Here is a 72,089-nt window from a genome sequence, read left to right on the forward strand (position 1 = left end):
CATCATCTGTAATTTATCACATATCTGGTGGGCATCACCTTGAGCGCAAATTTACTGAAGGGAAAGCAAAACAGAAATGGGATTTAAAAATTTGACATAGAAGTAGCCTTGGAAGTATATACTGCCATGATGTGAAAAATAATGCCATGATGGGAAAAATAATGTTGGGTAGTACTGCCAATTACAATTTCTGCAGCAGGACATACTCTGTACTATGCCTTTGATACAATTGGGCCAACACTGGATCCCTCTGTTCTGTAGCAGATCCATGATAAAGTCTCAGATTATGCCAGACACACCACTATAATTTACACAAATGGAAGAAATGTGTGGGTTCACAGCAATTCAGAAACTCAGGTGGATGCCAAAGATTCATAAGCTGGCACTTAAGGATTTAGCTCTGGAGGCTCATTTGCTTTGTTATCACAGCACTGACAATTTCTTCTGTGTTTCTTGACCATTCATGTGAAGCTCTGACTCTGCTATCATAATCTAGACCTTAAGAAAAGTGATTTTTTTCTCCAGTGTAAAATTTTCTTTGGATCATTTCTGACTGTACTTAGCTACCATTGTCAACCTAATGACTAACACACAGCATAATTTATTTCTCTTTCTGAATGTCATTCAGGTACCTTTTGCACTCCTGTAGCTATAGTGAACAGAGCAACCTTACCTCAATGTCAGCATACTTAGTAGGAAAAAATCTACTTGCTTCAAATGTAACTGTGATATCTGTATTAAAATTACACTGAACTGTAACAAAGACATGAACTGTTTACAGAAAAAAAGAAAAAAAAGGGCTACTGAACATATTTCTGTTAACATCAGCAACAGTTTGATTTCAGAATTAGAAAGGGAAAGGTGAAGGAATCTCAAGAAACCATCCACTTCACAAATTTTAATTAATATGCAATAGGTACTTTAAAACACTTCATATATATATATAAACCAAAAAGCTAACTAGCTTTCTTTATTATAGCAGAAAGAAAAAAAAAACTTTCAGCTTTATTCTTTAATAATCTAACTAATTGCTGTCATTGATCTGTAAAGTAAAAACCTGCTGAAGAACTAAATACTACACATTTGAATCAGAGGAGGCTCTAGGGAGAATCAATGTTGTCTTAACATGGATCCTATGTGTTTTACTGATTATATTGTCTATCATTGTCTATCTAAATTATTACTTACATGTACATTTCAAATAATGTTGTATTTGTATATTATTATAGAAACATAAATTTAAACTTTATATCAAATATTTTAAGTTTCATTTTCCACAAGGCTATAAGCTTTGCTACATTTAAACTTTCCTGATAATTGATCAGGAAATGAAAGGGATCACCCTGAAAATGAGTCATTTTATTACCACATATTATACCTTCCTTCAGCAGAGTATCAGCTGGACTTTGTATGACATGAACAACTATCATGCTCGTAATAGTTCTTTGGTTTCTTTACCCCCATACTTTCTTAGTATTAACTACACAGAGTGTCTAGATAGCTAATATCCACTCTGCTAAACGAGACTAGTATAAATGAATATTTCTCTTTTTTGCATGGTAGCATCCAGGGACAGCGTATTAGTGCTAAGAATTTGTCACTAGAATGGAGAGATGGTTTTAGTGAAACACAAGAAATAAGAACTTGGCAAAGTTTATAATAGTGCATCTGAAATATCTTTCAGTAATCTTTCTGTTTTTTAAGTTCTTACAAGTTTATAGTTGAAGATGTCTTCATTTGATTAACCTTTTTTTGTACAAGACTTTATGCCTTTTCACAGAATCACAGAATCACAGAATTGTAGGGGTTGGAAGGGACCTCAAGAGATCATCAGGTACAACCCCCCTGCCAAAGCAGGTTCCCTAGAGCACATTGCCCAGGTAGGCATCCAGATAGGCCTTGAATATCTCCAGAGAAGGAGACTCAGACTAAGATGTTACTATATTTATTCATGTTGTTTCTACTTCAAGATTAAACAAGTCTAGTGCACCTGTATGGACCTGAACCACTTAAAGGATTCGTATTAAAATAGCATCTCAGTATGTCTTTTTCTGTATTCAGAAAGCAACCAACCAAAATGATGAAAGCTAGGAAACTGTCTGAAATCCAGCTTATCCAGGGCAATTCACAAGTGTCTTTTAAACCCTAGTGTAACAAATAAATAAATAAATAAATAGGTAAATCTGCAGTATTGGCTAAAAATGGCATTTATTCATAAAAAATACAACATTGCAACCTCACAAAACTGCAAATATGACAAAATGCTAAAAGGATGACTTTAATTTTCAGATAGAATCCCATACTCTGAGTCTCAGAAATACTCCTCTGCTTGAGACTATGTAAAATATGGTATAACTTTCAGGAGAGAGAGAAGGTATTTCCTTAATATCTTAAAAGAAGCATTATATCAACCATTTTGACTTGACAATAAAATCCTAACCTGTGATGATCAAAATGTCTGCTGAATTCAGATAAGAAAATTTATTGCTTTTTCTAAGAAGCTAGAACAGCAACAGGTTACTGGCACTGTCAGAATTACTAACAACAATGGGAACATGCTTTATTGAGCAGATAGCAGCCACTCCCTCTTCTGGAAGAAAGGTACTGCTAATCAGTGTAGTTGTCTGTCCAGAAACACATACTAGTGATCCCAAACACTAACCAATTTCCGTTGTACATCATCTTCAGGTTATTCTTGGCACTGGGTTTCCTCTATCAATGATCATATCCCACTCAGACCAAAACTGCAGAACTACCTTAGTTTTTCTGCTCTTAAAACTCTTTTGGTCTTCCAGCATACAAACCTTTTATTTATTTAAAAAAAAAATCTATATATATATACATATATATATATATTATCATTATCATTATTATTTTTTTTTAATTCTGAGTACAATATTTGGATAATAAAGGGAAAGATCTTCATAAACACTAGCATTATCAGTTCAGCTATGGGGAAGACATTTATTGTGCATAGCCTCCCCCACCCAAAAAAAAAAAAAAAAGCATATTATCATCCAACTTTTCCAGCTATTCCTACTGTTCACATCACCAGAGTACCAGTGTTTCTCAGCATCCTTAAAATTACTCACAGCATTTCAGCACATTAAGGAATTTCAGGGTGTGTAAAGAGCGAGCCAGTTTGACCTATCTTTTGCATGCTGCCTGCCTTATGTGGGGCTTTTGCACCTTTCAGGCACAATGAAGCATATTTCCACTGTCTTAGGGTTTATTTTCCCACAGTGATTAATGTGAAAATTAGGTATCAGACCTAACAATCTGGAAGAGATCAGTCCTACAAACAATGGGCAGTTCTGGATAGAACAGCACAAGAAGTTCCTCAAAGACAGTGCAGACTATAATTGTACCATATGGACATTGCAGGCCTTCCTGATTTTTTAGGCCTTCTCAATTTTCCCCTTATTTACATTTTTCTCTTGAAATGTTAATATCTCCAAGATGGAACAGCACAGTATCAGGAGATACTGTTGTAAAGGACATGATTACAAAGTGCAGAGTGAAAAGGACAAAACAAATGTGAAAGTGCAATGTTCAAACCAGCAAAAAATGCTTATATAGCATATGATTTGGGGAAAAAAATAAATAAAGGGATATTTTAGAGAAAAAGAATTCTGTTTATTATAGACACTTGTTTTAAAGAATAGGAAACTGATTTTACAGAGATGCTTATAGAAACACTTCCATAACACAGGCAGTTTTAGAGTTTTATACCTAATAGAAGCTAAATTTTTAATCTTAATCACACAGATTCAGTGAAAATAGATACTATACTAATGAACATTTCCTCCCAAACAAGCTTTTCTCAGTTTATTTTAAGTGCCATGTCAAAACGACCTAAAGAAAATCTGTATCACCGCCTCTATGCTGCTAAACGCTAAAGAGAAGATTGCATTTCACAGAACTGTCAGTCTATCTGCACTTACATTAAAGAAATAAAGATTAGTATTTCTAGTTGTCTGAGAACTCAAGTTTTGACATGTATTTTAGATTTCAGACTTTTTTGCTTGTTCTTTATGTATATGGTCATCATGCTTCTTCATGAGCCAGATGGGCAGACAATAGTGAACTGCTAGCTGAAATCTGAGAGCTTGGAACAGCATGTTAACAGAGCCCTCAGCTCTGGCTGCTGTTTTTTCTTTTTTTTTTTTTATTAAATGGAATCTTTTTCTTAACTTTACGATAGTAAAGACAGGCTATATTGATTTAGAGACTTTAAATTCTGCTAGCTGAATATTTTATGGGCTAGCAGGAGCTGCACATATTTATTTATACTGATGGACATTTGCCAAGAGGCAACACACAGCAAGTGGTGTAATTCTTGTCATTTTCTGGTGTGTTACCTCCTTCCTTTCATGGTCCATTACTCCCCTCAGTTCCACAATACCAGTAGCAAGGGAAGTATAAAACCAGTCAAATGTCTGCACTGATCTCTCTTGCATTAGGAGGAAACTATAAACACTCTTGGTGTCATTTACTAATTACACTGAAAATGAAACTAGCTCTTTGTATTAGATAATTGCAGGTCCACTAGTCCTAGGTTTAGCCTCACAGAATTACAAGAATTCTTTTAGAAACTTATGGGGAAAAAATAGTAAAAGGAGAAACAGATTCTTTCTCTGGATGGAAAATACTTTTATAAAGGTAAAATATTCATTTATTCATTTGGGGGACTTATTCCCCTCTCTCCCATCTTCCCACTCCCCCCCTCCCCCCCTCCCCCCCCCAAAAAAAAAAACACAAAAGAAAACCAAAAAAAAAAAACAGTTATCACTGTTGGCATTCATGCTTGAACATGTAAAATCTGAAATTACTGCTTTACTCAAAACATTGAGTTGATGTTCCTAATCACTAAAGAGTTGTTAGTGCATTCAGTTACCCAACTTGAGGTAGTTTCACAATCAATCTGTGTGAAGAAGAAGAAGAAAGAAGAAGAAGAAGAAAGAAGAAGAAGAAGAAGAAGAAGAAGAAGAAGAAGAAGAAGAAGAAGGAAGAAGAAGAAGAAGAAGAAGAAGAAGAAGAAGAAGAAGAAGAAGAAGAAGAAGAAGAAGAAGAAGAAGAAGAAGAAGGAAGAAGAAGGAAGAAAAAAATAAAACCCTGTCACTTTTCCATCCAGACATAAGGCTGTCAATGCCAGACGGAAAATGGATGTCTTTAACATCTGCAACAGAACAGAAGACCTCACTTTTGCCACGTAATTTTGAATTTGGCCAGGTCACCTGGCAAAACATTTTTACAACAGAAAATATTCTAGCTAGAGTTTTATAGACACAAACTGATGGTATCTGTCATACTTCTTAATAACAGAGGAGGCTGACAGAGTAATAATGGGTAAAAAGCTACTTCCTATACTGCTATATCAAAGAACATTTTCAAAAACATTGTTATATAGTTGTAACATGAACAAAATCCAGGAAATCTGAGCCTTACTTCTCCAAAGCTATTCTAAACATTTGCATCAGACATAAGGACACAGTTATGTAAACTCCCCCATTACTTTTTTTCTTAACCTGAAAAACTGGACAGCTTGTTTAGTGAAAAAAAAAAAAAGTAGAATCGCATGACAGAAATAGAATCGTTAAAGTGTTTCTAAAAAGTAGTTAGCATTGTCAGATTCAAGTGCATAGAAATTTGAATCAAGTGCCCCCAGTATCATAAATTTGGATTAAGTTTATTGGTATGTCAAAAATCTTTGTTGCTTTATCTGTCTCTCAGAATCACTTACAACTGGAACACCCCAGTTAATTCTTTTCAAAATTTTCTTTATTTTTGGCTAGGTTCACGTTTGGACTTGATAATCTTAGTGGTCTTTTCCAACCTAAATGATTCTATGATTCCATTCTTCAAAATATATACCCCTAAATAACTTCCTTTTGGCTTTCTGAAGAAAATGAGAAATGAGACATAAAGTACTGATCACAATAACAGAAATGCATTTATGGATTGATATTTTAAATAAAAGCATCTCTGAGTGTCTCAACTTTTTCTACATAATATGTGTGAGAACACTCTCATGTGCTATATGTAATTTAATTTTAGAGCCAACAAGCTCTAAAAGAGTTTAAGCTGAACACTATGTTCTTCTCAGCTGGCAAGGTCATATTGCTTTGTTCAGAAAGATGTGCTTCAGCAGGAGAAAATGAATATGGGCAAATCAGTCTTAATCTAGTAAATACTTCAGAGAAAATTCTACACCTAAATTTAAAAATACAAAAACTTGTCCACCCTTGATACAATAGCCTGAATAACACCCCAATGGGAAATTCTTTTATTTTATTCTTGCAAAATAAGTAAATAATGCTAAACACCACGAAATGTACGGTAATGACGGGAATTTGCATTTCTGTCCAAATACATTAATGCGTTTCCCCAAGACAGACAAGGGACCTAAGTTGTATTGGGTTTTCGTGGTAGCAGAGAGGCTGCAAGGGTGGCCTCTGTGAGAAAAATCCAACAGCTGCTCCACGTCAGATAAGGCCCAGTTTCAGCTGGCTCCAAAGGGACCCACCACTGCCCAGAGCTGAGCTAATAAGCGATGTTGTTTGTGCCTCTGTGAGAGCAGATTTAAGAAAGGGGGAAAGAAAAACTGCTGCAGAAAAGCAGCTGGGGGAGAGGGGTGAGAGCCAGCCCTGCAGCCCCCAAGGGCAGTGCAGCAGGAGGGCAGGAGGTGCTCCAGGCAGGCAGCACAAGTTCCCCTGCGGCCTGTGGAGAGGCCCCTGGTGGAGCAGGCTGTCCCCCTGCAGCCCATGGGTCCCACACGGAGCAGATCTCCACGCTGCAGCCCGTGGAGGAGCCCCCGGTGGAGCAGGTGGATGTGGCCTGGAGGAGGCTGCGGCCCATGGAGAGCCCCCGCAGGAGCAGGCCCCGGGCCGGAGCTGCAGCCCGTGGAGAGGAGCCCACGCAGGAGCAGGGGGTCTGGGGGGAGCTGCCGCCCGTGGGGGACCCGTGCTGGAGCAGTTTGCTCCTGGGGGATGGATGGACCCCGTGATACGGAGCCATGTGGGAGCAGTTCTTAGAGAGCTGCTGCCTGTGGGCAGCCCCCGCAGGCTCAGTTCGGGAGGGACAACATTCCGTGGGAGGGACCTCACGTGGAGCAGGGGCTGAGAGGGACCGGGAAGGAGCGGCTGCGGAGACAAAGCGTCAGGGACTGATCACAGTCCCCCTTCCCCATTTTCCTGTGCCACTTGGGGTGAGGAGGGAGAAGAGGGTGCATTGGGGGGAGGTGTTTTAGTTTACTGTTAGTTTCTCACTGTTCTATTCTGCTAGTGATAGACAATAAATTTTATTATTCTCCCCTACGCTGAGTCTGTCTTTCCCATGACAATAATTGTTGAGTAATCTCCCTGTCCTTATCTTAACCCTTGAAGCCTTTACATCATATTTTCTCCCCCTTTCCCTTTGAGGAAGGGGAAGTGAGAGAGCGGTTGTGGTGGAGCTCAGCTGCCCAGCTGGCTAAAACCACCACATAAGTACACTAGACAATGTAGTCCATGTTAAATTTTGTACTGAACTTCCACAAGGTACTAGTAAATGTAAAGCACATGCTTAAAGCTCTGCTGTTAGTAATTTTAAGAGTTAATCATGTATGTTAATGTAATGCAACATTCACTTGATGTCTGTTAGTTGCACTAGTTAAACATCATACCTTTTGAAAAACAGACAGACGTTAAGGGTCGGACACTTCACTTTAAAAATAGTTTATTATATTGAACAGTTCTAGCTAAGAACTAGGAATCCTTTACATATTCCATGTGTATTAATAGCTGTATCAGTTTCTGAGCTCTTGATAAAATAGATTTCAGTAAGAAAAAAAATCTTAAATATGGCCCACTAATGCAAAAATCTGTACTTGGTGTTCCTCTTTTCTTTAGATTGGTTACCAGTTAATGAAGGAGGGGATAGATAAGTGGACACTGAAGTATATTGGAAACTGACTGAACTGTCATGCTCAAAGGCTTGTGATCAGAAGCACAAAGACCAACTGGAGGCAAGTCCTATGTAGTGTGCCCCAAAAGTGGATAGTGGGGTCAATACTACCTAACCTTGTCATTAATGATGTGGAAGATGGGGCAGAGTGTATCCTCTGCAAGTTCACAGATGATACAAAACTGGGTGCATTGGTTGAGGTCAGAAGGGGGTGCTATCATTGAGAGGGAACAGTGCAGGCTCAAGAATTGGGGTGACAGAAACCTCTTAAAGTTCAGCAAAAGGAAGTGCTAAGTCCTGCACCTGGGGAGGAGCAACCCAAACCTCAGGCCTTGGGCCCCAGATCAGGCTGCGGCCAACCAACTGGAAAGCAGCTTTGCAGAGAAGGACCTGGGAGTCCTGGTGGACAAGTGAGCATGAGCCAGTAACTTTCCCTTGCAGCAAAGAAGGGCAGCATCCTACTGAACTGCATTAGGAGGGGTGTTGCTTGCAGGTCAGTGGAGGTTATCCTTGCCCTCCACTCAGCACTGATAAGGCCACATCTGGAGCACTGGCTCCAGTTCTGGGCTCCCCAATACAGAAGAGACATGGACATACTGCAGAGAGTCCAGTGAAGGGCCATGAAAATGATGAAGCAATGGGACTATTTCTCTTATGAGGAAAGGCATGACAACCTAGAGAAGAAAAGGAATAAAGAAGACTCTTACCAGTGATGTCCAGTGACAGAACAGGTTGCAATAGGCACAAGATCAATACAAGAAATTCCACTTAAACATGAAAAGAAACTTCCATACTGTGAGGTTGGCCGAACACAAGAATTTGTTGGCCAGAGAGTCTGTGGAATCTCCATCCTTGGAGATCTTCAAAATCTAACTGGACACAATACTGGATGACCTGCTTATCGTGACCCTATTTAAGCATAAGGTCAGACTTCATGATGTGCAGAGGTCCCTTCTAACCTCAGGCACTCTGTGACTATGCGATTCGGTTTTAATGCTCTAAGCACTCACAGGGAGAATTTGGGTTTCAGGCTTGACATATATGGTGAAGGCCAAACAGAGTATTATCATCTAGACATGTTTGTATTAATTGGAATCTATGATCACTAAAAAATTTATGAATTATGATGTTTTTTAGCCTTCCTATGCTTGTTCTATGCTGTAAATGCACCCCTAAAATTTGATGCTACAAATGTTTGCTTAAGAAAACATACTTTTCAACAAAAGCAGCTCTACAGATGAGCTGAACTCACACAGGGGCTCCTGACTAGGGCTTGAGTCGGGGGACCACCCTCATTCAGCAACTATCTTGAAACAGGAAAGGTTTTCTGAAGCAGGTAGAATTCAGTGTCACATTTCTGCTTTTCTTGTTCTTCTGATAGAAGTTGTCTATATGAATAGAAGTAGCACTCTGTTTGACTCTGACTTTATGAGTCAAGCTAGTATATTCTGTAGAAAGGAAAAGTGGACAACAGTGTACTGAAGTTCTACCTGAAACATATTAAGGCCCTGACTGCTTAAGAAATCATGATGGGATAACTGGTACTAACAATATATTTGCAGTTCAAGGAAAAAAACAAACAAACAAACAAAAAACACATTAATGCAGATGTTGTATATTAAGTATTAATTTGGTATAAAAAGGAACAGTTCCAATTCTCCTTTGGAGTTAATCTGTTTATGTCAAACTAGGATTTGACTTTGCCTGAATTTTTCATTATCTGCAGATGTTTTATTTTCATTTCATTGTTAGCAGCATCATTTTTTAAGAAACATAGAGCAAAAATAATTTAGAAACTCAGCAAGAGTTAAATAGGTATTTGGTCTTGGGTCTTATGAAAGGATATCTAGCTTTCACTAGCAGAATCAGTTCTCCAAGACAGATCTGCAAGTAAAATAAACCTTCAATTTCTGTAATTCCTGATGGTGAGTAGAACAATATTTTATGCTAAGTGCTATTCTTACCTCTATTCATGAGTTTGACAGCTTTGCTAATATTTCTATTTTGACATCTGGCATTTTTATATATTGCTTTAGAACCTAATTAGTGCTGCTATAATAAAAACTTGTACAGGATTCCATTATGTGGTAAAACAGAACATGAAGAAACTTTTGATGGTAAAGATATTGTCCATTTTTCAAATATACATTTGTTTCTTGAAGTTTGAAAACATCCATCTGCCTTCCCAAACACCAACAAAACTACTCAGCGGAGTGGCTAATCTGTTGTTCTTTGTAATGGTACAGAATGGTGAGCATTTGACTGTCCCAGCTTTTATTTGTATTGGGTGAGCTTTAGAGCTTTGTAAGGCAGATCTGTGCAAACAGTTTCAAAGATTTCTTTGGCAGTGAGCAAGTAAAAGAGGTAGAATACATTGAGTTGGGATCTCATATCTCCAGGAACAAGAAGAAAGCCAAAAGATGTGTTGATAAAGTTTCTACTGTGCCTTAACCCTAGGAATCACGTATATATGGGAAGGAAAGTGAGTTCCAGTCTGCTAAAAAAGGAATTTTTCAACTATATAAAAGCTTGTGTAGACAATAGCAAAGCAGATGTAAATAAATGTGCCCCATGCACTACACTAGACTAATTCATTCTGCATATGCAGGATGTAAAGTTTTGAAAGTGAGAAAAACAAGTAGGAGAGAAAGAGTTACTATTCCGAAGATTTCTAGAAGTGAAAAAAGGAACTTACCAATTCTAAAAAATAAAAATAAAAATAAAATAAAAATAAAATAAAAATAAAAATAGAATAAAAATTCCTGGATCAGATTTGTTATGTTTTTGAAATTAGTTTTCTTCAGAAGGAAATCTTTATCTATGTCCAAGTAGCTTTCCCCATGTGGGAGGAATTTAGCTTCTGCAAGTGGTGTTTGTAATACAGTTCATAATTGAACATGACAGTCAAATATATCAGAAACAGTAAATCTGAAAGATAAGAATGTGAAATATTATGAAAGAAAAGAGACAAGGCCCTTTTTCATATTGGGGAAATTTTCCACATTGTTGGAAGTTCCGTACTAAGGAATATATTTTGTCTGCTAGAAGTTAATCAGGTATTCACAATGTTCTTCCTCTAGTGTCTGAAAACTGAAACACTGGCTTTTTGCTTCCAGACCAAAACCACAAGTCCAAAGATGACAGTTCAGGTATAGTCAGTATGAACAGAATGATGTCTATGTTTTGTTTGTGTGTTGATCTTTTTATGTCTGTTTGAAATCTTATTCCTTGAGAAGTTAGTTTTCAGAGCACAAGCCTCTGATTCACTGCTATAACAAAAACAGAAAGACTTCTCAAGTCCAGCCTCAAAATAAGGAAGCAAATGAAACTGAGATGATCTGACTTCAGTAGCCATCAGGATAACTCTGATGTAGAATTGCCAAAATTTTGTATCTGGGCCGTGGATACCTGACAAGACAGGAAGAGAGCAAAATATCTTTTCCTTGGTCTGCTTTACAAATTGTTTTGTCAGTGGTAAGAATTTCCTGTGTTAGTAAAAATGGCTTTTCAAAGATTTCAGTTATAAAATACCAGATATATAAGAAAGCAATAATTAAAAAGACTGGTGATCTTTTCAAATGACATCCTTGAACAAATAAAGGCCTGAGTTGGCAGAAGGGAACTGAACACTTAGAAATGGAAGGATCCCTTGGTTTGGGACCAGAGCCTATAGTTTCAAATAAAGCAGCAAGTCCTTCTAAGAAATATTTCCAGAACTACAGCGAGCAATAGTCCATATGAAGACCTGTGGAGACAGAAAAACAGAGCTGTTTGGGTGCAAGACATACAGACAGCAAATAAAAACAGATCATTAATTATTGTTGTACCAATCTGGGAATAAAGAAACATAAAGAATGGTAACAAAAACTATGGTATCACAATTGCAATCATGGCAACTTTCCTCTTGCAATGAAGGAATCATTGACTAAACAGCAACAGCACAAAACCACATCTCTCAGCAGTACTAGGGGACACAACTGGAAGACAGTAAGAAAAGACAAAAGGATGTATGGGCTTCACATTCATGGGTTGTGTGGTAGGTATGCTATTCCAAAGGGTGTCTGTGGCTGCTATATTTTCATAGTTTCCTGTGTTCTGTGCCACAAGAACAAAACTTTGTCATCCTGATAACCACAGTAATCAAAGGCTTAAGCTGACTGGGTTATTAAATAATGTTGGTTTTGTCTCCTAGTTGTCAGTTTTGTGCAAGTGGTGGGAGGTTATGTTGCTAACAGCTGGATTCCCTGTATCCCTTTCAGGCATATTCTGCTTAATAGACAAAGTGGATGACAGTTAACAATCTATCCTCTGTCCTTTCTCCATAAAAGGCATTTAAGAGCAGCTAGTGATAAAATACAGTCATGAGAACACAGACTGTTTGCACCATAGCTATATTCAAGAAAGTATATGTGAATCATATAGTGTAAAGAGAGTGTCTACTCCAGAGAGCATAAAATCTATAGAGACAAAAGACTGGGAGGCAGTAATATATGTCTCTGGATACCCAAGAAGGAAAAAGAACATAAAGAGATTGTCAAAATTGTATAGCCAAAAAAATCCACTGTTCTATATTTATTTTGGCTACTAACCTTACAGAGTCCCATATAAATGCCCAAACATTTGAACTCTTATAACTTTTCATAACCCAAAATTTTGATAATTGTAGACACACAGTTTAAGACTCTCAGTGTTCAATGTAAAATGGAGAAGTAAAACAAACAAAACAAACCTTTGCAAATTTCCTGGCTGCTTACACCATGGAAGCAAGTTAGACCTAGGTTTGAACCTCAGGATCTCCACACCAGAAGTATAAATGCAAGATATTGTTCTGCAGTTATTTATGACTGACATCCTCATGTGGTAGCTAGGATTAAGCCAGCCATCCAGGCTCAGACCAGCCTTTAAAATTTGTGAAAATAGACAGAGGGGTGAAAATAGTAGCGTATAAGCGATTATAGATGGCTAATTTCTTATATTATGAGTGAGTTTCTATATCTGAGTAATTTTCTGTTACTACAAATAGCGTTGTGTGGTAGGTGTGTTTCTCACCCTGGCCTGAAAGCTTCGTGGTTTGAAGGCATTCCGTTTGTCCATACCAGCACGTGTGCTATCATTTAACCCGGCAGTCGGCAAAGCACCACATCACATTGTATGGAATATCCCTTTGGCCAGTTTGGGTTAGCTGTCCTGCTTCTGTCCGCTCCCAGCTCCTCATGCACCCCCAGCCTCCTCAATGGCAGGGCAGTGTGAGAAGCTGAAAAGTCCTTGACGCAGTGTATGCACTACTCTTCAACAATTAAAACATCAGTGTGCTATCAACATTATGGTTGATGGTTGGACCAGATGATCTCGGAGGTCTTTTTCAAACTTAATGATTCTATGATTTTATGATAAGTAGGCCCAATGGAGATCAACTCTCCTCTAGGTAATCCTTACTGGTCAACTGTGGAGCTCAAAGACCCCAGTAAAATGTTGTCACAACAATGAATCCTGTAGTCTTTAGAAATTTGGAAATACTCCAAACTGGCCTTTTTTGTTGTTGTAGTCATTTTATTTTGTTTTGTTTATAATTTTCTTTCACATGGTACTTTTTTGTTATATTATTTATGTATTCTAATGTTGTCATTGATATAAGATTTCTGAAATCATATTCATTCCACTTTTAGAATGAGACTTTTTCATGTCAGCTAAAATTTCTGTTCTTTTCATTTTAATCTTAATTTCTCTCAACTTACATTTGTTTAGCATAAGCTTTAGTTATGCAAACTCCTGTCTGCAGACAAAGCCTTTATTTCTCACAAATGTGCCATGTTCATTGCTTTGGAGTTTCGAAACAAGACATGTACCAGTAAGAGGTTTAAAGAAAGCCAGTATATTACAATTAGAAGTCTAAGGACTACTTGCCAAACTAAGGGACTAAGGAAGATGGGAAGGGAAATAGATGTTCCACATTTTACCGAAATTGATTACTATGTTCTCTTTCTGTTCAGTATGCCTGTACACAAAGGCAAGATAAATGCCATAACTGCTGTCTTTGTTGAATAATAATGAATCCTATCTAAACTGATTGTGACAAAGAAAAAAAAAAGTACAGACAATAAACAGGGAGAATTATAACTTATGCACAAGATATCATCCTTCCTTATTTGTTCTGATGCACTTTAATTTTCTGCAACTCACATACGAATCACAGGAATACTTCTACATCTTCTATGTTTATAATACCAGAAAAGGATTGGGTTCACAAGGGGGAGTTTAGTAATTTACATGACTGCTTTCTGAAATTAGAACAATGGCCTCTGTTCAGGATACTGCGGTGACAATGAGATCATAGCAAACATCACTTATGATCTTATGTACGTAAGCACTTAACCGTAAATAATGTACTATTCCTTCTTTTCTTTTCTTTTTTTTTTTTTCTTCCATAAAACTCTCTAGCACTTATATTTTTGGCAAGATTATGTTCAATCCCTGCAGATCCAGGGAGAAGGCAATATTTTATTACATCCAGTCCACTATCCTGTAGCAATTTTTTCATCATATTCCCCGATGAAATATTTGAAGACCAAATTTTCAACTTCTGTGCCTTTGTTTATGTTCTTACACAGACCTTTTTTTTTTTTCTTTTTTTTCTTTTTTTTTTATTCTCATAACAATTGCAATAAACTCACCTTTGTTTTCTCCACTGCTAGCAGTTATTCAGCAGTTGGATCCTCTAGGACATGGTTCTGAGGGTACCTAGTTCAGACTCCTGTTTCAAAGCAAAAAGCTTTTTGAGGTTTAGACAATGCAAATGAATGCAGCAAAAGCACTTCTGCCATTTACTCCAAGTTCTAGGAGAGCAACGCTATGTTTTAGCAGGTGGAAGGCCAAAACATAGCATTGTTTTATGGATAGCTCAGAATGATTAAATGTTTTTCTTATTGGAAGAGGAGGTTTGAGTAAGTGGCAGGATACCAAGCACCAGAGGATCTGGACCACCACAATATAATCTACAAAATTTGAAGTGAAAGATGAATTCATCCATTTTGCCCCTTTCTTTCTCTATAAAGCTGGGCTACACTTGCAACTTCCCATGTGTATAGCTTTTATCATTAAACATAAAAAGAAACAAAATTGTGATTATTTTTATGCAAATTAGTAATCTGGCAGAAATAAAGGAAAAACAAAATAAGGTGTCTGGGTAGTTTTGATTTGTGTTGTTCTTAAGCTTTGAGAAAACCATATTTGTTTGAATCATCCTGTCCTGAAACAGAAAATTCCCAAATCATGTTGTGTTGTGTTTCTCTGCAGTCTGATTATCCTCAGATGGAACCAGGTACAAAAAGGCTATGAGAAGCCATAGGTGGAAACTCTTTCAAAACAGAAGAGCAAAATACACAAGACAAGAGAAAGGGAAGAAAATTACAGCAAACTGAGAGCAGTCATCCAAGTGCCTAACACAGAACTTTAATTGCAGATGACTATTCAATAGAATAGTAGGGGCATGGTAAGAGCTTAGAATTGCACTTAGTCTTGCAAGTGTGATACTCAAAACCATGGCAAGAAGAAACAAAATCAACAAAAATATCAGAAAAGTTGTTCAATATGTACAGGGCCAAGAAATACTGCAGCAAGCAGGAATTAAACCTTGAATTTTCCTAAAAAGATTAAATAAAGAAGCATTTAAATTTTTTGCCTATTTATTATTCTTCCAACCACTTCACAACGTAATCTACAAAACTTGAAGTGAAAAATGAATTCATCCACTTTGTACTACATTACCTAGTAGTGACCAATTCTTTTATAAATCTGAGGGTCTTGCATAGTACTTTAGCTTCTTACGTGGATTTCTAGTATGCTGTTCAATAGCAATGACCTGAGAGGGAAAAAAGATGACTGATATATAGATGAGTAATCCAGAAAGTAGTATGGTAGGCACCATCTCTACATATGTGGATAATTCCAAGACATTTATGAATCTAGAATTCTCAATTTGAAAGAAAGGGGGAATAATTATGTAGAACATGATGACCTATAGCTTAATGCCCAATTTTCAAAAGTAGATATGAATATTTCTTAATCATCCTGGCCAACAGTGAGAAGCAGCCAAAGAATTTTCCCTGGGATGTCCCTGGAAAGCGTTTCGAATTGCCTTCTACTTTCCTGTAAAAATATTTTTCTGTGCAGTTACACAAATGAGTCAACAACTGCTGAATGGCTGATAGGGTGTAGAATTAAAGAAATTATTCACTTTTTCTGCTTTTTTGCAAATGTGTATGTGAACATCCTATCACTTATTTTCATAAATTTAAGTCTCATCAAGGCTGTCCTGTATAGTGTTCAGATTTTTAATTATAACTGTTATAATCAAACATTAAGATTGTCATTCCCCTACTTGGTCTGAGATCTTAGAGAAAACATTTTATTTATTTATTTATTTATTTATTTATTTATTTATTTATTTATTGAGGGCAAGGTAGGAGAAGAACAAATGGCAACACTGTATGAAACTTGATTTAAAAAAAAAAAAGTACAAAATACAGTTATATAATAAGACAAACATTCTCATTGATTAGATTAATATACATTTCTGAAATTTGGAATACAATCTAAAAAAAAAAGATATTCCAAAAGCTAGTGATATGATTTTAGTTCTTAAAGTAGGGAGTTAGTCTTGAGCTTATGAACACACAGTTTTTTGCCTGCTTTGTAGCATGTCGAATGTCACTTTTTATTACAGCTTAGTGTCCACCTACTGAATTCAAAATTACAATCGCCTTCAGATGCAGGTGTGCCTACATTTGCTGCATGTGGTGGGTTGACACTGGCAAGCAGCTAAGCTCCCAACCAGTTGCTCACTCACTCCCCTGTAATTGGATGGGGACAGAATTATAAAAGCAAAAGCTTGTGGGTCAAGATAAAGATGATTTAATAAGTGAAAGAAAATTGTGCATGCAAGCAGAACAAAATAAGAAATTCGTTCACTGCTTCTCATCAGAAGACAGATTTCCAACCACTTCTTAGAAAACTCATAATGACTCACTCATCATTCATAATGATCACTTGGGAAGGCAATTTCCATAACCTGAAATTTCACTCATTCCTCTTTCTTTTTTAAAGCTTTCATTTCTGTTCGTGACACCATATGGTATGGGACATCCCTTTGGCTAAGTTGGGTCAGCTGTCCTGGCTGTGTCACCCTCCAACCTCTTGTGGACACCTAATCTACCCCCATCTCTATGAGGGCACAGAGGAAAAAAACAAAACCTTGAGACTGTGCCTGCACTGTTTAGCAACAGTCAAAAAGTTGGTGTGTTACCATCAATGTTTTAGTCACAGACCCAAAACACAGCATCATGCAGGCTGCTGTGAAGAAAACTAACTCCAATCCAGACAGACCCAGTACAGTGGTGAGGGAAAAATAAAAATCTTAGAATGAAAACTCCACATGATTTTATTGTACTATAATGTACCTGAGACCCCACAACCATATCAAAGTTCCCCTGACATTTAAAGACTCTGAAGTAAGAGTTAATTTTGCTAGTTCTGCTATAAGCCTTATTGCCATGAGTAGCTCTTAGCAACCATATGCCTTATAGGTCTTCATCTCCACAGTGCAGTACAAAGAAAAATCAGTACTACAAAGTCATGGCTGCATAAAAATGAAAGATAGCCACTAAATTTAAGTTACAGCCTTGCAATGACTTTCTTTCTACAATACTGCTATTCTGCCATTCCTTACAACATTAAAATAAATACAGCACCTGGCACCAAAAAGAATTCAGTCCTAAATATATTATTTTTTTGCTAAAAATGGCAGAAAAGATTATTAATTTAAAATTCGTAATGTAGTTTTCATCTTGTTTCACCTCCTTCCTTCATCCCCAGGTAGAATACATCTCTTGCCTTGTGCAATTTTCTCTCTCCCTGGTGAGAAACAGCCTCACTCCTTTCAGTAGGTACTATACCAATTAAGATTAGTGGGACACACAAGGTGTAGGACAGAATTAAAAATACCAGGTGTTACAATAATGAGTCTGTTTCTGTTTTGTTGTTGTTGTTTGTTTGTTTGTTTTTCCTTTAGGTGTTATTTTTGTTTTTGTTTTTCCTGTTGACAAAAGGGTAACTGCAAAAGGACCATCATTAGTTTTGTAAAGCTAATCTTCTAGCAATTTTTGCTTGATAGAACCAACCAGAAATATATATATATATATCTGTAGAAGAAAAAAAAAATCAGAGTATTGAACATAGTCCTATTTTCATATATTGTAGTTTAGCTGACACTTATATTGTCAACCTTTCAGGATTTGTTATGGCATATGTTTGGAGCTGGATAAACATAACAAATTCCTTCAATCAATAATGTCGTTAATAATGATGCAGACATAGGTCTGTGATTAAACTCATAGACAGAACTAATTGCAGGCTGAAAAGTCGACCCAGAGTCAGACCTTGGGTATGCACAAACATAGGTCTACTTCTCCATATTCGTTTCAAAATCATTGCATAATTTCATACAAAAGAGAAATTGTAAAACATTTTTAGTAATTTAGAATTACAGAATGATTAAATAAGATCCAGACCTGAGTATTAATCATAAATGAGAAATCTTAGTACTTTATGTGTTTTTCTTCTTTCAAGTATATTCATATGCTCTGTCTCTATAGTACCTGTGAAATACTTGTTTCTCATTAACAATTGAAAAAAGAAACATTTCAGATATTGGATTTTAGTTTTTGTCTTGTATTTGCATTTGCATTTGTGCTTAAGAAGGATGATGATGTCATCTACTGTTTGTACATGTGGGTAAAGTCCAATTGTAGCTGTAGCCACAGCTTTCCAGAATAGTTGTCCATTGATGTACACTGTTAGTACAGTTTGGAGAACTGTGCAGGTTGGTCTCAAGCTACAAATCAGAAATAAACTTTCAGAATCTGCAGTTACAAATCTCAGTTACCAAATATATATACATATTATATATATATATATAATACATATAAGACATAAAAAGACATAAACTTGAAGAGGTGCAGGTAATGGGAAAAATCTTAGTACATACACATAAACGTTGAATATGGCAGCATCACATAATAAGGTCATTATAAACATCAAGATGCAGAATAATACAGAAAATAATTATATGATGAATGTAAACAAAACAAAGAAACCTTGTACAACTTAGATTTGGTGATTTTTATTTATTCATTTATTTTTAACCACTACAAGGTGAAAAAGCTAGACCTCTTGTAATTCACAAGATTATGGAATGAATCATTTGCATTGTAATAAGATTATTACATTACTGTTCATTACAATAGCACAGCATCTTTGATCACTTTTAATTCTGCCTTTATTTATTAAACGTGTTTTTCACAGGAAAAGGAAATAGCTCAAATGTTTATCCTGTGATAAAATATAATGCCATCACTTAACAAAACTGTAACTTTGATTCCCAGTGCAACATATTTATTTCTGTAGATTTTTCCTTAAAAAAAATATTACATTTCCTTCCAAGTTAATTCAAGAGTTTTAAAAGTATGAAACAGTATCTGGTTTTGAAGACTGATCTAAAAATATCAGCATGTATTGTAATAGCCAAAATTCTTGGATATCAGCAAAAAAAACAAAGTTGTTGCCAACCATATCTCCACTGAAGAACCTGATATTCTTTTTGTACATGAATCTGTGTATTACCCATATCCCAAACCAACTCTATTTGACTTTAAGCATAACATCTAAATCTTGCTCCAAATAAATATCACATTCAAAATTCCTTATAGGTTAATTATGCAATAACTGGAATATCCCTCGTCAAGCAGAGGAAGTCGTGTGTTTAGGTTTGTAAGGCATATAGACAAGGCATCATCTGAGAACAAATGAAGTGTTGAATTAAGCATACATATTCTGGAAACTCTGATTCAAAAACTCTATCAGAAGAAAAAATATAATAAAGAGCCACGTTTAGCCATGCAAGACAGCATACGATTCTTAGGTTTGGAATTTCAAGAAAACTACTGTCCTCAGATGACAACATTCAAGGGATGCAGGTTGCTTCTATGCAGAAGTATCTATGGTCTTGTATTTTGATCTCTTGAAGGATAAAATATTAAATAAACGTAAACTGCATTCAGCTCTGCACCCCAACAAAAGAAGGACATGGACCTATTAGAACAAGTCCAGAGAAGGGCCATAAGATGATCAAATGGCTGGAGCACCTCTCTTGTGAAGACAGACTGAGGAAATTGGGGTTGTTCATCCTGGTGAAGAGAAGACTCCGGGGCCACTTCGGGTACATAAAAGGGGCCTACAAGAAAGCTTAGGAAGGACTCTTTGTTACGGATTGTAGTGATAGGACAAGGGTAATGGTTTTACACTAAAAGAGGGTAGGTTTAGATTAGATATTTGGAAGAAATTCTTTACTAATAGGGTGGTGAGACCCTGGAACAGGTTGCCCAGAGAAGCTGTGGATGCCCCATCCCTGGAAGTGTTCAAGGCCAGGTTGGATGAGACTTTGAGCAACTTGATCTAGAGGAAGGTGTCCCTGCCCAAGGCAGGGAGGTTAGAATTAAATGATCTTCAATGTCCCTTCCAATCCAAATGATTCTATGATTCTGTGATAATCTATGTTCACCTATAGTCACCTATTCCATTGGCTATGCTGTAGGGATGTTCACAAGGTTTGTACAATTCTGAGGTACAGAATTCAGTTTGTAAACACTTTTAATTTGTAAAGCAGCAGCTCATAATTTTTGCTCCATGGATCAAAATATTCAATGCCTATTGGTGAAACCTCAAAGCACAACATCACATAAAAGTGAAGCAAGGCTATTCAGAAAATGTCTGAGAGATTAAATAAGTCAGGTCCACAAGAGATATATGGCATTTCTAATAGATATATTTACTAAAAATAAACTGCAAAGATGTTTATGTTTATGTAAGACCTGAACTTTCTTTACACTCATGGGGAACTTGCTGTATACACTGTTCTATAGCAATTCATGTCTTCTACAAATGTGGTTTCCTGACTGTGCTTAATTAACCGTTATTTTCACTATAGGAAAGTGCTACTAAATGAGAGAGTTTTTTTAAATGCTGTTTAGAAAACTTGAATGTTACATTTAAGATATAAAGATAGGAGAATCTGCCTAACAAGATGACACACTCATCTAAAAATATTGCTAAACTGTGTAATATCTATTACACAGATTTAAATACCATTTATTATATGGAAAGAGGTTTCAGGGGTTAAGCACACTGCTAGTAGACAGCAGGACTAGAATGACTAACATGACACACCTCAGATTCATTGTTAAAGATGAAATAAAACAGGAAGTTTCTTAAGCAGGATGATTTAGTTAACGATTCTTTCATGTTGGAAGAAATAGCTTTAGAATATGATTAGGCTGAGTCCAAAACATTCTTGGTGATGTTTGAACCTTCTGACTCAGGATCATCTGTGAGTGCAAATCTGATTCAAGACTATTGAATGTAAAAATGTTATTTGGGCACAGCCCAGAGCCAACTGAACACACCTTCCAGTGACTACAGCGGGGCTTAGGAACTTGTTTCACTGGCAACACAAGATGTGGTAATTAGTCAATACTCTTGTTTGATTCAGTATCAGTTAAAACAAAATACTGTTTTTATGATTGTGATGTGTAGCAAAAATTAACTGTCTTTCTTGAATTCAGTTGAACAGACAAAAATTTAGAGTCATTTCCCAAGAGATATATAGGTTTTTATTTTTGTTCTTTGTGCAGAAAAAAATGTTGGAAGAGCATTTGTCATGGTGGAATGAAATCACTTGTATGCCCATGTGTTCATAGCTATGCAAAGCATAATTTAAAAATAAATAGTAAAGACATTTAGCTAATTCACTGTCTGCACTAACACCATAAGCATATGCCACATCCTCTCTATAAAATGTCATTGTGATTTGGGAAAACAGGTGGTGTAAATCTCTCAGAGGGTTAAGTTATCTATCTAATATCTATCACAAAAGCTGTTACTCATTGAGTAATGTATACAGTTAGGTACATAGACCTAGCTTGTAATGTAAAAGCAAGAGCTTTAGAAGAAAGAGAATTTAGTATAGAAAGTATTCACACAAAAGATTTAACAATCTTTTAAAAGGTAAAATGCATGATTTTATCGAACTTGCATTTTTTAGTATGTATTGCACTCTTCTCTGTTCCATGAGTGCATAAAGAGCTACTATCTCATCTATCCCTTGTTTCAGTTATGGTAGCCACTGTTTCAAATTTCCATTCTGAGTAGGAAGAATTACAAAATACCCTCAATTTTTTCATCAAAATTTTTCCATATTAAAAGTAAATTACAGAATCATACAATGGTTGAAGTTGGAAGGGACCTCTGGAGGTCATCTGGTCCAACCCCCTGTGCAAGCAGATGCACATAGTGCTGCATGCTCAGGACCATTACCTTTTGAGTATTTCCAAGGAGGGGGACTCCACAACCTCTCCAGGCAACCTGTGCCAGTGCTCCATCACCTGCACAGTAAAAAAGTACTTCACAATGTTCAGCAGGAACTTTCTGTGTTCCAGTTTGTGCCCACTGCCTCCTGTCCTGTCACTGGGCACCACTGAAAAAGCCTGGTTTCATCTTCTTTGCACCCTCTCTTCATATATTTATAGGCATTGATAAGATCCCTCCCAAGCCTTTTCTTCTCCAGGCTGAACTGTCACAGTTCCCTCAGCCTTCTCTCATATGAGACATGTTCCAGTCCCTTTAACATCTTTGTGTACCTTTGTTGGACTCTCTGCAGTATTTCCATGTCTCTCTTGCACTGAGGAGCCCAGAACTGGAATGAGTTCTCCAGGTGTGACATCACCAGTGCTAAGTAGAGGGCAAGGATCCACTTTTGGCAATACTTTTCCTAATGCGTCATGGGATACCATTAGCCTTTTCTCGTGGCAATAGCATATTACTGGCTCATGTCTTGGTGGATGAGTATCTATATTACTTCATCAGGTTATTATCAACATGCAGAAAATATGACAATTTTTCTAGTGTTTAATATTGTTCTAAAATATTTCTTATGTATTTAAAGTCTCATGACGTAAGAAAGGAATGTTAGTTTTATTTAAAGGATGTTATAAAAAAAAATCCAACTCCTAGATTTCATATATGTTCTGTTTTTCTCTACAGGTATCAGAAATACAAGGTAGGCAACTAATTATATTAACACTTGTGTGGATACTGTGGTGATCAGCTGCTGCAGGAGAAATGATCATGCTGCAGAAAAATGTGAAAAGCAAACAGATGAAGAAATAAAGTAAAAACTCTAAGTATCCAAAAATTTTCTGTTAACTTTGGTCACATCTTTCATTGTCAACATATGAACATATGATCAAGCATACAAGTAGGACACAACCTAGTCAAGTGCAAGCACCTGGTCAGGGAAAATCAGAGTCCAAACATTGCTTTCATCTCTCAGTTCATATGGTTGCTTTGATTTCAATGATATTTGTGTGCCATAAATAACTTGTATGCTTAAAAGCAGAGGCATTTAATGTCTTAGAGTTTACTGAAGTTATGCATATCTTCTCTAATGACATTTATTACAGTCTCAATGAATTTTTATTAAAATGACGACCTACATACTTATTAATCCAAACTAAAATAATCTGACGTTTCAGACAAAGACTGAAAGGAAATTCTGAGGTTGCCTAGTGCTTTAGGTTCATTCTGTAACCAGCAAGTTTACTGAAATTGCAGAAGATCTACAGCCTAAAGCCCCTTTATTTTTATTTTTTTCCCAAAGAATAACAAACACACAACAACAGAATTGTCATACTAATTTCCACTGGATTTTTTTCATTATTTTACACATACAGATTTGAGTCGTAATTTAAGAATAATATACAAATATTTTTTAAGCAAACATAGACTTATATTGCTATACAGCAGACAAGTAATTTTAGCAGTCAGGAGAGTAAGTGGACTCCTACGAGACCATTGAGTAGTCTAAAGTAAATACTCACACTTTGGTGTGGGAAAAAAAAAAGAAGTGATTGCAGGATTTTTGCAATGCATATGTTTTTAATTCTCTTTCTCTGATATGTATAGGTGTGTGTATATATATACATGTGTGTATTTAAGGAGCATTTGTCCTAAGCACAGTCCCATTGACTCTTTGCTTTTTATTACTCTGTTACCAACAAGGTATCAGTCTCAGATTTCTATTTGCAGTTTCAATTACTTTCTTACACTGGCTTTTTATATTAAAAATGTAGGGAATTGCAGGTGTTGATGCTAATATCTAACTTCAGAGTAATGCTTTTTTTTTTTTTTTTTTTGGCTTTGTAGAGGTTACAGAACCGATGTTGAGAGTTGTTATGTCAGTCTGGGTACTTTATTAATTATTGTGCTTAATAGAAAAGAGGAACTACTTTAAAATAATCTCCTGTTTCTTTAGGGAATACTCTCTCAGCACAGGTATATCTTCTGTTAGTGAGAGACACACATATACTTTCTGGAGACATGCAACTCTACGTGGTTTCAATAAGGAGAAGGATGCTTTTTACAGGGCAAAAATCTACCACAAAAACTGAATATTAGTAGTACTTTTTTTTCTGTTATTGCACAATTTTGTGGGCTACTATTAATTCCTCCCTGGACACACCTGTTAAACTATTTCTATCACATGCTACTGTTGACCAAACACCTCACATTCTGTTGCTGTAATGCTATAGACGTATGCTGAATATGTTACAATCCCCCCAGAATTATCACATATGAGCATAATGCTCTGGAAAACATTTTTAAAATCTCAGCTAATTTGTCTAGCCACTGCCCGAAGCCAACGGAAAGAAAAAAAAAAAAAAAGCTGCAATGCATCTGGAAAGATGAAGTGGACAGAGTTTTACAAAAAGGTGCAAGAGAACCCAGCATCTGAGTTACAATCAAAATTTAGCTACAAATTAAACTGAAATTTGTAGCTCCTGAGGAGAGGAGACTCATATTACGTTACTTTTCTTCTCTGGAGCAGCTGAGGCAGCCACAGAGGGTAGCTCATCTACCTGTGGTCTTTGTCATCCTGGCAGGCTTCAAAAAGCTCCTCTAAAAGAATCTAGGGAAATCTGAAAGGTCTAGAGTGGTACACAATGTGTTATCCCCATAAAATAAGTGGAATATGCATTCCTGCCACTGAAAGGACCAGGGACCATGTATTTAATTTCTACATTTGACCTTTTCTATCACTCACTTTCCAGGGACTAGGAAAGGAATACTGAGGGAAGAAGAAGGATTTGGGGAAGGTGGGTCAAGAGGGTTTACATACAGCAGCAATTCCTGTGCTTTCAAGAGTGCTAGTGTCAACAACAAAGTCCAAAGCAATCCAGTGGGAAGTCGTGCACAGCAGTGCTACATGACCACAGACATCTTGTGCTCTCTTTAAGTATAAAAACCTTCACAACACATAGGACAGTAAAGACTCAGGATCTGGCTGATCAGAAGTCCAAGGTTATCTAAAATAATGGTCCTCAGAGGACCATGGTTCTGTCATCATGACAGAAAGAGAGAAAACACTGATGTTTGAGCTTTTTAATCACTTCTTTTCTAATTTACTACTGAACTCATCAAATGGCATTTGCTGTTGTACATTAAAAAATGCTTACCTTACAGTGTCAGACAAAAACTTTGAAATGCATCCTACAGGCACTGCAAAAACTTGATTCTGTTTCTTGAACTAATTTAGATAATAGTTCTCTATGCCATAACCTTGAGAAATTATTTCTTCAATAAATAACATAGTTCATTAATATTTGATAGATCATCTATCTCTGGAAAATAAATTATTTTTAATGGAGTTTTCATTAAATCCCCAAGCTGTTTTCCTTCCTGGGAACTGCTGACCCATGTGTTCATCGTAAGCAACTCTCCCAGCTCAAACACCCATGCAAAGGAATTAAAATATCAATATATATTTACCAAGATTGAAATATATCTTAACTCATTGTAGGAATTAAGTGGCATACAGGTTATGTTCCTTACAATCATAAGTGTCACTTTAAAAGTAAAGGTTCTTAGGTATAACAATTAAAATGAAGATTTTTCTTCTCTCTACATCATGCATTTTTAAATGTAGTCTTCTCATATTGCATCCCTTTTAATACTGAATTATCTCCCTGCACGTATAGGCACCTTCAGCACAGCACACACTTTCTCTCTCAGTCTGAAGTACAGTCAAAATAGAAATATTAGCATGAAATTTTGCTGAATGTAGCAACCAAGTAAAAGATGGGTTTAGCCTCAAGGCTGGTTACAAAACATTGCATAATGCTGGGTCTGAGAGGACAATTTCTTTTTTATGTCATACAGAATATAAATTCTTCAGTCGGAGAAAGAACACCAGGTTTCTGAATTTCCTATTTAAATTTTTATCAGGAGAAAAACAGATCACTAAGGAAACTGATGACAATAAAAGTCCTTACATGTATGGGTTATCACCCCCAAAATCCATGGTGAGTAAAAGCCATTAGTAAGTGGGCTTGTCTATATGACTCTCAATGTAGAGAAGAAATCAACCCAGCAACGGATGCACATGCAATAAGTGCAGCAAATAACTGACAGCAAAGCAAGTGCTTAGTCTGGAGGAACGTCTATCCACAAAACCATGAACCAGACAAATTTGTATCCAACCAGCATTATTAACCCCCAGTATTAAATATATCATCTAGGAGTCTTCAGGAACATATATAATATTGGAGCAGCTGGGAAGTTTTTTTGGTGTTTTTGTTTGTTTGGTTGGTTGGTTTTGGTCTTGTTTAATGGGGGAGATTTTTATGCCAGCATTTATTTTTTTTTTTCCTTTCTGCTGTCTAGACTAAGACTTCAGTAACATTCTAAAGAGCACTAAAGCAAGTCCAAATGCTTTAGCTTTATATAATTGATGAATCAGAAGGTGTAGTTGGGAGCTTAAAACTCATAGAAACAAACTGTTCTTGTCTTGAATGGAAAAAAGAATAATCTTTATTTTATGATAAAAATCTAAGTTATTCTTTGCCATCTAGCTTAAGACTTAATTCCATATTTGCTTCAGTGCCTAAAGCTCATTTTAGGTTCCCATCTGTACCAAAGATATGTTTGTATGTGCAGGCTGTAGTAGCTTAAATACAGTAAAATGAGCTTAAATATGAAGTGCTTATAGGTAAAATCTGACAAATCAAGAGGAAGCTAAGAGCCAAATTTTTCTAAAAGTTTTCCAGCCTTACTTTGGAAATGAATTTGAGAGTCCAAGTCGTGTTGATGCCTTTGGAAAGGCTTGACTTTAGCTCTGTCTGTAAAGAAGACGTCCTCACCTCACACCTTTGTCCTTTATACTTCCTGTAACTGATAGGAAAGAAGATTTCCAACTGTGACATAAAAATAGACGGTTAAAAAAAATAAAAATTAAAATTAAAAAATAACGTTTAAATTTAGGGCAGGTAGTTTTTATTTTATTTTATTTTATTTTATTTTTTTCCCCTCTGAAGAAAGACTGTTGTGCACCTGATGTTGTTATCCTAGTAGAATAGAGAAAAGCTGGTGGAAGCATCCCAGCCAGTTTTCCAAGTGAAAGAGAAAGACAAATTGCTGCTTCCCAAGACTGGCACATTTTGTTAAGAGAGACAACGGAGTCTCTGTTTTATTGGACTAGATGAACTTTAAGGTCCCTTCCAACCCAAACAATTCTATGATTCTATAATTCTGTGAGTGTTTGTCTATCTTCCATACTGTTTTCCTGACCAGGTAATATTCCCTCTCTCCATCTCTGAGAAGAGTGAGTTACTGCTCTTCTTAGCCACAAAAAGAACAAAGAAGAAAAAACAAACAAACAAACTCCTATTAAAGCAGTTTCACTGGTGCAGCAAAGAATATCAATTTCTTGGGATGGGGACAAGTCAACAAGTCAACATAAGTATGACTCAGTGATTCAGAAGGGGAGAGTCCTACATTCTGCTCCTTGTTGATACAGTTGTTCATATTTCTTACATTAAAAAATCATCATATGAAACAAAAGAACTAGGGAAAAAAAAAGTTTTGCCTGAACTTTGCAGTTTAAGTAAAGATAATTTTAAATGCAGCATAGCATTTGAAAAGGAGATTATCAAGAAATATACCATTTCCTGCTGCTCATGAATCCTACTGTAATATCTAGGAGACTGGCTAATGATTTGGGGAAAAAAAAAGGAGACCGTTGCAGTCTTCGTGTTCGAAAATTGTATGATTATTTTCATGACAGTTGGCATATAGCTCAAAAAAAAAAAAAAAAAAAAAAACTAGTGCCGGATGAAGATTTATTCTATCAGATTGAAAAGGAAAAAAGGGGAAAGGGAAAGGGAAAGGGAAAGGGAAAGGGAAAGGGAAAGGGAAAGGGAAAGGGAAAGGGAAAGGGAAAGGGAAAGGGAAAGGGAAAGGGAAAGGGAAAAGGCAACAACTCTTAGGGGAAGAGGTAGGATAAAGAACAAAGCCAAATGTTTTTCCTTTTTAACCAGATAACAAAAGCTAAATAATTTCAGAATAAATTATTTTAAAATATTTTTATGTTTCAATATTTGGACTAGCAGTGTTCAGATATCAGCAAAAACTGGGGGTTCTTAGGAGCTGAAGTTAATTTTAAATTTCTTAAATACAACATTTAAGCAGAGACCTTCAAAAAAGACTTAACTCAAGATAATTAGCAGGTGCTTTTCTAGTATAGTAAATACCTGTAATATCTTTCATTGAGCTGTGCTATACAGGGAATTAAATTTGACATGTAATAAACAGAAGGAGTAGAACATAGTAGAACATATCATTTACGAAAGGAATATTCATAAAAGATGACTCTATAGTCTTTTTCATGGAGAATATTTCACTGTTCAAGATGTATTTGTTACTATACATATCAGCTCCCCAAGAATTACTGGCTTCCAATTTTGTAGGGGAACATTTCAAACAACTACATGTTCTGCAGGAAATAAATGGGAAAAAAAAAATCGTGACATAGACAAAAGACTCGTGAAATACTATCAATAGATCCATCAGTCAAGTGGAGATTGATCCCAACCTCAACCAGTTATGTGGACATACTATCAGATGGCAGGCAATTTTGGGAAATTTTCCTGTGACATTGGCCTAGGTTCTCAAACTGAAATCATCTGTGTGATTCTATTGTTTGTAACCAAGCCTGCATACATACACAGTTCAGAGCCCTTACTCCCATCTTCATAAAGGGAGTGCCAGGACACTGACAGAGCTCGTAATCACAGACTTGTTTCTCTCATAACAAAAGCTGCTTTGCAATCTCCAACAGCAGTAGTAATACTGCTCATTTTCAGAGTTTTTGAAATATTTTGAATATTTTAAATGACTCTCCATGGATAAATATTAAATAAATGCTTTCCTTTAGCCTGATGTTAAAACTCCATCATAAAACTCATGGACCTGATCTGATTCTAGTGGACGCAGAGATTGGGACACATACTCACTGTGGAAACTCGTGGCTATAAATCTACACCTGTACTGATTTCTGAAAGCCAGAAGGTTTTTATTTCTTCACCTGTACTGATTTCTGAAAGCCAGAAGGTTTGTATTTCTTACAGAGCAACAAGACTTTTCAGAATTAACTCCTAAGTCTATGTGTTTTTCTCTCATGCAGTGTGCTAGGACTATTCTAATTCAATTCAATGTATCATCCTAAGAGAATAAAATTTTGCTTTGATATCCAATCAGGTTTAAAGCAAATCATTCTACAACAAATTGCTGCACCTTGGTATAGCAAAATCAGTTGTAAAGTACATGGAGGTGAAGCAAAGTTTTCACTCCTTTTATTGAACTGAGGTCTGCCATGACCTACTCTGAAGGAAGCAACCTGTCTTAAGAGGGTAAGCTCTAGTCAAGATCTAAAAGAAATGGTGGATACAAAGAGTTACAAAGGGAGGGGTGTAGCATTTTAACCCAGCCAGCAACTGGGCACCACTCAGCTGTTCTCTCACACACTCACTGCACCCCCCTGAGGGGTGGGGAGGGAATCAGAAAAAAAAAAAAAAAGAAAAAAAAAAAAAGAAAAAAAAAAAAGAAAGAAAGCTCGTGGGTTGAGATAGAGACAATTTATTAGGACAGAAAAGAAAGGGAAATTTAATAATAATAATAATAATATGTACAAACAAGTGATGCACAATGCAATTGCTCACCACCCGCTGACCGATGCCCAGCCTATCCCCGAGCAGCCGGCTCCCCACCCCAGCTAGCCACCCCTATATATTGTTTAGCATGACGTCAGATGGTATGGAATACTCCTTTGGCCAGTGTTGGTCAGTTGTCCTAGGTCTGTCCCCTCCCAGCTCCTCATGCACCCCTAGCCTCCTCACTTGCAGGGTGGTGTGAGAACCTGAAAAGTCCTTGGCTTAGTGTAAGCACTGCTCTACAACAATTAAAACATCAGCATGGTGTCAACATTATTCTCATCCTAAATCCAAAACAAAGCACCATGCCAGCTACTAGGAGGACAATTAAATCTATCCTAACCAAAACCAGGACAAGGGGTTAAAGTTATTTCTAATTCAACCTTTTTTTTCTTTCCTTTTTTTTTTTTTAATTTGATGTAACAAAGTGGCAGATTTCTGCCCTTAAGATCAGATGAAGCTGACTACATATGTACATATGGAAATAGTAATTATTATTATTAATAATCATAGTGTACAAGTATTAATTATATATTTATATTTATATATTTTATAACATATATATTTTATATATAGTTATATAATTATTAAAGATATAATTTAATATTAATATTAATATTAATAGTAATAGTAATAGTAATAGTAATAGTAATAGTAATAGTAAAAGAGAAAGGACCTAGGGACCCAGGTTAGTGATGTGCTTTTCAAAAAGCTCAGCTCTGCATCCACAAAGTTCCCAAGATTTTGTCTCTAAATTCAGATGCAAATCTGGGCCTGAATTTTTCATTTGTGAGATATCTTCAGTTGTTATAATATTTATAAATGAATACACAATAATCGTATGAAGAAAAAAATAAAAGGAAAGTGCAGACAAAACAAACAAACAAACAAAAAAAGCCATACATTATGCACTGAAATTATTAATATAAATCAGATCCTTACACAAAAAGAATTATACCAGTTACAAATAACAAATATGTGAGCATGCCTCTTACCATTCCCAACAAAGCTTGGAAACTAAGGTAGAGTAAAATGAATATACAACATAATATCAACATAGATTGGAAAAGATCTCTGCAGTTCTTCCTGTTCATAAGCCCTGCTCCAACCAACATCAGTTAATAGGTTACTCAATTCTTTTTCCAGTCAAGTTTTGAATACTTCTATGAATGGAGACCCAAGCATTTTTCCGAGCAGCTAGATTTTGAACTCCCTCCTGGTAGATATATTTTTCCCTGTATATAATGAGAATTTATTTGCCCTATTACTATATATTTCTGCAAAGGTATTCCATCCAAAATGCAGAATGAGGAAACAGGTGTAATTGCAAAGGTGCTTACCATAATCTCTCTACATATAAATAGTCGTACAGGCTTTCTTTGACATTTCATGTGCAGTATTAGAAATTTGGGCTTCATCAGAAAAAGAGAGAATACACAGGGAAAAACATACTCAAAAAAAAAAAATAAAAAATTGAAAAGCTTGAGTTTTTGGTGGCTGGAGATATATTTAATATGAATTAAATCCTTTCTGGAAGAAGGTGGTCTTGCTACAAATACTACAATAAGACGAAGTCAGTTAAGTGGCTACTATAACATAGGTATCCTGGTTTTAAAAAAGTATTAGGACTACTTGCAACTGTAAAGTAAGTCAAATGCTATTATTCCACCTTCATGAAATTGATCCTAAAGTCCTCAGCTCAGCCAGATATTCTAAAAGGCTAAATATAAATGCACGACTTTTCTAATGGGTACTGTCAAAACACAACAGTTTAAAGAATAATTGTCATGCATTCATAAAGAATGGTACATGAGATCCTTTTAATCGTAAAATACTTTTATGAATATATGTATCCTGAAGTACTCCTTAAAGTACAATTACAAATATGTAGACTCTTAGAAGCGTTCAGGCTGCAATCATTTAGATTGGAAAAGACCCATAAGATCATCAAGTCCAACCATCACCTAACATTAGAATTCCACCACTAAACCTTGTCCCTAAGTGCCACACATTAAAAAATAACTTTTACCTCAGGAATCCAAAGAAAAAGTAATATTTTAAATATAAACCACATGTCCATATGTTACATATAAACATATGTAATGCAAAAACATATACCTACTTATGCATGTTTATATACAAAACAATCTGAAACTATTTTTTTTTAAGTAACAGAATTTCTTTTACTGCTTTTTACATTTTCCTGTTGTTAGATCACCCAATATTTCTGATGTTATTTGTGGAAATTCTAATCCTATAGGGAACACAAACCCAGATCCTTTATAGATTCACCACAAACATTAATCATGAGCAGAATGCTTTTGATCCCCTTTTATGACTCTAATCTGTAGCTTTGAGAGTGCCCTGCAAGTCTTCATCTCAGAGTGCTCTGCTGGTGGCTTTACTGTTACAAGAAGTTCTGTGACATGTCACGCTACTGTCACATACCTCTGTCTAGCAGGTCTTAAACACAGACATTTCCATGGCATATTAATAACAATACCCAGCAATGTGTTATATCTTGGGGGGATATTTGAGAAGAGATGTTTTGATTTTTAAAGGGTTCCACCACTTTGCAAATGCTTAGCTCAGCTTAAGTCATCAACTATTTTTGAAGCCAGAAGACTGTATTATTGAAGTATACAAGTGAGATTTTTTTATTATCCATCCCACTGTCAGGCATGAGTTAATCGAAAGAATTATCTTAAACCAAAAGAGGATAGATTTAGACTAGACATTAGGAGGAAAGTCTTCCCTGTAAGTGTAGTGAGGCACTGAAACAGGTTGCCCAGAGAAGCTGTGGATGCCCCATCCCTGGAGGTGTTCAGGGCCAGGCTGGATGGGGCCTTGGCCAACCTGATCTAGTGGGTGGCATCCCTGTCTATGGCAGGGGGTTGGAGTTAGATTTTTAAGTCTCTTTCAACCCAATCCACTCTGTGATTCTATGAAAAGTGTCAATCCTGTATTCCTTTGCTCCTCTTTCTCTATTAAAATCTCCTGATGAAGTGTGCATTAGCTTTCTAAGGGATGTGAACATGCTCCCCAGTCTATGACTCCTTGAAATATAATATAGGTAAAATACTTCAAATTTCATATGACAGGTGACTTTCCAAAACCACTGATTTACTAATGACAGCTCCAGTTGGTGCATCCATACTGCATGACAGATGCGGTGTGCCCTAGAAAACAGTTTCTGGTATAGATACTCTGGACACACTTTGATGTGTCCATGGATGACATACTTATCTACGTACTTTACTTTCCTTGGAAGGAATCTTAAAAGTAAAGAATTCATCCAAAATGTCCCCTGTTTTGGATAGTGCAAAGAGCAGGGCTGAAGGATGGAAAACAGAACACACGTTGTACATAGAATGGGCATAGCTGCCAACTTTCAATAGATGATATAACCAGATGGACCAGATCTACTTTACAAATAACATTAAATCGATAGGATTTAGTCACTTTTATTTACTGAAGCCCTGGACCTAAATATCTAGTCTAGCTTTGAATGAAGGATTAACACACATTAACACACATTCTTTCCAGTTGACTATTACATTCTTATTCCACCCAAATTTAGTATTTGGATTCATACCCATGTATAAATTTAATGACTACACGTCAGCTCTCTAAAACAGCACTTTTCAGTCTCATGGAGGTCACCTAAAGGTCTCATAAATCAGTTAATTCCACCCAAAATGACTCATGAATTAGCTAGGAAGAAATGAAAAAAGAAGAAAAAACCAACCAAACAAACAAACAAAAAAACATATACACATGGAAAGTTGACAATGTATAACAGTTATTACAGATGGATATATAGCCTATTTATGTATTTGTTTATTCATTTATTCTTGATCATGGGGAGTTTCAACTACAACATTCTTAATTATAACAGCACACTACAGTTTTTTGCAAAACAAAAGTTATAATATCTAAATGCTAAATACACAATTAATTACCTTCCCTCTATCTACTAGGGAGAAGATCCAGGGATTGTTTTTTAAAGGTGAAGTGGTTCTTCAATAATAAAATGTTGAGTAACACTGTTCTAGATGAGCAATTCTTAACCATGAGGGCTTTTGAGAAGACAGAAATGTTGACAAATGTCAGATTTTTCCCCAGTCTCCTCTATGCTAGGTATACAATTTGGTAAAAGAGTTAACATTTTTCTTGAAACTGAAGGACATACTGAATTACATATTCATTTTCATTTAACCAGTATGATTAATGTATTTATTAAATTAGTTTGAATTTTAAATACTGAAGTGCAAGAGTATATTAATTAAATTTAATTAGAGTAATCTTATCTGCTATAATAGTTCTCACCCCTTTTCTCTTTATGATTGCTTATTGAAAAACCTCTGTTGTAAGATAATAAAGAGTTTGTAAGTGCTCGACTACTTTTTTTTTTTTTTTCCAACTTTTTCTGTTGCAGCTCTGTTGATTTAATTGGAACACGTGTGTCTCTCTGTGCCTGGGAGGCAATAGTGATTCAACAGCGGTGGCAGCTCTGCTCTCAGTCAAATGTTAAAGGCAGCCTTTATAAAGAAAGTCTCAGCCGTTCACAGCACACAACCTCACCAGCTGATGGACTGGAGCTGTTTTTTTTCACATCCCTTGGTAAGTCTCACCAGTGACAGCTCCTATGTGCATGGTAGAACCCTCCAGAACCTTCCATCTCAGAACCCTCCATCACAGCTTCCAGGGGCCGCACAGGGTGATGGCAACTGCATCCTCAGCTGGCTCTTCTCACTCACTCTTTGGAAAGAGCACCAGTAGAGCTACTTCTTGTAAGAAAAGGGGTAGCAGAATCCAAAACCAGGGTATGAACAAGTGACATTTTATGTCCAATACCCATTTGAAATGTAACAAAAATGGCAGTGTCACCTATAAATGGTGTTTGTTTGATCTCTCCACTACAAAATATTAACTTCTTATCCAGATACCCTCTTAACCTCTTCCAGAGTACATTTTCTTTTGGAAAGCAGCATCACAGTTACCAGCCAGTGGAGGGGAATATGGCTTCTTTGACCCTGTATGCAGTGGGATGCTGCTGCACTGACTTTTTGATTCCCTCCCCTCCAGATATCTTCAGCAATGCTGAACAGCTTATACCAACCAATATACCAACCAGAGAGCATTGCATCTGAATTCCCAGTTTTCTAGTGCATAGTATGAAATAGTTGACAACCATTCTGAGGCTGATCTAATCACTCACCTTTGAACTGAAGCTATATAGTGGTAAAAATGCTAAATAATGTGGGAGTTCTGTGAGGAAAATAAAATAAAATAAAATAAGTAAAATAAAATAAAAAATAAAGTAAAATAAAATAAATAAAATAAAGTAATAAAATAAAATAAAATAAAATAATTAAAATAAAATAAAATAAAATTAAAATAAAATAAAATAAAATAAAATAAAATAAAATAAAATAAAATATAAAATAAAATAAAATAAAATAAATAAAATAAAATAAAATAAAATAAAATAAAATAAAATAAAATAAAATAAATAATAAAATAAATATATGATCTCAAACAGAGTTCCTAAAACAGCTGTAACACCATATCATCGCCTAGGACACTGTAATGACAAATGGACTGTTCATCACTGAAGCACTCAGGTAGGTGGAAGACATGAATAATTCTGTTGTCAGGGGAACATCTGACAACTTGTGGAAAACAAGGCTTGAACCACACACTGACCAATGAAGAAAAGAACAAACTGCAGCAAAGCATCCCAGGGATTTTTATTACCATTTTGAAGCAGTTAACAAGTGGAGGTAACACAGAGCTATAGTTTGCATCGTATGCATTCATAATTTTCTTTGTTTTGAAGAGTTTGATTTTGCTTCCAAAGTTCCATTTTACATGCTGACATTTTCACTGCTTTCTTAAACATACTATATACAAGGTTATGTACTGCCAGTTTTCAGGCTCTGAAACCTCGCTACAAGAGGGACACGGAGGTGCTTGAGAGAGTCCAGAGAAGGGCAACGAAGCTGGTGAGGAGTCTGGAGAACAAGTCTTACGAGGAGCGGCTGAGGGAGCTGGGATTGTTAAGTCTGGAGAAGAGGAGGCTCAGGGGAGACCTCATCGCTCTCTATAGGTACCTTAAAGGAGGCTGTAGCGAGGTGGGGGTTGGTCTGTTCTCCCACGTGCCTGGTGACAGGACGAGGGGGAATGGGCTAAAGTTGCGCCAAGGGAGGTTTAGGTTGGATATTAGGAAGAAATTCTTTACTGAAAGGGTTGTTAGGCATTGGAATGGGCTGCCCAGGGAGGTGGTTGAGTCGCCATCCCTGGAGGTCTTTAAAAGACATTTAGATGTAGCCCTTAGTGATATGGTTTAGTGTAGGACTTGTTAGTGTTAGGACAGAGGTTGGACTAGATGATCTTGGAGGTCTCTTCCAACTTAGACGGTTCTGTGATTCTGTGAAACATGGTTTACTTCTGTAACATCGTAGGCTGTCCCAGATCCTAAGGCAAAACAGAATCAACTTATCACCATCAGTGTCAGTAGAGCCACACTAATTTACATATGTGACATATGTGACCTTAAAAAACATGAGTTGCTTGGACTTTGATAACAATACATCAATTTGCAGTGGAAAAGAATTTGTTAGGTTTCAACATTATCCCAAATTCCTCTTTACATCTTAGATAGCTTTCCTGCTCCTTCAATTCGGTTACCTGGAATTAATCAAACTGTTTGACACATGATTTAATTTAATTTAGTTTTTTATTTTATTTTATTTTATTTTATTTTATTTTATTTTATTTTATTTTATTTTATTTTATTTTATTTTATTTTATTTTATTTTATTTTATTTTTTCCAGATCAACAGTTTTCAGGGAGTGGGGCTTGAAGTACAAATACTTTAAATAAAAATAATTTGGAATATGGGGTCCTAACAAGAGAGGGGAAACAGATTTAAGATAATCACATGTAGGCAAAAGCAGCGTTATAGTTTTATATTAACAATGTGTTATAAATGATATGCTGTTTGTGAGCATTTCGGTTCTATAAAATGAAACTCACGTCTTCACTTTGGACATAGAGCAGGTTACAAATATGTGATTTTTTATGTGCTTGTGTTCACCTTGGATAAGTATCTACTAATATTCATTTATATATTTCATTTCATTCATTTCCTTAATAAACTTAATCATCTTTTCCATGTTTTTTATAACATCTGAGATCCACATATAAATATATTGACCAAGTCCTACTACTGCTGAGGAGCTCAGTTATATAACTGGGGCCTTGTGTGCAGGGGAGATCCTATCAGGGTTTTTCTCTAGTTCAGTCAGCATCACAGAGGCAGAGACCTAAAACGTCTCTTTGCACAGTCTGTGTCTGTACAGGAACTTTTGACACTGGTTTTCATTTGTATCATATATCATGAAGCCATTGGCAACTATTGTCATCCAAAATAGCTTTCATTTTTTCTGCCTGATTTCCTAATAAGGAAAAAAAAATATGAATAAATAAATAAATCCTTTTTAGTCCAGCTTACTGGTCATCCTACTATCTAGCTGCAGTTTGCCTCTCATTTATTATATCAGTTTTACTTCCTATTGTGTTCTTCTGTGAGGTTGTTAACAATATTTCTTTTTGTTTTGCTAGCATTTTTGCTTTATTAGTCCTCACAAACTGATATTTCCTTTAGAGACTGCAGCCTGAATGTCACTAACTGCACCTCTCTCCTGGAAAAAGAGCAGACCTAACATTCTAAGGCAACATGTAGATCCTTGTTTTATTCTCCATGGTAAAGCTTGAAAGGGTAGAGGCCCTGGGGGGGGGGAGGGGGGGGGGAGGGGGGGGGGAAGGGGAGGAATAAAAAAAAATTAAGAAACAGAAGTAGCAATGAAACAAAGACAGACTTTCTCAGGGTTCCAGGCTGCATGTAACAAAACATGCTCTCTTACTTGAGCTAAATAATATTTTGCTTTGAGCAGTCTCATTCATACTTCAAAGATTTCTGTGCAAAAATACACCTTGATACATATGAAAATCTCTGTCCTGATGGAAAATACTTTCATCTGATCCTTGATGTGATTACTTACATGTTCTTTACATTTGGAATTCAGTGTCTACATCTTTCTTCTTGCACCTAGTATCTGTCATACCAGCTCTTCTTTTGCCATTCCTAGCTATGCTTTCTGGTGTTCAGTTGCACTATGGGAAAATTCTCAATCCCAGAAAAAAAATTCCTCCCCTGCCATTACAGTTTCTGATTTAAAAATAAATAAATAAATAAACCAATGAACAACCAATGTAAATAACCAATAACCTTAAGTAAGTTATGACTAGTCAAGTTTCTAAAAATTTTACATTATTCAGTACTAATTTGGGAAAAAAAAAAAAAGGAAAAAAAAGTAAAACTCAGAAGTTTTAATCTGCCATATGAGTCATGCAATTAAGTCTCTTTGTAACAGCAGTACTAATGAGATGCAGCAATTAAAGAGAATCAGAGAAAGGCTTTTCTTCCCTTCCCATACAAATCCTTTTGGCTTGAAGTAAAAATACAAAATACAACATAGTATTTGTGAGCTTACTATTAGCTACAAGGAATAGTAGTGCTGCTTCAAATATTCAGATGCAAACATGTAAGCATTCTATCCAGTGTAGATGGATAACTGCCAAAGATATATAAAATGTATTAAAAGTCACAATATTATCTTACTTATGAAATAAGTCCCATGGCCCCAAAATTCATACCAAATACATAAATTATATGTTTTGTTTGCATTATAATTTATAAAGTACACACAAGTAACCAATCAAGGTGGACATCAACGCATGATTCTTTGCTATTGTGGGAAAACACAAAGAATAGACAAGAATGCAAAAATAACTTCGTCGATCATTAAATTCTTCATTCTCACTCTTATTTCTCATTGAAGCAAGTGGCATATTCCTCTTGTCTTTGTGCAATATTACGTTTTGCTTTACTTTGGGGGCTGATGAATTACCCATGCCTAACTTTCAAGACAATAGACCATGTCTAACATGTCAGCTTCAAAATTTAGAGGGAAGCCACAGAACCCCAGTGGGAACGTGTTGCTCACCTATGCCACAACAGAGAGACAGAACATAACAGCTAGTTGGCAGAAGGGCATAAACTTAGAAAGCTAAATTCCCTGAAATTCCACACTTTGTGGAATGATATACCCAAACACTCTATCTGAGATAGAGCTACTTTTCCATATTGTTATTTCAATCGCATTTCTGGTTGCTAATTGCTGCATATGTTTTTATATTTTTTACTCATTTTTATATTTTTACCACTTTATTCTCTGCTTCTGTAGCTTTGTGTTTCAGTGAGTCTTGGTTTTCAGCATCTCTTGCATTTCATAGCAAGAAATAGGTGAAACTGTTATTTGTATACTTTGTGAAATTTTATAAGCAGCAAATTCTGTACAAACCTCTAAAAATAAACATAAAAAACTTTCTGCACTTCATTCAAATCCTATCAGAGCCCTCAAATCTCCAGCAGTGTTTGAAAGCTCAGGTTCATTCAGATCTTCAATTCAATTTCTTCCTCAGAAACTACTTCCAGCCCTTGAAACCTCCATGTATAATTTCAGCAAATGTGGGGACAGGGCAGCACAGTGGCTCAAGCCGTGGAACATGCAACTACATGGTGGTTTTGGCTTAAGACTCCCACATTGGGATCTGCTTCATCTTCTCTCCTCACCTTGTGAAGCCCTGCAAGCAGGGATCTGCAGACACATTTATGTAGCAAAGCAGGTCTCCATGTGTGGGTGGTAGGTGTTGCTATCTTATACGTGATATGCGATGTCCGCCTCTTTCTCTCTAAGAAGGGCATAAGGAGCCATCTTTCTCCCACAGGAAAGAGAGCATATGTTTAAGTTTTTTACAGTAGTGCACAGCCTTCTGTTACCTAAGAATCCAAATGATACATATATATATATATATATTCCCCTATACATGCACTGTCTCAAGATAAGCTAAAGAAATGGATCCTTCTGACTGACAGGTTTTCTTCCATCAGTATTACAAGGCATCACTCAGTCTTGAAGACAAATGCAAAAAAAAAGTGGAAGTAGAGCAGTGCAAATCTGAAAAGCTACAGCCACCTACTGTGAAATATAGTCTCAAGAATGCTTGGAAATGATACAATTACTTTCCTTCCATTCCTTTTTACAAATACTACTTATTTTAAAGGGCAACCCAGGTCACTTGTAAAATGCTTTGTTCAAAAATCCCACATCCTCAATTGCAAATGGCCACTCTGAGAGGCATGTAATATTCAGAGTAGACCATCAAATCATAACACTTCAGTTGTATCATTCCCTGAAATGAATGATGGAAGTGTAGCTTGTGAGGAGCTGTGTTTTTCAAATCAGGATGTATAGGCACAAAGTTCAGATGGAGACAGTTTCTCTTACCCAGGATTCAGTATGGTACTGTGCCATCATGTTTTGCAAGCAAACATACAACATTCAGGGAGATGGATTAATTTAGATTGCTGTGAATTTTGTCCGTAATTTTCAGTTTTATTCTGATATGAATCTTTTCAAGACTCCTTCACTGCATCTAAGCAGACATGTTTCCAAATGGCTCTAAAATCAAGAGTGTTTGAACCACTTCTCTGTAACACTGACCCTGGGGCAAGAGATAATGAGTCAGTCTGTTGCTTTCATTTCATGTCATACTAACACTTAAGCTTCAAAAGTCTGTGGCTGGTGACAGTGAACTTTAGATCTCCCCCTAGAAATGTATTACCACAGAGAAATATCGAGGTGCTGACACCCCACTATTAAGAAAGCAGGATGATGGTGTCAGAATGATTTATTTCTAATGGGTTTCTGACAGTTTCCTCTATGTTAAGACAGCTCTCACACAAGAGAACATGACAGTCATTTTGGCATATCCCTTATAATGTGTGTTATTAATAGAGCTCCAGTTTATTGATTTCCTGGATAGATAATCATTCCTGAGTGGCTGTATAATGCTGTCTGAGGTGAATAGTAGATGGCACTAAAAATTACAGGGCAAGATATAGCAAGCCAAAGGATGTGGCATAAAGAGACTCTGGCTGATGATATAAATGTATTCAAGAGGCTAAACCTGTCAAACCTGGAATATTGTATGATTAATTACTCTATTATATTTGCATGCATAGAGGAAATAGAAAAGAAAACTTGGGGAGGAAAGGTGAGAAGAAACAACATAGTGCAAAGCCATTTACATACATTGTCCTCAGTCTTTGCATGAGTCATGGTTTATTCGAAGTTTAAAAATGTTTTCATTAAAGCTGGATGTAGAGACAGCATCTGAACTCCTAAACATACTTTTCCAGGTACACAGCTATTGGAAATATATACCAACATAAAGAAACCTAAGATCTGACTTCTTCTTCTTATCTGTGTTTGCTGTTTTGCCAGAGATGGCTTTACCCCAAGCTGATTCCTGAAGGACCGGAACATTTAGAACAGCATTTCAAGGAATTGCACAGGATGTGTACAGTTCTGTCACTGCAGAAGCTCGGTGTTGTCTGTGAACAACGTGAGAAACATGAAGTTTACTTCATTTGATAGGTGACAGCAGAAGCAAGACTGGTATGTGTAAGTAGTCCTTGAAAGCAGAGAATCTGAGAGATTGTTATTGCTGACATACAGCTACTAACTGCATGATAAAAAACATCTAAGTCTTTAAAAAGCCTTTTTCATATCTAAAGAGGCAAGCTGAAATTCTGGAATGAGTAATACTATACAAATTAACACAGGAGAGTGACATCTGAACCTCATCCTTTGGACAGTAAGGTACTGACTGAATGGTGCACTTATTTTTGTAGTACAGACACAGAGAAGAGGGATGTAACTCACTTTGGAGGTTAGCTTGACTGTGATACCAGATTTTTTTTTTTTTTTCCTAGAGTGCATCATACTGTGTTATTTTAAAGCCAGAACTGTATAAAATGTGATTCATCTTGACTTGTCGAAAAAGTCTTTTGATCAAGCAAAAGCATACTAAAATTCAGGAAACATAGTGGGGGAACCTGTTGTGCTACTTCATTTTTTAACATCACAACTTCAACTGAAGGCCAAGTAACTAACATTAGAAGTTCCTATCAACTGAGAGACCAAGAGTAAAAACTGAATTACTGATGCCAAGCTAGCTCTTATACAAGTATATGATGCACAAAAAGGTACTATCAGGAGGGCTGTATCTCAAGCTAGCTTAAATCAGCCTAACTTTATTTTTAAGTCAGTACAGCTATGCTGATTAACACCAGCTGTAAATCTGGACAGAGGAATTCCGAAGATGAATGAGAAATGAACAAAACTCCTTCTCCAATGACAGTCTTTGCATTGATGAAGAAGTTTATGTTACTGCTGTCTTCTAGGTAGTCTTTCGACAAAGCCACCAGATCTCTGATTCAGTTTGACTGGGAGCTCTGTGGCACGGGTGACAGCGGTGGGCCAGCTACCCACCACAACCTAACCACCTTAGACTATTTTCTGAACAGGCTATGAGAGGGCCAAAAGATTCAGGTTTTCAGCACAGATGAAAAGAAATAATGGTTAAAAATAGCCGATTTGTTTCCAGCTTTTCCAAGTAGCTTCAAGATTTTTATTTTTATTTATTTTTTAATCCTCCACTTAGACAAGCATGGGTACATGTTTTCCAGAAGATCAAAAAAGGGACTCATAAGCACTCTTATACTCAAGAATCAAAGCCACTTGTTCACTAATTCCTGTTTTAACCTTGCAGTCTTTAGGATGCAAGCATCCCACTGCACAGCAAGTTTAAATGTCGAAACTGATTTCATGCAGTTTGCATAGTCTTATGTAAATAACATATAACCCCTGGGGGATAGGACTCACAGAGAGAAGCAACCTTAGGCTACAACACCTTTTCAAAATCAGCTGAAGCTTTAGGGTAGCTCCAGAACTTTTCATCTGATTCTGTTTTCTATTTCTCCCAAGTGTACATATATTTCTGTAATACACAGCATTTCACTCTACTGAGTTCTTAATAAATTTTGATTTCTAGCTGTGAGAGAAATGAGTCTACCAGAAATCTAAGGGTCCCTGAGATACATTTCACTGCATAATCAGAAAGAATATGACAGAAAATATAGCACAATCTTTCCTTAAGAGAAATACACTAGAGTTAATCATATCTGCTAGAAATACCACCAGATCCTAATCAATCTGTGTAGATGCAAGTATTTTTTGAAACTGAATCTGGTAGCTGTGCTAATCTGCTTAGCTTCAGTGAATCTATCTATTTAAATTATGTGATATTCCCCCAGTCAGATGTGCGAGGGACACATCACCAGGTTTTTGTAAAATGTGATATCCTAGTTCTCTGTTTTAAAATATTTTATACTCACCTTGAAAAGAGGAAATTACTTTAATGCTGAATAATTACCTGTGACTTAGCACACATTAGCAGTTACTCACCAATTGCGTACATCTACAGTCTTAGTCTCCTAAGGGTACTTAAAACGATGCTAAACTTAGCACTATAATCACAGTAATTTACACTAAACAGTGTATTCTACTTAAATTAATGAAATATAAATGAAAATGAGTTCCTATATTTTTGCCATAAACTACTGAAATCCCTGTAGCAAACACACACACACAGACACACACAGACACACACACAAAGTAAGACTTTTGGGGTTTTCTTTAAAGCATTATTGTGTCTACTATTTCCCAAGTTATTTTTATATTGATATAGAGTATTGGGGTATAGTGATGTAATGGTGTGTTTGTAAAAATGTAAGTTTAAAATAAAGCAACTCTTTCAGCAGTTTTGAGGGAGCAAGCTCTGCATCAAATGAAATGAAAAAGACTTTCTGTCATTTCATCAGTTCTTCTGCCCTTGCAGTTGCTAACATTAGGTACCTCTCCAGAAAACCCTTACTGGAGATGCATTACAGAGCCCTGCCTGCAGTGGCTGCTAATGACTTCCTATTGTCACTCAGCAATGGTTGGGTTGTTCTAATTATTCAAGGTATCCTTGGGATCAGGCAACTACATCTATTTAGGGAGAGAGGATTATTTTTTCCCTCTGACGTCTTACCTCAGGAGGCCTGAAATTCACTCTCTGAGAAGGGTCACCAAATGCTGCATCTAACTGTATGACACTGCACAATGCAAATACATGCAAATAGATGTAGTTTGTTACTACTGAAAAAAAGTAGTGGAATAGATACAGAACTTGATCACGACTTAGGAACAAATAATTATTCTTAGCTCTGACCCAGCAATATTTCCCTGTTTACAGAATTCAGAGACATGAGTTTCCCAGCTCTTCATGGATGTTTGTTTACAGACTTCAGAGACATGAGTTTCTCAATTCTTTCATGGATGTTTGATAATCATAACAACTTGTACTTTCAATACAGCATTTAATTTATATCTCCCATTGTTTCTTGTGAAAATGGAGTCTGAACAACAGTCCAGATTTAAAATAAAGTTCATTCTTATAATAAATGTAGAGAAATTTTAATTTAGGCACTTATAAATGCCTTCAAAAGTGATAGTTTACATCTTTAGTCCACTGAATACCTTTTTCTTTCCTCCAAGCACACCATATGTTCTTGACTCTTTGGTCTGATTTTACCCCTGTGCAAGTATAAGAAAAATAAGGTGTGCAAATTAAATTCCAAATGGTATTAACAGACATCCTAGATTTTATTGATGAAATAATCATAAATATGATAATCAATTTCAGATGTGCTTGAGAGGCATATTTTGTGGAGAACTATTCCAAACCACTTGAAGTCTTGCCTTTTGAGGTGTATATTTTGAAAGGGCCACACGCCTATTGAAGGAAGTGAGAATCATTCTCACTTTAAAGGTGAGAAAGCTATGCACAGACTGAAACACAAGCCTGGCCAAGGTGTCCCATTCTGCCAGCTTGACTGGTGCACAACTGCAGTGTTGCCAGTGGTACTGAACCTGTGCAATGGAAGAATTTGTTCCAAGATCTGCAAGCGAGAAAACAACTGGTTTCAGAGACAAGGAATGCATGGCTCAGAGAAAGAGATGACCTATGTACACACTCCCAGTAGGCTTTCTAGGTGACTTAGAACTCCATTAAGGCTACTCAGACTAAATGTGGAAGCAGTATGAAAGAAGCAGTTTTTGCAAAGTTAATCAATTAATTACTTAATTACTCAAATATGCAAAACTTCTGTACTGTGAAACCTGAAGAAAAATGAACATTAAAAAAAAAAAATTCCTTGTGTGCATGAATCTTTTTTCCAAAAGGGTTAACAAAAATCAAGATTTTGAGTGATTTGCTGAGTTCAGGTTTCACTGTAGCTTTCAGGAACAGTTCAATTCCATTCATTCTAACAGACACAAAGACATTCTCAAAATTATACAGCACATTATAAAACTTGTCACTTTTACAGAAGGTTTCTATTTCACTTGACTCTCATGGATGTTGCAATGAAATAAAATAACAATAATCTATTTACGGTAGATTGGCTGTGCTGGAGTATTTGAAATGTATTATTTGACTATTTAATTATCCCAGAACATACCTGGACATAAATAAGTTTCATAATGGGTATCTCTCCTGTTGTGGTGTCTGTTTTCCTTCTTTTTTTTTGTTTGCCATTTGCGTGTTCCTAATGCCCTTATCATAATCATATCCTATAAATCTTAAAAATAAATTAATTAATATATAAATAAAAGACTAAACAAAAACAGTAATACAGAGATTTTAACAGAGCATATTCCACTACAGGAAATGTTCAGTTTTCTATTCTTGATCTCTTTTTGTGAACTTGAGCATACAGCTGAGACTTACTCTGATCGCACTCCATACTCAGATGAGGTAGTGCAAAGTTTCTACTGTCTACACTGACTTTTATATTTGGTGATGCTAACTGACTTTCATATTCATAGTTCATCCCCCTGCTCAGAGAATGGTCACCACAACAGGTTGTCCAGAATCATGTCTAGCTGGATTTTGAATTTCTTCAAGGTGGGAGACTATAAAATATTTCTGGGCAACTTATACCAGTGTGTGTCCACTCATACAGTAATTTATTTTCTTCTTGTGTACAGATGACATTTTGAGTTTTAATTTGTAATCTTTGTCACTGGACACCACAGAAAAGAGCCTGGCTCTGTCTTTTTCACAGCCTCCATTCAGGTATTTCTATACACTGTTAAGATCCTATATGAGCCATCTCTTCTCCAGAATGAACAGTCCAAGCTCTTTCTGCCTTTGCTCATCGGAGAGGTGATCCAGTGCCTTCATCGTCTTTGTGGTTCTTCTCTGGATGCTCTCAAGCATGTCAATATTTCTCTTGTACTGAGAAGCCCAGAACTGTACCCAACAGTCCAGGTGTGGCCTCACCAGAACTGAGTAAATGTCAAGGATCACCTCTCTTGCTGGCAATGCTTCTTCTAATTCAGCCCAAGAGATCGCCTTGCATGTTTTGTACTGAGGTGTTGCAGTTTACTTCATGTGTAAGTCTCCAGATGGTGTACTTTCCTCTCTGAGCAAACATTGTTGCAAAAATAGGTGCATGAATGGCTGTTGATTTGTCCATGAAAGTAAAAAGGATATTAGTAGCTGAAACATGTTAGCAAGAAAAATACCACTGTTAGGTAATGATTTTTTATCCCATTTGGATTTTAGCCAGATCACATTTGTGTACCTCGCTAAATATGCTGGCCGTTGGGACTCTGGAAATAATGTAGGTAGAGCTTCCTATTGTTTCCCCCATGTACTGCCCTCTCAGTTACACATAAATGAGCACAACAGAAGAGAAACTTCTTTCTGCAGTACACATTATTGAAGGAAGTAACTGATTCTTGTACATCTTGTACATCTTGTACATCTGAAGAAAAGCTATGAAAATCAAGCTCCAGATGAATACATAAAAAAGAAATAATATATGCAGCAACTTTAACAGCCTAATACCAACTGTATCTGTTGTAGATTCCTCCTGGGAAAAGATGAGTTTGCTTAAACATGTACTATTCATTTATGTAGCAGCACCTATTCTTTTCTCCCTTTCAGCTAATTTAAAAATCAAATGGGAATGTGTCTATTTTTATTATGCAAAATGTTGTCATTCCTTACAACAGTGAATGGGATAGAGTTGTTCAGACTGATGTTGTAAAACTAAATAAAAGCTTCATAAATAATTTCAAAAAATTATCTTTTCCTGTCTTGGAAATCTGCAGAAGTAAATCCCAAGAGTAATCCTAAAACCTTTATTTTGGAAACAACTTTTCTTTCATTCTACAGTCATTATTTGGCACAAGTATATACAGTCCCCATTTTTCTAGGAGTATTCGTAAACAAATTATCAAATAAAATCCCTTAACCTTTAGGCCTGAAGTAGAAGTCTATTTTATGTTATGTTCAGATATATCTCAAACCACCTGCAATGCATCTTCCCCTCCAATGCACTATTTTTCCCCAGTCTGTGGAATCAGAAAGAATCACAATGAAGAATAAGGACCATTCAATGACCAATGAACTTTGCTGAAGTTATCAAAAAGCCCTGATGTACAATACTGGTACAAAATGAATAAATAAATAAATAAAAATATTCATTTCTCAAATTTGCAGAAGAATTAATTGCACTGAATAACATAGCCCCCTTCCCCCACTCCAGTACCTAAAGCCTAAAGGGGGCCTACAAAAAAGGAGATGGACTCTTCATCAGGGAGTGTAATAGGACAAGGAGTATTGGTTTTAAACTAAAGGAAGTTAGATTTAGCTTAGATATTCGGAAGAAATTCTTTACTCTGAGGGTGGTGAGGCACTGGAACAGGATGCCCAGAGAAACTGTGGATGCCCATCCCTGGAAGCGTTCAAGACCATATTGCTCAAAGGGCTTTGAGCAAACTGGTCTAGTGAGAGGTATTCCCACCCATGGTAGGGGGTTGGAATTAGACAGTCTTTAAGGTCCTTTCCAAGTTGAACCATTTTATGATTCTATGATAATCATCACATGATATCAATGCCTCCCTTTCCTACTTGTTTTAATCATTTTACTTGCTTTGCACCACATTTGGAGTATAATGTTTATTCTCACCTGCAATATAGGGGGTTCTTGTTCTTTAATGAGGAAGATTAATTAATGGGTTTTGCTTTCATGATCTCATACAACCTGTGGTAGTGGAAGTTGTGTAGTTTGGAAGTGAAGACTGTCAAGCAATGACAGAAATCATGCCCTGAGGAGTGTCTGAGTACAGAGCTATGGCAAGTATACTTGCATTGTTGTGTAAGGGAGAGAAATAGCTCAGAGGAGGAACATATCTGGATAGAGGTTCACATAAGCAACAGGAGGGTTTTTAGTGACTATGGGGTGGAGCAACACAACTATTAGAGTAGGATCTGGTTCAGAATCTCTCCCACTTCACAGATCAGAAAAGTTCACGGCTTTCCTTCTTTTGTTTTGTTTTGTTTTGCTTTGCTTTGCTTTGCTTTCTCTTAAGGATCATAACTCTCAGAGCTAAAGCCTAATAACAGTCATTCACTTCCTCCCATGTATAAGCATCCACCCACACTTGGCTTTTATTTCCTGTTTCAACTTATTTATTAGGCCTGTTAGATGTGCATGGATTCCCTGAAAAACAGTTAGTCCTAGATCTTTTTTTTATTTGATGTTGATGAAGAGTATGTCTTACCAAACCTCAGTAAGCATATTTGTAGAGGTGTGTCTCTAAATAGCATACAGTATGCGTAAGACCAGCAATATATGTGCACACATGCATATTTATATAAACTTACATTTACATTTGCATATAGAGTTTGCATCTATCTGTGAGATTCAAGTAAGGTTGGAAGCTATCTGAGACACTTTTTTTATCGTTACTCCTAAAGCAAATGTACACCAATGTTGTTCACACGTACTACAGAGACTTTTCCCTGTTAAGTTGCTTTTGCATACCTCTACTTCAAGTGATTTTTGACTACATAGGACTGGGACAACACCTACAAGTTCACTCCTCACTCCACCCTCCCCACATCTCTTTTTAGGCCATTCCATAACACTGTCACCTTTAATTAGGTTTCTCTAATTCAAATAAAAGTAAAAACCTTTCTAACACAGAGGAATCAGAAACAGTTTACAGTTTTCTGAATAGTATAAACTGATTCAAATGAATGATAAATAATTTTTAATGGGAAAGGTAATTAGATCTTCAAATGCCTCTAAAATACAGATATTGTTGCAAGTTTCTTTAGCTTTCATCCAACACTTTCAAGTGCACACGGTGTTCTGTATGTGTACATGAGTCTGTTCACCACAGTTTCCATGGTTTAACCCATCAGGGAGATCAGCATCACACAGTTGTTCACTCACTCACCCCATACCTGCAGTGCAATGGAGGAGAAAATCAGAAAAAAAAAGGGGGGGGGGGGGTGCGGAGGGAGTAAAAACTCACAAGTTGAGATAAAGACAGTTTAATTGGACAAAAAAAAAAAAAGAGATAATAAGAATTATAATAGTAAAATATATATATATACAAAGTAAGTGATGCACAATGCAATTGCTCACCACCTGATGACCGATGCCTAGTCAGACCCCAAGTAGCAGCAGCCCCCCTCCCTGGCTAAATCTCCCATTTTTATAGTTCAGCATGATGCCACATGGTACGGGACATCCCTTTGGTCCATATGGGTCAACTGTCCTGGCTGTGTCCCCTCCCAGCTACTTCTGCCCCAGCCTCCTTACTGGCAGGACAACACAAGAAGCTGGAAAGTCCTTGGCTCTGTGCAAGCACTGCACTGCAACATCAAAAAACATTGGTGTGTTATCAACATTATTCTCATACTAACTCCAAAACACAACACCATAGCAGCTACTGAAAGAAAATTATCGCAGCTGAAAACGGGACAACAATCTACAGCTTACTCGTAATGTGAAGTGCAAGATATAGGGAAATCTTACCTGAAGATTTGATCTACTCTTAAAAACAATAATGACTAAAAAAAAAGATAAAAATGGGAGCAGATATATTGTTCAAAAATCTTATGCTAGTTTTTGCTAGATTGGCACAGCACAATATTTTGTACTTAGGAAATTGTTACATGTACATGCTTATACATGTTTTGCTAATTTTATTACTCAACTCTAGGAAAAAAAAAAATGCAGTAAGCTTGATGTTGGATCCAGGCCAGTAAACACACATGGATTTAGTAGTTGGCCATGAAGGAATCAGCTCATTCCCATCCTTGCCCAAAATTTGCAAATGAGAGGGTTTTTTTTGGGGGCATAACATGGGGTGTCTGTTCTTTCTGCTTATCTTGCATGTGGCAGATATAGAGTAAATAACAAACGTCATACAGACAATAAACATCACCATCACACACCGTTTGGGTCTACCCAAAGTTATGTCAGTAAGGGTATAGTTTTAAGGTACTGTTTGTGGACATCTAGTTACTGTTAACCTTTGTGTTCCTTAGCTGTGATAGAGGATGGTAAAACACGCACAAATCATAATATTTTTATTGTGTTCCATTATATTTTGCCTATACATTGCCCAGACCCAAATCTAAGAACATGGATCAAAAACTGGAAAAACAAAACAAAACAAAACAGAAACTTAAATCATAGAATCATAGAATCAATGGTTTGGGTTGGAAAGGACCTTAAATATCATCTAGATCATCTGAAGATCATATCCACCTGCCATGGACAAGAACATCTCCCACCAGACCAGGTTGCTCAAAGGCCGATCCAGCTTGGCCTTGAACACTTCCAGAGATGGGGCATCCACAACTTCACTGGGCAACCAGTGCCTCACCACCCTCAGGGTAAAGAATTTCTTCCTAATATCTAATTTAAATCTACCCTCTTTTAGTTTAAAGCCACTGTTCCTTGTCCTATGAATACACTCCCTGATAGAGTCCTTCCCTATCTTTCCTGCAGACCCCCTTTAGGTACCGGAAGGCCGCTGTAAGGTCTCTCTGGAGCCTTCTCTTCTCCAGGCTGAACAACCCCAATTTCCTCAGCCTGTCTTCATAGGAGAGGTGCTCCAGACTTCTGATCATCCTCATGGCCCTCCTCTGGACTCATCCTAATATTTCCATGTCCTTCTTTTGCTCAGGGCCCCAGAGCTGAAAGCAGTACTCCAGGTGGGGTCTCATGAGAACAGAGCATAGAGAGAGAATCACCTCCCTTGATCTGCTGGCCATGCTTGTTGTGATGAAGCCCAGGGTACAGTTGGCTTTCTGGGCTGCAAATGCTCATTTCCAGCTCATGTTGAGCTTCCCATCAACCAACATCCCAGGTCCTTCTCCTCAGGGCTGCTCTCAAATCCACCCTTCTCCCATCCTGTATATGTGTTTGGTATTGGGCCAACCCAGATGCAGGACCTTGCACTGGGCTGTGTTGAACTTGAGGTTCACACAGGCCCACCTCTCAAACCTGCCCAGGTTTGAGACACCCCTGTGGATGGCATCCTGTCCCTCCAGCATATCTACTGCACCACACAGATGTGTGTAGTCAGTAAACTTGCTGAGGATGCACTTACTGTCACTGTCCTTGTCACTTTACAAAGAAGTTAAACAGCATTGGTCCTAATATTGACCCTATAGGGGTCGAACATCACTTGTCACTGATCTCCACTTGGACATTGCACCACTGATCACAATTTTTTGAGACCAACCGGACAACTCCTTACTCACCAAGCGGTTCATCCATCAAATCAGAGATAGTGTCAAATCATAGAATCATAGAATCATTAAGGTTGGAAAAGACCTCCAGGATCATCTGGTCCAACCATTACCCTACCACCAATATCACCCACTAAACCATGTCCAACCACATCTAACCTTTTCTTAAACACCCCAAGGGATGGTGACTCCACTGCCTACCTGGGCAACCCATTCCAATGCCTGACTGCTCTTTCTGAGAAATGTCTCTTAATTTCCAACCTGAACCTCCCCTGGCACAAACTGAGGCCATTCCCTCTAGTCCTATCACTAGTTATCTGTGAGAAGAGGCTGACCCCCTGCTTCCCACAGCTTCCTTTCAAGTAGTTGCAGAGAGTAATAAGGTCTCTCCTGAGCTTCCCCAGACTAAACAATCCCATTTCCCTCAGCTGCTCCTCACAGAACTTTTGTTCCAAGCCCTTCACCTGCTTTGTAGACTGCTTCACCAGCTTCTGGACACACTCCAGGGCCTCAATGTCCTCCTTGTAGTGGGGGGCCCAAAAATGAACACAGTACTCAAGGTGTGGCCTCACCACAGCAGAATACAAGGGGGATGATCACCTCCCTGATCCTGCTGGCTACACTGTTCCTGATACAAGCCAGGATGCCGTTGGCCTTCTTGGCCACCTGGGCACACTGCCAACTCATGTTCAGATGAGCATCAACTAACATCCCCAGATCCTTTTCCTCTGCACAGCTTTCGAGCCACTCTGCCCCAAGCCTGTAGCCCTGTATGGGGTTGTTGTGGCCAAAGTGCATGACCCAGCACTTAGCTGTGTTGAACCTCAACCCACTGGCCTCTGTCCACTGACTCAACCTGTCCAAGTCCCTCTGCAGGGTCTTCCTACCCTCTGGAAGATCAACACTTCCCCCCAGCTTGTTGTCATCTGCAAACTTACTGAGGGTACTCTCAATTGCCTCATCCAAATCATCAGTAAAGATATTAAAGTGGATGTGCCCCAGCTCCAACCTCTGGGGAACACTACTCATGACCAGTTGCCAGCTGGATTTCACTCTGTTCACAACTACTCTCTGGACCTGACCATCCAGCCAGTTTTTAACCCAGCAAATAGTGTACCTGTCCAAGCCATGGGCTGCCAGCTTCTCCAGGAGAATACTGTGGGAGACTATGTCAAAGGCTTTGATGAAGTCTAGGTAGACTACATCAACAGCCTTTCCTTCGTCCACCAGGCAGGTCACCTGGTCATAGAAGAAGATAAGGTTGGTCAGGCAGGACTTGCCTTTCATGAACCCATGCTAACTCGGCCATGCTGATGTGTCCTGCATATGCTGTGTGATTGCATTCAAGATGACCTGTTCCATCACCTTTCCTGGCACCAAGGTCAGGCTGACAGATCATCCTTAAGACCCTTCTTATAGATGGGCGTCACATTAACAAGTCTCCAGTCATCCAGGACCTCTCCAGATGACCATGACCGCTGATAGATGATGGAAAGTGGCTTAGTAGTCACATCTGCCAAATCCTTGTATGGATCCATCTGGCCCCATGGACTTGTGACAGTCCAGGAGGAGCAGCAGGCCTCTAACTGTTTCCACCTGAAATTTGGGGGGGTTCTTCTGCTCCCCGTCCCCAGACTTCCATGTCAGGAGGCTGAGTACCCCAAGGATAAGTTGTCTGGCTAGTAAAGACAGATATAAAGAAGGCATTAAGAATCTCAGCCTTTTTCTTATCCTCTGTAGTCATGTTCCCCCTTGTGACCAGTAAAGGATGGAGATTCTCCTTGGCCTTCCTCTTGCCATTAATATATTTATAAAAACATTTTTTGTTATCCTTAACTGAGTATGAGCTCATACTGGGCTTTGGCCTTCCTGATTTTTAATATGCATATCCTGGCAACATCCTCAGAAAGGAGTCACCTACAACAATTACCCTTCTTGGTGGAGCAAGTCTTGAGGTGTGGAGTCAACTTCCTTTCCCTAGGCAACCTCCTGTGTGGACCTTCCTCCACATCCTCACCTTTGCACAACTCCTGGTAGATGATGCCAGTTGCTCTTCCCCTATCCACCAATGCTGTAACCCTGCCATAGAAGGACACCAGATTTGTCAGGCACGATCTGCCTTTAGTGAAGCCATGTTGGCTGTCACCATTCACTTCCTTATTTTCTATATGTCTTAGCATAGTTTCCAGAAGGATCTGCTCTATGATCTTGCCAGGCACAGAGAAGAAACTGATTGGCCTGTAGTTCTCTGTGTTTTATTTTATTCCCTTTTTAAAAATGGGTGTTATGTTTCCCCTCTTCCAGTAAGTGAGAGCTTCACCATACTGCCTTGACCTCCCAAATATGGTGGATAGTGGCTTAGCAACTTCATCCACCAGTTCCCTCAGGACCTGTGGATATATCTCAGCAGGTCCCATGGACTTGTGCACCTTCAGCTTCCTTAGCTGGATTTGAACCTTATCTTCTCCTACAGTGGGTGGTTCTTCATTCTCCTAGTCCTTGCCTTTGTTATCTGAGGCCTGGGCTATGTGGCTAGAGCTCTTGCTGGTGAAGACTGAGGCAAAAATGTCATTGAATACCTTAGCCTTTTCCATATCCCAGGTATGCATGTCTTCTGTTTCCTTCTGGAGAGGTCCCATGATTTCCATAGTCTTCCTTTTATCAGTGATGTACCTATAGAAGACTTTCTTGTTGACCTTGATGTTCCTGGACAAATTTAATTCTATCAGGGCTTTAGGTTTCCTAACACAATCCCTGGCTGTTCAGACAATTTCTCTGTATTCCTCCCAGGCTATTTATCCTTGCTTCTGCCTTCTGTAGGCCTCCTTTTTTTCTGTAGGATCTCCTTTTTACTCCATACAGGCCTCCTGACATTTTTGCCTGACTTCCTCTTTGTTGGGATATATCATCCCTGAGCTTAGTGGAGGTGATCACTGAATATTAAGCAGCTTTCTTGGGCCCCTCTCCCCTCCAGGGCTTTGTCCCATGGTACTTTACCAAGCAGATCCCTGAAGAGGCCAGAGTCTGCTCTCCCAAAGTCCAGGGTAGGGAGCTTGCTGTGCTGCCTCCTTGCTGCCCTCTGGATCCTAAACTGCACCATTTCATGGTCACTGCAGCCAAGGCTGCCCTTGAGCTTCACATTGCCCACCAGCAAGTTGGTGAGAACAAGGTCCAGCATAGCTCCTCTTCTCAACGGTTCCTCTATCACTTGGAGAAGGAAGTTATCATAAGTACATTCCAGGGACCTCCTGGATTGACTACGCCTATAGTCTAGCTATTTAAAATAAAACAAAATTGTACACCAAAAATCTCAACTAAGCTTTCATATTCAGAGAACAATTCAATCCCAATGTTTTTTTTTAGTGTGTACAGTGGTATAGTGATATCATCATGATCCAGTTCCACTTAAACCACATTTCCAGTGTTTAGGCAAAACTAGTACCTGCTGGCCATTATAAAGCATGGGGTCGTTTTATTCAATGTGAAAGGAAACTAATTCCAGAACTGAGACAGAAATAGAATAATTTCAGGAAAACTGTGAGGTACTGAATGCAGTGATTTGAATGGAGTGGCACGCAGAAGTTTAAAAGCCAAACTTCATATTAGTTTAAGATCCTCTCTGACTCCTACTCCAAACCACAGATTAAAAGTCTGATTTCCTCCCTTCTGTTGATGGAAAGGAAATGAAAAAATGTAACAAAGAGACCCTCCATGACAGCTGGAATGAAAGCAAAAGCACATATCTACAGGAACATTTGGGAAGTTTCTTGCAAGTACAGATGATAAAATCTATGTGGTGTAACATGGAACACAGGAAAAAAACTACTACAGCATGCCCATTTCACTTCCTACAGATAATGTTTGGCTTTTTCTTTGAATTATTCCTAGTTCTTCTCTTCCCTAATAAGAAGCAGCAGAAAGAAAAAATAAAAACAAAAACAAAAACACACAGGATCATGTGAAAACTAATATTACAGAAACAAATATCAAAATCAGAATGATGTCTAAATTCAAATTCTTCCCTGGAGATGTTGTCATGTGCTGTTATTAAGTTTAATATGTAGTGCCAACAGTATTTGATAGGCATTTAATGTTAGCTGTTGACTTTTTCTGTGTGTGCAGACCTCAAAATAATGCAAAGCAACATCTGTAAATTAAATCTTTAAAGCCTTTACCTTGTCAGAGAACTACATCCTATCTATCACAGATTTGTCAAAGCAAATGACATATTATCTAGGCAAACACTGCCTTGGAGCAGAACATAAAGTCAAGAGCTTTGGTGTCACTGAACATAAATAATGTTCTGGTAGAGGCACTTAGGGGAGCTAAATGTATACTAATGGCTGAAAAATAAAAGACCCCAGGTGATGGTGTGAATTTAAAAGATATATGACATTTTTTTGTGAAAGGATATCATTAATGAGGAATTTTTTTTTTTAGCTTGAAAGCAATCCAATATATGTTTTTAAATCCTGTGGAGAAAATGAAATGTTTGCTCTGGTACAGCAGTGAGAGTACAACTAGCATTTTGTTTCGTGCCTCAGGGGACTGACTTACATGGGTCTCTGGAGACAGCACGGCTCCAGGAGGAGAAACATGTTACAGATGACAAGCAGTTTAGCCATTAGGGAGAACAGCATTGCTGTCATACTGTTAATGCACTTCTATTTTTCGGGGAAAAAAAAAAAAAAGAAAAAAAAAGATAGTGGGAGATGACAGCTGCCTAACTGGCCTCAAATTAATAACAATACATATCAGAGTGGCAAAAATGCATGTTTGATGAACAAACTCATGACAAACACAGGCAGGCAATACAAATACTAGTACTGACATACAGAAGAGGTCTGAGACCTCTCTGGGTTTGTAGTTATGAACTCTGTCCCACAGATCTTATCACTGCAGGTAAAGTAACTGCACCAATTTTCCACCCAGGCTTTCTCTCCTGTGAAGGACGTGTCTCCTCCTCCTTCAGAAGTGGAGGCTGGTTGCAGCAGAGCACAGCTGGGCAGCCACAAGGGCAGTCTTCTCTGAGGGTGGAAAGCTCCTGCTGCTCCTTTGTGGGCAGAAAACAGCATTTCATGAGCTAACACTCCATCATGGGAGCATGTGTGATGGGACAGGTCTGACAGAAAATACATCTAAAATTCCCACTCATGTCGGTGAGACTTAGATGAAACTATACAGGCTAGTTTGCATTAGCCGCCTCTCCAAGGGCTCCTGGAACTTGATGGTACAGGCTCCAAGCAAATGGTGGTCACATACCCTCATTACTTCATCAGATCAAATATTTCATTCTCCATCATTTTAGCTGTTGTTCAAGTTAGAAAAGCTTCATCTCCAAGTGATGTGGTCTGACCAAACACTTTCCAGGTCTTCCTCATAGTCACATGAGAAGTGACAACCTCCAATCACAACAGATGGTGCCTGCTTCAGTTAGGCATAACATTTTCTTGTGAAATGCTTTACAAAAAGCAGTTGAACAGCTCCTTTCCTAGAATTTTAATCAAATAAAATTAGATAATATTGCATTAACTTAGAGCACAAGGATTGCAGAAGAACCTCCCATATGGAGAGATCTTGACAGCTATCCACTTCTCAAACATACTGTGACTTCCCTTGGCTTTAAAGCAATTTCACTGCCTCATAAGTCTGCTTCTCTACACCTGATACTTCTCATGATCATGTTCTCAGTCCCATATTGGTTCCCCTAACAGTCTCGTTCGTATTCTTCTTTATTTTCTAGCAGTCAAAAATACAAAGAGTATCTGCTTTAGGAGCCTTATATTGCACACATTAAGAAGGAAGTTTCAACAACGGAAGCAGATAAAAGAAAGAACTTCTGTTTTAATCCGTATATTTAAAAATAAAAATATAAAGAATAACAAATTAAATGTAGGAAAAAATATCTTTTCACTGGAAAGCAAAAGCAGACACTAGGCAACTCTCACAGCACTTGGGCAATGACAATATCAACAAAACACAGCTTTATATAAGTGTTTTTTATCACTTTCCCATTAAAATTAGAACTTTAAGAAAACAGCTGAACAACAAATTTAAACGTCTTAGAAAATGCATAGACATATACATATCCAGTGGGTAGGAGGATTTTTTTTAAAAAAAACTTCTCACATCTTTTCTATCCCATACTACTGACAGATAGTATGGGATCTGATCTGATAATGCAGATTAAAATTATTGAACTATGTTTTTTGAATAAATAAATCAAGAAGACCAGCACTATCAACAATGGCTGTTTTCTATGACGCTAGCATAAAAGGGGTCTGATCTAGATAGTGCATGTCAGGTTTTGCAGCGTTTTCAGGCCAAAAGTATATTTGTTTATTTCTTCTGAAAAACAAAAAATAAAATAAAATAAAATAAAATAAAATAAAATAAAATAAAATAAAATAAAATAAAATAAAATAAAATAAAATAAAATAAAATAAAATAAAATAAAATAAAATAAAATAAAATAAAATAGAATAATAAATAAAACAAATAAAAACCGCTTCTAAAAAAAGGTCTATGTAATAGAATTTAATCTTAAATTTACAAGAATTACCTTTTACTGTCTGTCCTGGTTTCAGTTAGGACAGAGTTAATTTTCCTCCTAGTAGCTGGTAGGGTGCTATGTTTTGGATTAGGATGAGAAGAGCGCTGATAACATGCTGATGTTTTAGTTGTTGCAGAGCATGCTTACACCAAGCCAAGGACTTTTCAGCTTCTCGCTCTGTCCTGCCAGCGAGCAGGCTAGGGGTGCAGCAGGAGCTGGGAGGGGACAGACACAGGACAGCTGACCCAAACTGGCCAAAGGGGTATTCCATACCATCTGACGTCATGCTAAACAATATATAGGGGTGGCTGGCCGGGGTGGGGAGCCGGCTGCTCAGGGATAGGCTGGGCATCGGTCAGCGGGTGGTGAGCAATTGCATTGTGCATCACTTGTTTCGTACACATTATTATTAGTAATACTATTATTATTATTATTATTATTATTATTGTTATTATTATTTTCCTGTCTTAATAAACTGTCTTTATCTCAACTCACAGGCTTCACTTTCCCATTTCTCTCCCCCATCCCAGAGAGGGAGGGGGGAGGGTGAGTGAACGGCTGTGTGGTGTTTAGCTGCTGGCCGTGTTAAACCACAACACTGTCCTACTTCCCCCGTATTCCTCCTGTAATTTGAGCAGAAAAGTAGTTTGATACATACTGTTTAAATCTGCTTTTTATGTGCATGTGCATGCCTTTATAAATTGAAAGATATTCTTGTTTTTGCAGCCACTAAGAGAAAATATTAAAAAAAAAAATGTTGGAAGTTTGATGGAACTTCAATGACGATAACAGTGTTCAGAATATAAAGACCACATTTCCAGTACATTCTTAGTATACTGTCCCCAAAATATTTTGAATTAAATTAAACATTTCTTTGAAGATTCAAAACATTTTTTTAAGCAAAGAAATATATTTAATATAGATATGGAAATCTTCATTTCTTTTACTGATATAACACAGAATCAAACAGAATGACAGAACTGTAGGGGTTGGAAGGGACCTCGAGAGATCACTGGGTCCAACCCCCCTGCCAAAGCAGGTTCCTTACAGCAGGCTGCCCAGGTAAGCATCCAGACGGGCCTTGAATATCTCCAGAGAAGGAGACTCCACAACCTCCCTGGGCAGCCTGTTCCAGTGCTCTGTCACCCTCACCATGAAGAAGTTCTTTCTCATATTCGTGTGGAACTTCCAGTGCTCCATTTTGTGGCCATTGCCCCTTGTCCTGTCCCCACAAACCACTCAAAAGAGGTTGGCCAAATCCCTCTGTCTCCCACACTTCATGTATTTATAAACATTGATAGGATCCCCCCTCGGTCTTCTTTTCTGAAGGCTGAACAGACCCAGGTCTCTCAGCCTTTCCTCACAGGGGAGATGCTCCAGGCCCCCTATCGTCTTTGTGGCCCTCCACTGGACTCTCTCCAGGAGATGCTTGCCCTTTTTGTACCAGGGAGCCCAGAACTGGACACAGTTCTCCAGGTGAGGCCTGACCAGGGCAGAGTAGAAGGGGAGGATCACCTCCCTTGACCTGCTCGTCACACTCCTTTTAATGCACGCCAGGATCCCATTGGCCTTCTTGGCCACCAGAGCACACTTCTGGCTCATGGTCAACCTGTCGTCCACCAGGACCCCCAGGTCCTTCTTTGCAGAGCTCCTCTCCAGCAGGTCATCCCCCAGCCTGTATTGATACATGCAGTTGTTCCTTCCCAGGTGCAGGACTCTACACTTGCTCTTGCTAAACCTCATTTGGTTACTTCCTGCCCGGCTCTCCAGCCTGTCCAGGTCTCGCTGAATGGCAGCACAGCCTTCTGGTGTGTCAGCCACTCCTCCCAGCTTTGTATCACCGGTGTACTTGCTGAGGGCAGACACTATTCCCTCACCAAGGTCGTCGATGAAGATGTTGAACAAGACCGGACCCAGCACTGACCCCTGGGGAACACCGCTTGTCACAGGTCTCCAGCCGCACTCTGCACCACCGACCACCACCCTCTGAGCTCGGCCAGTCAGCCAGTTGTCAACCCCCCTTACTGTCCACTCGTCTATCCCACACTTTCTCAGCTTTGCTGGCAGGATGTCGTGGGAGACAGTATCAAAAGCCTTCCTAAAGTCAAGGTAGATGACATCCACTGCTCTCCCCGCATCTACTCAGCTGGTGATGTCATCATAGAAGGCAACGAGGTTGGTTGAGCACGATTTCCCCTTGGTGAATCCATGCTGACTACTCCTCATAACCTTCTTCTCTTCCAATTGCTTGGAGATGGCATCCAGGACAAGCGGTTCCAACGCCTTTCCAGGGACAGAGGTGAGACTGACTGGCCTGTAGTTTCCCTTCTCAGTGTCCCCCATTACCAGGAAACCCACCTCGTTCAGCAGGGGACCCACGTTATCCCTAGTCTTCCTTTTACTGTTTACAAGCCACTCCATCTTCTCTCGCGCTATCTCTTAGAGAAAATAAAGAAATGTTACTGAAAACGTCTCTCTATTATTGGCATTGCGGACATTGCTGCTGTCCATACCCACGCTGATTTCTCCCTCTTCTTGTTATGATCATGTCCAGAGAAGTGCTATGAAGCTGGTGAAGCATCTGGAGCACAAGTCTTATGAGGTACATCTGCAGCTCTTACATGGTTTGTTGGTTAGTCTCCTGGTTCATTTGGGGAGTCTGCAGTGACTGGCTGCTGTGAGGCACTGCAAGAGCTTGCCCGGAGACATTGTTCATGACCCACCCCTAGAAGTATTCAAGGCCAGCTTGGAAGAGGCTTTGAGCAACATGATGTAGTGGAAGGTGTCCCTGTCCATGGCAGGGGTGTTGGAGTTAGATGATCTTTAAAGTCCCTTCCAATCCCAACCATTCTCTGATTTGGGGATTGCATGATTCTATGATTCTATGATGTGTGCCTTCTCCATGGTCTTCTTCATCATGGGCTGGAGGAGAATATTTGCTCTGGCACCTGGAGCACCACCTCTCCCTCCTTCTCTTGCTCCTCTGGGCAAGCTGGTCCTCAGCCATGGTCTTTGCACAGCAGCAGGCTGAGGGGAACTAAGGATGAGGAGCTGCTGCGTCAGCATCCTACCCCTCCTGGCAAAGGGCTGCACAGATGTACCACCCTCCCAAAAGAGGGGCCCCATTGACCCCAGGCTGTAACACACCTTGGGCGGTATAGCCCAGAAGAATCAAAGAATCACAACACCAGGCCTTCTGGCTCCTGATGGGGAGCACCTTTCTCAGAGGGGGGAAAGAATTTTTGCCCAGGAGTTATCAGGGCTGATTGATTGGGCTTTAAACTAGATTTGAAGGGGGAAAGGGACAAAACCAGGCCCACCACTGATAAGCTATGGGACTGCACACCAGTAATTGAGAGACTGCATGCTAGCGAGACTTTTCAGCCTGCCCCATGAGGGGCTGGGTTGAGTGAAAGACATCTGAAATGTTTCTGTGCAAATACTTGCAGCACGGGAAACAAGCATTTCAGCTCCCTGAGGTGCTTGTATACTAATGCACATAGTTTGGGAAACAAGGAAGAACTGGAAACCTGTGTGCAGTCACAAGGCCATATTCTCATTGCAACCACAGAGACGTGGTGATAGCTCACATGACTGGAATGCTGTCAAGGAAGGTGTGGAAAAAATGCCTGAGGCGACTTAGAAATTAAGCCTATATTCACATTTTTAAGGAAAGGTACAGCATTGAAGAAGCTTCTAGTGTGGAGTGTAGCTGCATTCCATAGAAGTTCCCTAGGCCTCCAATCTTAGATGTTGGCCACACCGGGGGAAGTTGGTGTGCTGACGCTAAGAGGAATAGTACGGAGCATGGAGTGGAGACACCACAGCCAGGCTCTGTGATAAGATGGGAACTTGATTGTTCTTTTGCACACCAAAACCAATAAACTGTACATTTGCTACCCTGAGCCAATGGCTTGTCATGTTTTTGACAAAGTGATGTACTGTGGTGAACTTTGCTCGTTATAATATCATTATAATACCAAAACACACCTCCATCCCAAAGGCTACCTGCCTCCAAGGCGTGACCACCCCTCACTGAGCACATGCTCTGAATTTCTCTGAGCCTGTGCCTTTAAACGAAAGTGAGAAAATTTTGCACCAATCATAACCAAGATATGCAAGACTAGAGTCACCCAAGCTCCTCCTCAAAGACAGAAAATAATGTAAGTTGACTTAAGAGAGAGAGGATGTTAGGGAAGACACCATTGTGAAGGATACCTTCTGATTCCTAGGATCAGTCAAAGGGCTGAGCCTCTCTTCCCCCGCACTGGCGTGCCTTTGGGAAAGATCTGAACACTTGGTTATACCAAGCGCCTCCCTAGGAAACTTAAAAATCTCTATAGAGTTGCTTTATACCTTTTAAAATATTATTAGCCAGGCTGAGTTACTCTTACTTTTGGTATTTGTATGTTCTTGAAGGAGGCAAGAAGGAGGACCCAGACAACTACAGGCCAATCACCTTCACCTCCATACCTGGAAAAGTGATGGAGCAGCTCATCCTGGAGGTCATCTCTAAGCATGTGGAGGATAAGAAGGTGATCGGGAATAGTCAGCATGGATTCACCAAGAGGAAATCATGCTTAACCAATCTGATAGCCTTCTATGATGAGAAGACTAGCTAGGTAGACGCGGAGAGAGCAGTGGATGTGGTCTACCTTGACTTCAGCAAGGCTTTTGACACTGTCTCCCGTACATCCTCATAGATAAGCTCAGGAAGTGCAGCCTAGATAAGTGGACAGTGAGGTGGATTGAAAACTGTCTGGGTGGAAAAGCTCACAGGGTTGTGCTTAGTGGTGCAGAGTCTAGTTGGAGGTCTGTAGCTAGCTGCGTCCCCCAAGAGTCGGTACTGGGTCCAGTGTTTTTCAACTTACACGTGAACAACCTGGACGATGGAACAGAGTGCACCGTCAGCAAGTTTGCTAACAACACAAAGATGGGAGGAGTGGCTGATACCCCAGAGGGCTGTGCCACCATTCAGAGGGGCCTCAACAAGATGGGGGGTTGGGCCAAGAGGAACCTCATGAAGTTCAACAAGGGCAAGTTCAGGGTCCTGCAACTAGGGAGGAATAACCCCAAGCACCAGTACATGCTGAGAGCTGACCTGCTTGGAGAGCAACTCTGCAGAGAGGGACCTGGGATTCCTGGGGGACAGCAGGCTGACCTTAAGTCAACAATGTGCCCTTGAGCCCAGGAAGGCCAACGGTATCCTGGGGTCCATTTGGAAGAGTGTTGCCAGCAGATCGAGGGTAGGAAGGCCCTGCAGAGGGACCTGGACTGGTTGGGTCAACGGGCAGTGGCCAGTGGGATGAGGTTCAACATGGCTAAGTGCCAGGTCCTGCACTTTGGTCAGAACAACCCCTTGCAGTGCTACAAATCTGGGGGAGAGTGTTTGGAAACCTGTGCAGAGGAAAAGGATTTCTAGGCTGAATAGATCAAGTGACCTCAACCCTCCTTTTACATCTTCCCCTTTAGGCCCTTCACCATCTTTGTAGGCCTCCTCTGTACACTCTCCAATAGTTTCACAACCTTTTTGTATTGTGGTGCCCAGAATTGCACACAGTACTCGAGGGATGGACGCACCAGTGCAGAGTAGAGCAGGAAATCACTTCCCTCGACTGACTAGCAATGCCATTCAATGCACCTCAGTATACAGTTGGCCCTCCTGGCTGCCAGGGCACACTGCTGGCTCACATTCAGCTTGCTGCCAACCAAAACCCCCAGATACCTCTCTGTAGGGTTGCTCTCCAGCAAAAGGTTGTGAAACTATTGGAGAGTGTCCAGAGAAGGCCTACAAAGATGGTGAAGTTTCACAACCTTTTGCTGGAGAGCAACCCTACAGAGAGGTATCTGGGGGTTTTGGTTGGCAGCAAGCTGAATGTGAGCCAGCAGTGTGCCCTGGCAGCCAGGAGGGCCAACTGTATACTGAGGTGCATTGAATGGCATTGCTAGTCAGTCGAGGGAAGTGATTTCCTGCTCTACTCTGCACTGGTGCGTCCATCCCTCGAGTACTGTGTGCAATTCTGGGCACCACAATACAAAAAGGTTGTGAAACTATTGGAGAGTGTACAGAGGAGGCCTACAAAGATGGTGAAGGGCCTAAAGGGGAAGATGTAAAAGGAGGGTTGAGGTCACTTGATCTATTCAGCCTAGAAATCCTTTTCCTCTGCACAGGTTTCCAAACACTCTCCCCCAGATTTGTAGCACTGCAAGGGGTTGTTCTGACCAAAGTGCAGGACCTGGCACTTAGCCATGTTGAACCTCATCCCACTGGCCACTGCCCGTTGACCCAACCAGTCCAGGTCCCTCTGCAGGGCCTTCCTACCCTCGATCTGCTGGCAACACTCTTCCAAATGGACCCCAGGATACCGTTGGCCTTCCTGGGCTCAAGGGCACATTGTTGACTTAAGGTCAGCCTGCTGTCCCCCAGGAATCCCAGGTCCCTCTCTGCAGAGTTGCTCTCCAAGCAGGTCAGCTCTCAGCATGTACTGGTGCTTGGGGTTATTCCTCCCTAGTTGCAGGACCCTGAACTTGCCCTTGTTGAACTTCATGAGGTTCCTCTTGGCCCAACCCCCCATCTTGTTGAGGCCCCTCTGAATGGTGGCACAGCCCTCTGGGGTATCAGCCACTCCTCCCATCTTTGTGTTGTTAGCAAACTTGCTGACGGTGCACTCTGTTCCATCGTCCAGGTTGTTCACGTGTAAGTTGAAAAACACTGGACCCAGTACCGACTCTTGGGGGACGCAGCTAGCTACAGACCTCCAACTAGACTCTGCACCACTAAGCACAACCCTGTGAGCTTTTCCACCCAGACAGTTTTCAATCCACCTCACTGTCCACTTATCTAGGCTGCACTTCCTGAGCTTATCTATGAGGATGTACGGGAGACAGTGTCAAAAGCCTTGCTGAAGTCAAGGTAGACCACATCCACTGCTCTCTCCGCGTCTACCTAGCTAGTCTTCTCATCATAGAAGGCTATCAGATTGGTTAAGCATGATTTCCTCTTGGTGAATCCATGCTGACTATTCCCGATCACCTTCTTATCCTCCACATGCTTAGAGATGACCTCCAGGATGAGCTGCTCCATCACTTTTCCAGGTATGGAGGTGAAGGTGATTGGCCTGTAGTTGTCTGGGTCCTCCTTCTTGCCTCCTTCAAGAACATACAAATACCAAAAGTAAGAGTAACTCAGCCTGGCTAATAATATTTTAAAAGGTATAAAGCAACTCTATAGAGATTTTTAAGTTTCCTAGGGAGGCGCTTGGTATAACCAAGTGTTCAGATCTTTCCCAAAGGCACGCCAGTGCGGGGGAAGAGAGGCTCAGCCCTTTGACTGATCCTAGGAATCAGAAGGTATCCTTCACAATGGTGTCTTCCCTAACATCCTCTCTCTCTTAAGTCAACTTACATTATTTTCTGTCTTTGAGGAGGAGCTTGGGTGACTCTAGTCTTGCATATCTTGGTTATGATTGGTGCAAAATTTTCTCACTTTCGTTTAAAGGCACAGGCTCAGAGAAATTCAGAGCATGTGCTCAGTGAGGGGTGGTCACGCCTTGGAGGCAGGTAGCCTTTGGGATGGAGGTGTGTTTTGGTATTATAATGATATTATAACGAGCAAAGTTCACCACAGTACATCACTTTGTCAAAAACATGACAAGCCATTGGCTCAGGGTAGCAAATGTACAGTTTATTGGTTTTGGTGTGCAAAAGAACAATCAAGTTCCCATCTTATCACAGAGCCTGGCTGTGGTGTCTCCACTCCATGCTCCGTACTATTCCTCTTAGCGTCAGCACACCAACTTCCCCCGGTGTGGCCAACATCTAAGATTGGAGGCCTAGGGAACTTCTATGGAATGCAGCTACACTCCACACTAGAAGCTTCTTCAATGCTGTACCTTTCCTTAAAAATGTGAATATAGGCTTAATTTCTAAGTCGCCTCAGGCATTTTTTCCACACCTTCCTTGACAGCATTCCAGTCATGTGAGCTATCACCACGTCTCTGTGGTTGCAATGAGAATATGGCCTTGTGACTGCACACAGGTTTCCAGTTCTTCCTTGTTTCCCAAACTATGTGCATTAGTATACAAGCACCTCAGGGAGCTGAAATGCTTGTTTCCCGTGCTGCAAGTATTTGCACAGAAACATTTCAGATGTCTTTCACTCAACCCAGCCCCTCATGGGGCAGGCTGAAAAGTCTCGCTAGCATGCAGTCTCTCAATTACTGGTGTGCAGTCCCATAGCTTATCAGTGGTGGGCCTGGTTTTGTCCCTTTCCCCCTTCAAATCTAGTTTAAAGCCCAATCAATCAGCCCTGATAACTCCTGGGCAAAAATTCTTTCCCCCCTCTGAGAAAGGTGCTCCCCATCAGGAGCCAGAAGGCCTGGTGTTGTGATTCTTTGATTCTTCTGGGCTATACCGCCCAAGGTGTGTTACAGCCTGGGGTCAATGGGGCCCCTCTTTTGGGAGGGTGGTACATCTGTGCAGCCCTTTGCCAGGAGGGGTAGGATGCTGACGCAGCAGCTCCTCATCCTTAGTTCCCCTCAGCCTGCTGCTGTGCAAAGACCATGGCTGAGGACCAGCTTGCCCAGAGGAGCAAGAGAAGGAGGGAGAGGTGGTGCTCCAGGTGCCAGAGCAAATATTCTCCTCCAGCCCATGATGAAGAAGACCATGGAGAAGGCACACATCATAGAATCATAGAATCATGCAATCCCCAAATCAGAGAATGGTTGGGATTGGAAGGGACTTTAAAGATCATCTAACTCCAACACCCCTGCCATGGACAGGGACACCTTCCACTACATCATGTTGCTCAAAGCCTCTTCCAAGCTGGCCTTGAATACTTCTAGGGGTGGGTCATGAACAATGTCTCCGGGCAAGCTCTTGCAGTGCCTCACAGCAGCCAGTCACTGCAGACTCCCCAAATGAACCAGGAGACTAACCAACAAACCATGTAAGAGCTGCAGATGTACCTCATAAGACTTGTGCTCCAGATGCTTCACCAGCTTCATAGCACTTCTCTGGACATGATCATAACAAGAAGAGGGAGAAATCAGCGTGGGTATGGACAGCAGCAATGTCCGCAATGCCAATAATAGAGAGACGTTTTCAGTAACATTTCTTTATTTTCTCTAAGAGATAGCGCGAGAGAAGATGGAGTGGCTTGTAAACAGTAAAAGGAAGACTAGGGATAACGTGGGTCCCCTGCTGAACGAGGTGGGTTTCCTGGTAATGGGGGACACTGAGAAGGGAAACTACAGGCCAGTCAGTCTCACCTCTGTCCCTGGAAAGGCGTTGGAACCGCTTGTCCTGGATGCCATCTCCAAGCAATTGGAAGAGAAGAAGGTTATGAGGAGTAGTCAGCATGGATTCACCAAGGGGAAATCGTGCTCAACCAACCTCGTTGCCTTCTATGATGACATCACCAGCTGAGTAGATGCGGGGAGAGCAGTGGATGTCATCTACCTTGACTTTAGGAAGGCTTTTGATACTGTCTCCCACGACATCCTGCCAGCAAAGCTGAGAAAGTGTGGGATAGACGAGTGGACAGTAAGGGGGGTTGACAACTGGCTGACTGGCCGAGCTCAGAGGGTGGTGGTCGGTGGTGCAGAGTGCGGCTGGAGACCTGTGACAAGCGGTGTTCCCCAGGGGTCAGTGCTGGGTCCGGTCTTGTTCAACATCTTCATCGACGACCTTGGTGAGGGAATAGTGTCTGCCCTCAGCAAGTACACCGGTGATACAAAGCTGGGAGGAGTGGCTGACACACCAGAAGGCTGTGCTGCCATTCAGCGAGACCTGGACAGGCTGGAGAGCCGGGCAGGAAGTAACCAAATGAGGTTTAGCAAGAGCAAGTGTAGAGTCCTGCACCTGGGAAGGAACAACTGCATGTATCAATACAGGCTGGGGGATGACCTGCTGGAGAGGAGCTCTGCAAAGAAGGACCTGGGGGTCCTGGTGGACGACAGGTTGACCATGAGCCAGAAGTGTGCTCTGGTGGCCAAGAAGGCCAATGGGATCCTGGCGTGCATTAAAAGGAGTGTGACGAGCAGGTCAAGGGAGGTGATCCTCCCCTTCTACTCTGCCCTGGTCAGGCCTCACCTGGAGAACTGTGTCCAGTTCTGGGCTCCCTGGTACAAAAAGGGCAAGCATCTCCTGGAGAGAGTCCAGTGGAGGGCCACAAAGACGATAGGGGGCCTGGAGCATCTCCCCTGTGAGGAAAGGCTGAGAGACCTGGGTCTGTTCAGCCTTCAGAAAAGAAGACCGAGGGGGGATCCTATCAATGTTTATAAATACATGAAGTGTGGGAGACAGAGGGATTTGGCCAACCTCTTTTGAGTGGTTTGTGGGGACAGGACAAGGGGCAATGGCCACAAAATGGAGCACTGGAAGTTCCACACGAATATGAGAAAGAACTTCTTCATGGTGAGGGTGACAGAGCACTGGAACAGGCTGCCCAGGGAGGAACCTGCTTTGGCAGGGGGGTTGGACCTGATGACCTCTCGAGGTCCCTTCCAACCCCTACAATTCTGTGATTCTGTGAAACCAACATGGGTATGGACAGCAGCAACGTCTGCACTGTCAATAAGAGAGAGACTCTTTCAGTAACATTTCTTTATTTTCAGATGTGATGCTGCCAGCCGTGGAGTGCCCGCCTAGTGCCGCCGTCGGGGCGGCCTCTTGCGGGGCTGGGGAGAGTCCTGCAGGCTGCTGCTGGCCCTCCTCTTCGGGGCGCGCCGGCGCCCCCCAGGCAAGCAGTCCCTGCCCTGGGCAGAGGGACCTGCTGCCGCCTGCCCTGGCTCCTCAGGTGCCTCCTCCTCTTCTGTGGTGGCGGGGGCACGAGTCCCCCCTGGAGAGGTGGCGTGGCTGTGGGCAGCTGCGGGGCTGTCCTCCTGGCTCCCTGCAGCGTGGGCGTCGTGGCGGTCACGCTGCCGGCGGATCTCTGTGCTGCACAGCTCCACAGCGGCAGTGATGAGCCGCACCACGAACGGCAGCGTCTGGTTTTTGAGGCAAGGCTGCAGCGCCTGCACCAAGCCCTCCTCGTCGAGACCGTAGACGCACAGGTAGCCGATCACCGTGCTCAGGCCCGCAGCCACCTCCCACCACTCGGAGCTGGAGATGGTCTCCAGCTCCTGCTGCAGCCACGCAAGCAGGGGCTCGACGTTTTCTGGGTGCTCCCTGAAGAAGGCTGCCCAGACCTCGGGTGGGAAGCTGAGGTCAGGAGCCCTGGGCACTGGCTCCACAGCCTCCTGCTCCTCCTGCTGGCTGTCAGCCAAGTGCTCTGCGGGCTCTGGGACAGCACACTCCAGGTAATCGTCGTCTGACCTCACCGAGTATTTGACAGTCTTGATTGTCTCCCTGCAGAAGGGGCACCTTGGATCCTTCTTTGCCCGCCGCAGGGCACAGCCATAGCACAGCTGGTGGAGACAAGGGGTCAGATAGGCAACATCATCCCGACTGTCCCCACAGGCTGGGCAGGTCCAGTCTGATGGCACATCCATGGCCACCGGGCTCTACAGTGGGCTGGGAAGAGCTGCAGCTGCCAGAGGCTTTCTGAACCTGCACAAGGGAGAGAGGCCAAGGTCACTCATTGTGCCAGGGTGAGCAGAGGCAATGCCCCCCTGGCACCTCAGCACAAATCCCCCAGCCCCACGGCTGGGCCGTCCCGTGCCCCCTGTGGGCTGCCCCAGGGCACGTGTCCCCACACAGCTCACCTGCGCTGCTGCGAACGCGTCCCACGGGGCCCCGGCTGCCTGAGCCAGGCAGGGCCGGGGAAACACGGGCAATGACTGTGGGGACAGGCACTGAAACAGCTGCCGGTGGCCCCACAGCACAGCTCCACCAAATCCTTGCTCGGTGCTCCAAGCCTCGCACACACGCTCAGCAGGAGTCAAGCCACGAGCTAGGCTGACGTGGCCTCTGCTGGCGCCCCAAGATAAGCAGCGAGGGCTGCGAGGTCACAGCCCATCGCTCAGTGATGTCACCATGGGCCATCTGCCCCTGCAGGCACCCACGGTGCTGGGTACCAGCTCTGATGTGGGGCTGACCGGGCCTGCTGTCCCTGTCTGATGCCTATAGGGCAGTGGCGTGGTCCAGGGGAGTTGAGCGCGGGGTCTCTGGAAGAGGGTGGAGCTTGGGCTTCTTCCCCTCAGATCTCCTGTTCTGAGAGCTCCTGAACAGCTGCTCTTGGCAGTGCTGTCACAAGACAGGAGAAATGGCCCTGTTGTCTTATTTGTCCTGTTCTGGGCAGACAGAAATTATCACTGAAGAGCTCATAAAGATTTGGGAGTAGAAGTTTAGCTCTTTTAAATTTAGCTGGTACTTACCTGACCTCATTTCCTACCTAACCTAGTGGACTGGGATTTGCACAACACTTTATTTTAGTAATTTTGTTGTTGTTGTTGTTGTTGTTGTGAAAGTATTTTTCTTTAGATAAATAAAGGAACAGTCATGTCTCAAACCTGACTTTGATTATGGGTACCCAGCCTGTTTAAGTGTGCTTTGGAGAACTGGGGAAGAAGAATGAGGAGCTTGAAGGGGGAATTGCATAAACCAATATGACGTTGAAAGAATAATAATGGGTAACCAATGCCTCCACTGTAGCAAAAAACAAGTATTCTTCTCTAAGGCTGTATGAATAATTTGGTGTGGAATCTGAATTTCAGTGATTGTCACAGAAAAAGAATATCAAAATACATGACATTGCTTGACATGGATTGATTAATTTACCTTTGAAATAAAATCTTACAATTTAGGGACAGGTAAAAGAAAACCAATGGAAACGTAGTTTAAAATCACAAAGCCATTAGAAGAGAAAGCAGTCACATCTTAAATACTTTTTTAGAAGATAGAAATCAGATAAATCACATTGAAAGTTATAGTGTAAAGGGACAAATTTTACTGTTCACAACAAAATCACTATGATCTTGCTTTGTCCTTTTATATACTTAAATAAGTTTATTTTCTCATCTATTTACAACGCCCCATTTTCAGGTGCCATTTATACACCAAATTCATGAATATTCAAGTGTAGCACTGAAATTTCTGACTTTCATCTCTGAAAAAGGTTTATTTGGGTGTCTGGCAAAATGATGGGCATGCACAACCAAAAAAAATTAAGGAATATAAAAATGTATCTTGCAGCATTTTTCTGGCTCTTAAACAACAAAGCAAAATTATGCAGCTCTGCAAGGGAAACACTGGGGAATTAAACAGAAGCTCTGCTTTTTCACAGGTTGTTTCTATTCCTTCTCTCCTAGATCCTTGCATACCCATCACCCCTTTAGACACAGTCCTCAGCTGGTTTTCCTTCAGCAGAAAATCTGACTTTTACAGAAACACCACTGTGGGGAAACAGTGTTTCTGTATTCTTCTGAACAAACAAGCTTTGGAATTATGCTTTCATTTTAGTAACTTGTTCTCCATTTTGAAAGTGAACAGGCTTTGAGATTTAGTGGAGTTTGTATATATATATATATCTGTAGCTACATAAAACCTCCATGTTCCTTCTTTCATCCAATTCTATAAGCTTAAAAGAAATAAACAAAAAGAATGTGAGAGGAGAAAGTTAAATTACAACAATGCCATAAATATATTAATCTACAATAATAGTTTTCCAATTATATTAGGTCATCTATCATTTCTGTAGCAACCTTAAATAAAATCAATACAACTAGTTGTATATAACACACTTGACACCATACACAGCAAAGGACTTAACAAAGATGGCACTGCTAATGAATTCTGTAAATGGGAACTAATGTAATATACCTGCTCCTAAATCTATTAGCACCCGAGTAAG

This window comes from Anser anser (assembly GCF_964211835.1).
Source record: "Anser anser genome assembly, chromosome: Z".
NCBI classification, from domain to species: Eukaryota; Metazoa; Chordata; class Aves; order Anseriformes; family Anatidae; genus Anser; species Anser anser.